We start from the raw sequence: 68969 nt of genomic DNA, 5'->3' as shown, positions 1-68969 counted from the left end.
TTACTGTAATGAGAACAGCTTCCATTTGCTGTTTGTTGACTGAGTCCGGCACTGCACTAAGCTCTCTCTACATTTTGTCTTAGTGCTTGCAGGCACTTTATAAGGTATATGTGAGTATTGTGCCACTTTTACGTATCAGGGAACGTATGAACACATCAGGTTGCTCAGCAATGAAGTGGAAGAGCATCGATAGCCCTTTGGGCACAGATCTGTGTGCCTCCAAAACCCGTGCTCTGAGCACTGGTAACCTCTACGCCTCTTCTTCCTCCCCTTGTCAGCATCAGCACTCCACCTTCCCTTTCCTCATCCGTATTGCATCTCAGAGCCAACTTCAGCTAGTGCCTCTCCCTTCAGAAACACCTCCGGGAAATACTTCCTCCCAGATCACCCCTGCCAGAACCAGCAACACGCATGAGTACAGCACATGGGTCTGCAGGTCAGTTGACTTGTCTGTGATGGGACTGATTAATCGAATGCTGAGAAACCTTTGTAGCCATTTGAAAGCCATTTGGGTTATTGGCCCTGGCTTCAGATAAACACATTCAGATACCCTTTCTCAGAATTTGGCACATCAAAGTGAAGTCCTAGATGGAAGGGTAAACTTCTCACAAGCACCTTCTAGTGGAGTCCCTTGCTTTGTTTAGTTGACTTTTCACTAAACATATGGGCTGTAAGGATTGATAATATGTTTTGTAAAAAGGGCAGATGCTCAATGGCCTTACTGGGCCTATCCAAAGATGGACTGCTATGGGAAAGGAAAACACCTTAAGAAGAAAGGTTCTTGGGCGAGGTGCGGTGGCTCAGGCCTGTAATCGCAGCACTTTGGGAGGCTGAGGTGGGCAGATCACTTGAGACCAGGAGTTCGAGACCAGCCTGGTTAACATGGTGAAATCTCGTCTCTACCAAAAATACAAAATTTGCCGGGTGTGGTGGCGGGTGCCTGTAATCCCAGCTACTCAGGAGGCTGAGGCAAGAGAATCACTTGAACCTGGGAAGTAGAGGTTACAGTGAGCCAAGATCATGCCACTGCACTCCAGCCTGGACGACATGGTGAGACTCTGTCTCAAAAGAAGAAGAAAGAGAAGAAGAAAAAGAAGAGGAAGAAGAAGAAGAAAAAGAAGAGGAAGAAGAAGAAGAAGGAGAAGGAGAAGAAGAAGGAGAAGGAGAAGGAGAGGCAGAGGGAGAGGGAGAGGGAGTGGGAGAGGGAGAGGGAGAGGGAGGAGAAGGAGGAGGAGGAGGAAGAAGAAGAAGGAGGAGGAGGAGGAGGAAGAATAAGAAGAAGAAGAAGGAGGAGGAGGAGGAGGAGAAGAAGAAGAAGAAGAAGAAGAGTTCTCAGATGTCAGGAGACAGAAATGGTGACCTTGAAGTATAAACACTCAACCCTTGACTTCAACCCTGTATTTCTTGGGTCTGGAGCCTTTTGTAGGGTTCCATGGGTGTGTAAATATTCTACAAACTCCTAACCTGGAAGCAGTCATTTGGTGGCTCTAAGCTGTGAGCAAGAAGTGCTCCAATTATCTGTCCATTAAGATTATTCAGAACTCTGGGTCACCAATGCATATATGTGTGATGCTGAAGCACTGCCTTCCAGCCTCTCTTCGGTTGTGTTTGTCTGATAATTATGAGATCCATGAGGACAGAGGCCACAGATCAGGGATGTCCTTCTTCCGAGATGGAGACAAGGGCAGAGCAGGTGGCAAATTGTGGCCTTGGGTTCCAGGGGGGCGTGTCTACACTTCACACTCTGATTGTGCATCTGGCTTGCAGTGTGGCTGGGCCTCTCGGGTTGGAGCACTCTCATTTGTTCTACCCTAACACAATCAAGAAAGATAAAAAAGAACACTGTAGCCAGGGAATCTCAGCTGCTGTGCCAATCACCAGCCATTCATTGTGTGGGACTGAAGACCTAGCTGGGAGTCAGGCCTAAGAACTGGTTCAGCTCCTCCCCTTGCTTTGTCTGTGAAGGCTGCTCAGAGGAAAGGAACGTGCACCCAGGCTCTCGAAGCCTTCACTGAAGGACAGAGAGTGCTTGTTACAGGCAGTTCCTTCAGGGTTGAAATTCCATTTCAGGTCTCAGCACCTAAAGTCATTTTTCTTTCTTATTTATGTTTCCTGTGGAAAGTCTGAAGAAAAACTGTGGAGCATCTTTTGAGTTTGCATTTGGAAGGGAGAAAATATGCTCCTTCTCTGCTGGGCAAACATTGCAAACATTGGTGCTTTCACAAACCAAACACAAGCTGGTTTTCAAAGCCTCCGCTTGGCGACCCAGGGAACTGGGTGGAGGGGAGGAGAAGGATGCAGCCACCTGGGCTGGGGAGGTTTGCTTTGGGAGCAGAGCTTGGAATTTGTGAATTTTCTACTCCAAGAACATCCAAATAGTGCAACCCCAGCCCCTTCCTGCGCGAGCTTGCTCAGGCAATAGGGGCTCTACCTGTCTGGGGTCTGGATGGAGAGCCAGGGCCTTGGATGACCACCTCCTTGCCCCATTGCAGCCTGGAGTGAAGTGGGGAGGGGAGGGGTGAAGAGGTGTAGGAGAGACGGTGCAGATGAACCAAGATGGCCTCAGGGATTCTAGTCCCTCCCTCTGGGTGATGCTGAGGATAGAGAGCAGGGGTGAGAGTGAGAAGAACATGGCTCTGCACCCTCAAATTTTCCAAGCTTTCAAACACTGATCAGGCAAGCCACTGGGCAGTTGTTCCTATAAAGCTAGAACTATGAGAATAGCAGATGTATACTATGGTCTGGTTCTTTCAGCGTAGTCTGTAGCAAAGGTTTCCTCCCTCCCTCCCTCCCTTTCTTCTTCCTTCCTTCCACTTCTTTCATGACAGAATAATATAAATTCCCAAGCACTCATCACTAGCTTTAATAACTATCAACTAATGGCCAATCTTGTTTAATCCATAACTGCACCTACTTCACCCACTCTTTGTCCTCCAACTGAAATGTTTTGAAACAAATTCTAGACATCATATTCTTTTATCCATAAATATCTAGATTTTAAAAATATTTGATATTGAACTCTGATGATACAGGGAATCTCCTTCCCCATATCTTAGGGAAAAAATGCCCTTCATAAGTCTACATATACATTTTGCAAATCATTGTAGGGGTTCAGGGAACCCCCGAAGCTCATCCAAAGACCTTAAATTTAAAACCTTGGTATATAGGATAATCACTAGCTCCCATGGAACACATTCCTTTTGGTAGCCTGGAGCCATTAGCTGTTCCTTTGAAGGAGATTTACTTTCTTGTTTTATTTGCAATAGGTATGCACTGAGTGCATTGCGACCATGCTGGGTTATTGTGGGTAAAGGTGAGAGGAGGCAAGGCACTCAGGGCAGATGATTACATTCCTGCCGGGAGGGCTGGGGAGCCCTTGGAAAGCAGCAAGCAGCCTGCAGGCTGAGGAAGCAGGGACTCCGGGATCTGCCCTCAGGGGCTGCAGGAAGGAGGAACCATTTCTGAATAAGCTTTCCTGGTGGTTTGTTTATTGGCCAGCGTTAGTTAGGTCTCTGAGTGGTTGTTAATGTGTTTGTTTAGGGTCCATTGTAATGTCTTTGAGATAAAGACCTGCTCAGTTTACAGGCAACTGTCAAGTACTGGGCTTGGAGCCCAGGGAGCCAGTGAGGGAAGCATTTCCAATATGGCGATCAAAGCCACACTTAGGGCCTTCTTAAGCTCCTGAAACAACCTTAGAAGGTACTCCAGGAGAGAGAGGGTCAGCAGCAGGCACAGGGTTAGACTAGGGGGCTCTTTCAGGCTCGACAAATAGCTGTTTAATAAGGAGACGGACTTCTTTGTTCTCTTTTTGTTTTATTTTGAGAGAATGTATAGGAGCAAAGCCGTTTTAGATGCTAGAGGTTATTTGGAGAGAGCCCAGAAGCTTTCTGATCTTCATATCCAACTCTTTTGCTATTTCCCCTACCTCCTCATCCCACCTTGGGGTCAGCAAATCTCCATGTCTGCAGACCCAAGGACCTGTAGTCAAGTTGCATGGAGCCAAAAAAAAAAAAAAAAAAAAAGGGACTGTGGTGCTGGTGCTTGGATACACACGGCAGGGGACACAGAAGTACTGAGATGGGCACAGACAAACTCTGGAATTTATAGTAGAGCGAGGATGGCATTTCAACCAGTTAGGAAAGATAGACTTTTCTTGCTGTCTCCCAGGCTCGAGTGCAGTGGAATGATCTCGGCTCACCACGACCTCTGCCTCCTGGGTTCAAGCAATTCTCATGGCTCAGCCTCCCAAGTAGCTGGGATTACAGGCGCGTGTCTCCATGCCGGGCTAATTTTTGTATTTTTAGTAGAGACAGGGTTTCGCCATGTTGGCCAGGCTGGTCTCGAACTCCTGACCTCAAGACATCTGCCTGCCTTGGGCTTCCAAAGTGCTGGGATTACACATGTAAGCCACTGCACCCAGCCAAAATAGACTTTTCAATAAATGTCCCAGCACAACTGGACAGACATTTGGGAGAAAAAACAGTAAATTCAGATGTATATCTCATACCTTAAAATGAGATCAATTGTATGTGGATCAAAAATTTAAATGTAAAAATTTAACCCTAAAAGAGCTCAAAGGAGCCAGGAGAAAAAAATTAAAATCTATGAATGAAACCAGAAACCATAAAATAAAATAACAATAAATTTGACCATATAAAAATAAAAAGTGTTTGCATGGCAAACAAAAAGAATCATCATAAACAAAGTCAAAAGCCAAAATGAGGCCAGGCACAGTGTCTCATGCCTGTAATCCCAGCACTTTGGGAGGCTGAGGCAGGCGGATCACTTGAGGTCAGGAGTTCAAGACCAGCCTGGCCAACATGGTAAAACCCCGTCTCTACTGAAAATACAAAAACTAGCCGGTCATGGTGGTGCATGCCTGTAGTCCCAGCTACTCAGGAGACAGAGGCAGGAGATTCGCTTGATCCTGGGAGGTGGAGGTTGCAGTGAGCCGAGATTATGCCACTGCACTCCAGTCTGGGCAACAAGAGTGAGACTCTGTCTCAAAAAAAAAAAAAAAAAAAAAATCGAAATGAAAATCATCAAGAATTACTTGCAACTCTTATTATAGGCAAGAGGTAATGTTGTCTATATAAAGATCTCACGTAAATCAAATAAGAAAGAGAACAACAGTTGAATAGAAAAGCAAGCAAAGCATATGAACCAACAGTTACCAGAAAATGAAACAAAACCAATACAAAAAAAGGAAGGAAGGAAGGAAGGAAGGAAGGAAGGAAGGAAGGAAGGAAGGAAGGAAGGAAGGAAGGAAGGAAGGAAGAAAGAAAAAGAAAATACAAATTAAAACCACACTGAGGTAGCATTTTTCACTTTTCAGATTGGCAAAGACCAAAAGAACTGATTACTATACAAGGAGTGGCTATGGTGGTGAGATTTTTCCTCTGTAAACCATGACAGTGGTAGCTGGCAAAGGTTTGGTGAAATAGGCATTGGCGTACATTGTTGATGGGAATGGCGCATGCAGTGTTAAAGGGAATTTAACAATATCTGTAAAATTTTTTTTAATATACTTCAATTTTGACCCAGCAATTCTGCTTCTAGGAAATTATCCAACACATAAATGTGCATGTGCAAAATGACATATACACAAATATTTACTGCAGCGTTATCTCAGCAAAAGGCTAGAGATAACCCAAATGTCCATCAGAAGGGGACTGGTTAAATACATTGTGGTATATCTGTACAATGGAATATTAAGCAATCTTAAAATAATGAGGACTTCAAAAACGTGTGGGTGTGGAATCTTTCCAGGACACAGAAAGTGAAAAAGTCCTGTGCAGACCAGTGTGTGGAGCACCATTTGTGCCAGGAGAGGAGAGGGGTGATTTTTACCATTTGAGACGGGAGTGAGGGATGATTTTTAAACACAGTTGCTTGCATATGCTTGGAATCTCTCTGGAAGGAGACCTGAGAACTAGTAATATTGGTCCCCTCTGGGGAGGGGAATGAGTGGAAGCAGAGGAGACTTCACCTTTTGTACCTTTGGAATTTTATTTATTTATTTTATTTATTGAGACAAGGTCTCACTCTGTTGCCCAGGTTGGAGTGCAGGGGTGTGATCACAGCTTGCTGCAGCCTCAATCTCCCGGGCTCAAGTGATCCTCCCACCTCAGCCTCCCAAGTAGCTGGGACTACAGATGTGTGTCACCACACTCGGCTAATTTTAAAATTTTTTCTGTACAGATGGGGTCTGCACTATGCTACCCAGGCTTGACTCGAACTCCTGGCCTCAAGTGACCCTCCTGCCTCAGTCTCCCAAAGTGCTGGGATTATAGGCATGAGCCACTGTGTCTGGCCAACTACTGGAATTTTGAATTGTGTGAATGTATGTCTATTTTAAAAATAATATTAAAATTATGATTTTCTTGTTTTAAAAAGAGAAGAGTAAAGGAAAGACTATGACACAATAAAGGAAGAGGAGACAGGCCAAATGTCCGTTCCTTTCTTTGCAGCAGACGCAAAGTGGACCCCGCTTAGTTCTTGGTGGCAGCTGAGCCTCGCTTCACTCACTTCCTACCGTTCTCCCTCTTTATGGGATTCTTAACAGCCACACTCACAGAGATTTTTAAGAAGTGTGTTCCCTGCAAAATCTCAATACCAAATGATGATTTCCGTAAGTTTCCATAAGTTGGTAAGTTCCAAGCCTTTCCTCCAAAGGAACATGGTCATCCCCGTAGATACAGGACGTGAATGGCAACAGCGCTGATGTTGGGCAGGGAACATGTACTTGCTCTGAGAAAACTGTGTGGGAATTACATGACTCTGCAGTAGAGAACCCTGGAGAAAAAGGGGGCCAAAAAAGATAAGAAAAGAGAGAACAAGAAAGACAGAGAGAGAACAAAAAGAAGCAACCGAAAGTCCATCAATAGACAACTTGTACATCCATACAGAAGACCGTGTCATGCAGCCATTACAAAGAAAAAGGAGCAGGATCCTTGGTGCCCAGTTGTTGAAGATTGTTCACCCTCTGTGTACCTGGGGCTGTGTTCTACGCCCTGAGCACCAGGTGAGTGGGAGAAACACAAGTGTAGTGAAGCCTGATCAGAGACACAAAACTCTTTGGAAGGATGTCAGCTGGATTTGGAAGGAAAGTAAAGGGTTTCCGAAGCAGTGCAGGTGAGAGAGGATTGAGCTGGGGCACTGGTCCACATTTTGACGTTTTCCTAGATCTCTTATCTCACTGCAGTATCAATATTTTGATACTATCTCAACAATAGGGCCTTATTTAAGGAATAAATCTGCAGTTTCTGGAATTTTCAAATACAGTTGCTTCTTTGGCTAGGCAATAACCATGTGAAAGTGTTATTATTCCACAAGTTCACCACCCTGCCTGCTGGAGCTCTCTACTTGTTTGGAGAAACAGGACTTTGTACTTGAAGCTGACAGAGAAGAAGGAAGTGGACAAGTTGGAAGACCCAAGCTCTCTTTGAACCTCTTGATCAAAACTAGTGTCACCTTGGGCAACTCCCTATTCTCCCTGTCAGGGCCAGGACCAGGATGCACACTTTAAGAGGCACCAAAAAACTCAGTCATCAAGATACAGACTAGTTTAATGCAACATTTTAAAAATAAAAATTAATGCAAAAATCTATAATGAACAAAATACCAGACATTTAAATAAATATAAGATCAATATTACTGCTTCTTCCTTTTGCTGTGGCTCCATTATGGCTGGACACAGCATTGTCCCCAAGGCCTCATTTTCCGCATCTCTAAGTCAAGAGGGTTGGACCATTTGACCGCCCAGGAACCTGCTGGGCCCCGTTGTTTTATGGCTCAGTAATGAGGTGCCACTGAAGAATGAGAGAACATTTAACAAAGTGCTAATTGTACAGCCCAGACAATAGTGCGGGTGGGGTGACGGGGAGTCTTCATGGGGACAAGGGACGGCAATAGAGTCCAGGCAGCTGGGGGAGATAACAACATTTGGCCAGCTTTCTCTTTGTTTCCACTGGACACAAGCTCACCTACCAGCGACAGGAGGGGGACAATGCTCCCGAGCCTCCTCCCTCTTTCTACCCTGGAACTGTGCTCAGACCTAGTCAGGGGACAGGGAGAGCCTCATTCACATGTGGCTTGTGGCCCAGCGACCTGCTGGCTAACACAGCTTTCTAAGGATATCTGAGAGAAGCGTGGTACTCCATAGGAGGAAGGGAGCGCAGCAGAGGTGCCCTGCCTGATATCCTGGGACGCAACGAGTGCCGCCCTCTTGCCTCATCCCAAGATGGACAAAGCAGCACGGCTTGCTCTCTTGTAACCTTCACGAGGGCACCATTGTCTTGACCGAGTCCTCTAAGGCCCCCATAGAATGAATGCATGAGAACAGCTGTGAATACAAAGATTAGGACATTCTGTGGACATGTTGAGACAAATTAGCTAATAATCATATAGTTAGGGAATCCCATTTCCAAAGTGAATAACTTGCATCTCCCCATCACCCAAGTCAAGGATAACATTTCTCAGTGAGGCTTCAAACCCATGTTCCACATGGGGCTGCAGCTCCACCCCTTGGGGCAGCCTTGCTGCTCGTGGCACCCATTTCCTGAAAGGCGGGTTTCAGACTGCTTTTCCCAAATCCTTACCAGCTCAGAGACGAAGCTTCATCTCTGCAAATGTCATTCATCACTAGAAAGTGGCTGGGGCCTCTAATGTCCTGTTCAGATCAACAGGATGAGAGAATCCCGCTCTTCAGGAAAACCCACCTCTTCTCTTTGGCCCCAGTGCCCCTCGCATTCTTGCCGAGCTGCAGGAGGGCAGCTGAAGACAAGTGACATTGGAAAAAACAGTGGCCTCCACCCTGGACAGGAAGAATGGCTCCCTTCATCGGGACTGCTCTGGGCTGCCAGGGTTATCCAGGTCCCCGAGTGAGGAAGTGAATCAACTCTTCCCAGCCTTCAGTCATGCAGGCTGCTTCTGTACCCTTCAGTGGTGTGGTATTTAGACATGTTCTGTCAAAAACTAATGAACATCTCACTTAGATATTGGAAACAAACATAAGCCCTAGCCAATTCTTACACTTGCTGAGGATGAATAAGTCCCTTTGGCTTCCCAGCTAGCTGGGTCCAACAAGTGAATTTAGAGGCTGAGAAGTGAGTTGTTGGCCCTCACATGGACTTACCATCTGAGTGTGCCCTTGGCTGGCTGCACAGCCTGAGAGCAGCGGTTCTCAACCTTAGGCACAAATTGGAATCACGTGGGGGGCTTAAAAAACACTGACCAGGGTCCTCCCACCAAAAAAAAATTCTGATTTAATAGTTCTGGGGTGCAGTCACAACATTGGGATTTTAAAAAGCTCCCCAAGTGATCCCAATATGCAGTCAAGACCGAGAACTACTGCCCCACCCGGACCAGTGCTGAAACCTTCACATGTAAACAAATGACCTCAGGATCTTGTTAACATGAAAATTCTGATTCAGCAGGTCTGGGGTGGGACCTGAACTTCTGTACTTTTCTTTTCTTTTCTTTTTTTTTTTTTGAGACGGAGTCTCACTCTGTCACCCAGGTTGGAGTGCAGTGGCGCAATCTCGCCTCACTGCAACCTCCGCCTCCCGGGTTCAAGTGATTCTCTAGCCTCAGCCTCCTGAGTGGCTGGGATTACAGGTGCATGCCACCACACCCAGTTAATCTTTGTGTTTTTAGTAGAGATAGGGTTTCACCATGTTGGTCAGGCCGGTCTCAAACTCCTGACCTTGTCATCTGCCCACCTCAGCCCTCCAAAGTGCTGGGATTACAGGCATAAAGCACTGTACCCGGCCAAACTTCTGTACTTCTAACAAGCTCCCGGGTGATGAGATGCTGCTGGTCTGCAGAACACACTTCAAGTAGCAAGAGCACACTGCATTGTCCAACATGGTAGCTAACAGTCACACATGTTGCTGCTTAATTAAAATTTAAAACAACTTAAACTTTAGAAATTCAGTTCCTTCACTGTGTTAGCCACATTTATGTGCTCAGTCACCCCATGTGGCTAGTAGCTACCATAATGGATGGCACAGAGAGACTCTCCATCATCACAGAAAGTTCTTTGGGGCAGTGATGTCTTAGAGCATCTCCTTGTCTCTAAACTTCTGTTCAAGTTGCCATCTCTTGAAATGTGGATTGAAGCTTCCTTGGTGGCAGGGACTATGAAACAGTCCCTTATACTCCCCACGTTGTGTCTGTGAACTAGAAATGTAATAGGTGCTCAGTTAATGCTTGCTTTAGTTAGGGTACTTGTGTCTTTGTCCAAAGACTACCACCATATAAACACTGACTGATTAATGTCTACTTGGGCATCAATGAGCAGTCTTATGGAGTTGCATCCAGTGGTTCGGTGGACATGTCAGCTTGGAAGAGGTCAATGATCAGGTTGCAATAGGAATGCTTCCTTTATCCCTGGTTGGCCCATGGTTCATGACAAAAAACAAAACAAAACAAAACAAAAAAAGCACGGCTCCAGGTGGCCTCTGTCAGAGCGTCTGCCCATCATTAGTCATTTAGCCTGGGAGATGGGCTGAGATGCTCAAGTTTACCTAACAGGACCCTTCATCTTTCAAGCCCAATTCAGAGGAGACAAATCTGGATATATTCTCTCTCTGGGCATTTTTCCTGGGCCTTGGGGAAAGGGAAGTTCCTGGAGATTGCCTGCTTCCTATTCCTGCATAGCTGCTCTGTCTTTCCTTGGGCAGCTCTCACAGACACAGGAGGCAGAGCTGGGATTGGGGTGCTGGGTCCCAGAAGCAGAGGGAGTTTCCATCTGCCTTAGCCACACCGGGTGGGTAAGTTAAACCTTCAGCTAGGTGCACTCTTGTTTTAGCTTCACAGCAATTGATTTTCAGAGTTAATTGATAAGTCATTGTTCTGCTAGGAAAAAGCGGTAGTGGAAAAGAAACTGGAACGGGAACCATCACAGAGCCACGTGTGGCCACCTCATTTCACCGCTGAAGCATCTGAAGCCCACAGAGTACAGCAATTTGATTGAAATCACACAACATGTTAGACACATGGTTAGGTGTAAAATGTAGGTTTCCCAACTCCCAGGCCAGTGTTCTTTCCACTCCTTCATGTCCATGAGGTTTGCAAGAATGTATAAGCCACTCAAATAGAATAGAAATAGAATATTACATAAATATGTATCTCTAGTACAATACACAAGGTAGGTGTTCTTTAGTACTTTTCTGGAAAGGATGATAATAAAATTGCTTTTTTCCTACTTTCTCACTTACACTCACCACATCCTACTGCTGGATACACATTGCATACTCCTTTGGGGAAGGCTAAACCTTCCTTCCACCCCCTGCACGTATCTCAGCAATAAGGCAACATCTTTAATGAGTAACTCACCATGAGTAAAGAAAGATGAACCGGCTGGGCATGGTGGCTTACACCTGTAATCCCAGCACTTTGGGAGGCCAAGGTAGGTGGATCACTGGAGCCCAGCAGTTTGAGGCCAGTCTGGGCAACATGGTGAGACCACATCTCAAAAAGAAAGAAAGAAAGAGAGAAAGAAAGAAGAAAGAAAGAAGAAAGAAAGAAAGAAAGAAAGAAAGAAAGAAAGAAAGAAAGAAAGGGAGAGAAAGAGGAAGCTGTAAGCACTATAATCATAGGAAATGTTTCCAAGTGGGTAAAGAAGAGAATGGTAGCTTCTTTTGCAGGTCTACAGACACATCACACTGGAAATTTACAAGCCATGCAGCCCCAGACACCAAGGTGGTCATCAGTTGGCTCTTAATAAATGCATGAACTTACATCAGCCAACATTTCTCAAAATCGTCTTACTGCTTCTCTACCCCAGTACTGATCACATTACTTGCTAGTTTTCAGTCTAGAAAACCATGCCAGTGTTACCACTGAGTGTTATCTCCATTCATAATCTGTACTACACAAAGGTACTGCCTGCTCTTTAATGCCAAAGACAAACACACAGAAGTGGACAGATGCAAGGCATTAATATTAGGGGAAACTAACATTTCCTAAATGCTCTCATTTAGTAAATATCAGTAGTTATTACCTCATCAAGAGCAAAATACATTCAGTATGTTCACAAGTACATGTAAGATATTTACGATGCTTGTGGAAAAGGAGAATGACATGATGTTTGCAGTTAGGTTGCATTTGCCAAGTCAGCACTCCTGGGCACTTTGCCTGCAATTGTGACCCTCTGTCACAGGTGAACTCTGCTTTAACTAAGGACTGAGTCTGAATAACCTGGCACATGTACTTCTCTTTCTTTCTTTTTTTTTTTTCAATTAAGATTTCTTTCTTTTTTTCTAAGACAGGGTCTTGCTCTATCACCTAGGCTGGAGTACAGTGGTACAATCACGGCTCACTGCAGCCTCGACCTCCTGTGCTAAAGTGATCCTCCTGCCTCAGCCTCTCCAGTATCTAGGGCAACAGACATGAACACCACACACAGTTAAATTTTTAAAGGTTTTTGTAGAGATAGGGTCTTTCTATATTACCCGGTCTGGTCTCGAACTCCTGGGCTCAAGCAATCTTCCTACCTCAGCCTCCCAAAGTGCTGGGATTACAGGCGTGAACCACCACACCCAGCCTCACTTTTCTATTTAAATACATCTTCCCTACAAACTAGAAACCTTAATTAATACACCTAAGTACAAAGATCATGGAGAATCAGGATAGGTAATTTAGAAATAAAGTTACAAAATTCCAAGCAAGATTTAAAGAAACAGAAACACCTATATACAATCAGGCATCTTTTTCACTCCCTTTAAACTGTTTCTGACTACAAAATATAGTATAGGCACTATCCACACGTGAGAAGGACCAGCTTTTCCCTCTTATTTCTTTGAGTTAGATCCTTTAGAGCTTCTTATCAAACCAAATTTAAAAGGCCTTGCAGACAGTTTTTTCCCAAATAGTAATCTTTCCACAGTTACATCATACTTGTCTTTGTTTAAGATGATAACTAATGAGAAGGCCAATACCTGTCAATACCTATGATAAATTTAGAAGTTCCTGTTCTTCTTAGGGAAAACTTGTGCTGAAGAATTGGGGCCACTTATCCTCTGTGCCAAGTTTTTGTTTTTTTTTTTTTCCAGGTAATATTGAAAGTTTCTTAATCTAATTTTTATTCCTAACTGATTTTAAAACAATTAAGATGTTTTCAATGCTATACTTTAAATCCCAGGATATTCGTCAATCAACCTAGATCTATCGGCTGTAATCCAAACTCATGCAAACATAACTGTTAAGACAAAAATTTTTATGAGACCCAACTAAATTAAAAACAGATAAATGATATTGTCTCTTTACGGTATGGCAGGTGTGTGCAGGAGGGTAAATCGGATGCAGACCAAGGAGAGTAGTACTAGCAATAATAAACATTTACTCTAAGCCTCCCATGTAAAGCACTTGCCGAGGTTTCATGTTTGTTACTTCATTTACTGCTCACAACAAGCCCATGAGTAAATTACTACTATCCCTGTTTTACCGATTACTTCCATGATGCTCAGAGAAGCGAATTCACTTGCTCAAGAGGACAGAGCCAGGAAGTGCAGTTGCAGTGTCTAATCTGGGGAAATTAAAAGGAAACAACCCTCACTTCTTTGTATTTTTACCCAGAGAAGCATTAGGAATGTGGTGAGTTTCTAGGCACTTTTTCAACACCCCCCACCGCCCGCCCCCGCCCCCCGCCCCCCGCTCTTGTTTCCCAGGCTGGAGTGCAATGGCGCAATCTCAGCTCACTGCAACCTCCACCTCCCAGGTTCAAGTGATTCTCCTGCCTCAGCCTCCCGAGTAGCTGGGATTACAGGCACCCACCACTACACCCGGCTAATTTTTTGTATTTTTAGTAGAAACGGGGTTTCTCCATGTTGGTCAGGCTGGTCTCGAACTCCTGACCTCAGGTGATCCGCCCGCCTCGGCCTCCCAAAGTGCTGGGATTACAGGTGTGAGCCACCGCACCAGGCCTTTAGGCACTTTTTCTTTTCTTTCCTTTTTTTTTTTTTTTTTGAGACGGAGTCTGGCTGTGTCACCCAGGTTGGAGTGCAGTGGCACGATCTCGGCTCACTGCAAGCTCCGCCTCCCAGGTTCACGCCATTCTCCTGCCTCAGCTTTCCAAGTAGCTGGGACTACAGGCGCCCACCACCACGCTCGGCTAATTTTTTTTTTTTTTTAATTTTGTATTATGCTTTGAGTTCTAGGGTACATGTGCACAACATGCAGGTTTGTTAGATATGTATACATGGGCCATGTTGGTGTGCTGCACCCATTAACTTGTCATTTACATTAGGTATATCTCCTAATGCTATCCCTCCCACCTCCCCCCACCCGACTACAGGCCCCGGTGTGTGATGTTCCCCTTCCTGCATCCAGGTGTTCTCATTGTTCAATTCCCACCTACAAGTGATAACAGATGGTGTTTGGTTTTCTGTTCTTGCAATAGTTTGCTGAGAATGATGGTTTCTAGCTGCATCTATGTCCCTACAAAGGACATGAACTCATCCTTTTTTATGGCTGCATAGTATTCCATGGTGTGTATGTGCCACGTTTTCTTAATCCAGTCTGTCATTGATGGACATTTGGGTTGATTCCAAGTCTTTGCTATTGTGAATAGTGCCGCAATAAACATACATGTGCATGTGTCTTTATAGCAGCATGATTTATAATCCTTTGGGTATATACCCAATAATGGGATGGCTGGGTCAAATGGTATTTCTAGTTCTAGATCCTTGAGGAATCGCCACACTGTTTTCAACAATGGTTGAACTAGTTTACAGTCCCACCAACAGTGTAAAAGTGTTCCTATTTCTCCACATCCTCTCCAGCACCTGTTGCTTCCTGACTTTTTAATGATCACCATTCTAACTGGTATGAGATGGTATCTCATTGTGGTTTTGATTTGCATTTCTCTGATGGCAAGTGATGACCAGCATTTTTTCATGTGTCTGTTGGCTGCATAAATGTCTTCTTTTGAGAAGGGTCTGTTCATATCCTTTGCCCACTTTTTGATGGGATTGTTTGTTTTTTCCTTGTAAATTTGTTTGAGTTCTCTGTAGGTTCTGGATATTAGCCCTTTGTGAGATGAGTAGATTGCAAAAATTTTCTCCCATTCTGTAGGTTGTCTGTTCATTCTGATGGTAGTTTCTTTTGCTGTGCAGAAGCTCTTTAGTTTAATTAGATCCCATTTGTCAATTTTGGCTTTTGTTGCCATTGCTTTTGGTGTTTCACATATGAAGTCCTTGCCCATGCATATGCCCTGAATGGTATTGCCTAGGTTTTCTTCTAGGGTTTTTACGGTTTTAGGTCTAACATTTAAGTCTCTAATCAATCTTGAATTAATTTTCGTTTAAGGTGTAAGGAATGGATCCAGTTTCAGCTTTCTACATATGGTTAGCCAGTTTTCCCGGCACCATTTATTAAATAGGGAATCCTTTCCCCATTTCTTGTTCTTGTCAGGTTTGTCAAAGATTAGATGGTCATAGATGTGTGGTATTATTTCTGAGGGCTCTGTTCTGTTCCATTGGTCTATATCTCTGTTTTGGTACCAGTACCATGCTGTTTTGGTTACTGTAGCCTTGTAGTATAGTTTGAAGTCAGGTAGCGTGATGCCTCCACCTTTGTTCTTTTGGCTTAGGATTGTCTTGGCAATGCGGGCTCTGTTTTGGTTCCATATGAACTTTAAGGTAGTTTCTTCCAAGTCTGTGAAGAAACTCATTGGTAGCTTAATGGGGATGGCATTGAATCTATAAATCACTTTGGGCAGTATGGCCATTTTCATGATACTGATTCTTCCTATCAATAAGCATGGAATGTTCTTCCATTTGTTTGTGCCCTCTTTTATTTCACTGAGCGGTGGTTTGTAGTTCTCCTTGAAGAGGTCCTTCACATTCCTCATAAGTTGGATTCCTAGGTATTTTATTCTCTTTGAAGCAATTGTGAATGGGAGTTCACTCATGATTTGGCTCTCTGTTTGTCTGTTATTGGTGTGCAAGAATGCTTGTGATTTTTGCACATTGATTTTGTATCCTGAGACTGCTGAAGTTGCTTATCAGTTGAAGGAGATTTTGGATTAAGACGATGGGGTTTTCTAAATATACAATCATGTCGTCTGCAAACAGGGACAATTTGACTTCCTCTTTTCCTAATTGAATACCCTTTATTTCTCTCTCCTGCCTGATTGCCCTAGCCAGAACTTCCAACACTATGTTGAATAGGAGTGGTGAGAGAGGGCATCCCTGTCTTGTGCCAGTTTTCAAAGGGAATGCTTCCAGTTTTTGCCCATTCAGTATGACACTGGCTGTGGGTTTGTCATAAATAGCTCTTATGAGATACATTCCATCAATACCGAATTTATTGATAGTTTTTAGCATAAAGAGCTGTTGAATTTCATCAAAGGCCTTTTCTGCATCTATTGAGATAATCACGTGGTCTTTGTCGTTGGTTCTGTTTATGTGATGGATTACATTTATTGATTTGCATATGTTGAACCAGCCTTGCATCCCAGGGATGAAGCCCACTTGATCATGGTGGATAAGCTTTTTGATGTGCTGCTGGATTCAGTTTGCCAGTATTTTATTGAGCATTTTTGCATCGATGTTCATTGGGGACATTGGTCTAAAATTCTCTTTTTTTGTTGTGTCTCTGCCAGGCTTTGGTATCAGGATGATATTGGCCTCATAAAATGAGTTAGGAAGGATTCCCTCCTTTTCTATTGATTGGAATAGTTTCGGAAGGTATGGTACCAGCTCCTCCTTGTACCTCTAGTAGAATTCGGCTGTGAATCCGTCTGGTCATGGACTTTTTTTTTGGTTGGTAGGCTATTAATTGTTGCCTCAATTTCAGAGCCTGTTATTGGTCTATTCAGGGATTCAACATCTTCCTGGTTTAGTCTTGGGAGAGTGTATGTGTCCAGGAATTTATCCATTTCTTCTAGGTTTTCTAGTTTATTGGCGTAGAGGTGTTTATAGTATTCTCTGACGGTAGTTTGTATTTCTGTGGGGTCGGTGGTGATATCCCCTTTGTCATTTTTTATTGCATCTCTTTTATTCTTCTCTCTTTTCTTCTTTATTAGGCTTGCTAGCGGTCTATCAATTTTGTTGATCTTTTCAAAAAACCAGCTCCTGGATTCATTGATTTTTTGGAGGGTTTTTTGTGTCTCTATGTCCTTCAGTTCTGCTCTGATCTTAGTTATTTCTTGCCTTCTGCTAGCTTTTGAATGTGTTTGCTCTTGCTTCTCTAGTTCTTTCAATTGTGATGTTAGGGTGTCAATTTTAGATCTTTCCTGCTTTCTCTTGTGGGCATTTAGTGCTATAAATTTCCTTCTACACACTGCTTTAAATGTGTCCCAGAGATTCTGGTATGTTGTATCTTTGTTCTCATTGGTTTCAAAGAACATCTTTATTTCTGCCTTCATTTTGTCATGTACCAGTAGTCATTCAGGAGCAGGTTGTTCAGTTTCCATGTAGTTGAGCGGTTTTGAGTGAGTTTCTTAATCCTGAGTTCTAGTTTGATTGCAGTGTGGTCTGAGAGACAGTTTGTTATAATTTCTGTTCTTGTACATTTGCTGAGGAGTGCTTTACTTCCAATTATGTGGTCAATTTTGGAATAAGTGTGATGTGGTGCTGAGAAGAATGTATATTCTGTTGATTTGGGGTGGAGAGTTCTGTAGATGTCTATTAGGTCTGCTTGCTGCAGAGATGAGTTCAATTCCTGGATGTCCTTGTTAACTTTCTGTGTTGTGGATCTGTCTAATGTTGACAGTGGGGTGTTAAAGTCTCCCATTATTATTGTATGGGAGTCTAAGTCTCTTTGTAAGTCTCTAAGGACTTGCTGCTCTATTGGGTGCATATATATTCAGGATAGTTAGCTCTTCCTGTTGAATTGATCCCTTTACCATTATGTAATGGCCTTCTTTGTCTCTTTTGATCTTTTTTGGTTTAAAGTCTGTTTTATCAGAGACTAGGATTGCAACCCCTGCCTTTTTTTGTTTTCCATTTGCTTGGTAGATCTTCCTCCATCCCTTTATTTTGAGCCTACGTGTGTCTGTGCACGTGAGATGGGTCTCCTGAGTACAGCACACTGATGGGTCTGGGTCTTGACTCTTTATCCAATTTGCCAGTCTGTGTCTTTTAATTGGAGCATTTAGCACATTTACATTTAAGGCTAATATTGTTATGTGTGAATCGGATCCTGTCATTATGTTAGCTGGTTATTTTGCTCATTAGTTGATGCAGTTTCTTCCTAGCATCGAAGGTCTTTACACTTTGGCATGTTTTTGCAGTGGCTGGTACCAGTTGCTCTTCAGCAATATTCACTCTTCTGCAGCCTCTGCTGCTGATACCTAGGCAAACAGGGTCTAGAGTAGACCTCGAGCAAACTTCAACAGACCTGCAGCTGAGGGTCCTGACTGTTAGAAGGAAAACTAACAAACAGACAGGACATTCACACCAAAACTCCACCTGTACATCACCATCATCAAAGACCAAAGGTAGATAAAACCACAAAGATGGGGGAAAAACAGAGTAGAAAAGCTGAAAATTCTAAAAATCAGAGTGCTTCTCCCCCTCCAAAGGAATGCAACTCCTTGCCAGCAATGGAACAAAGCAGAATGAATGGACAATGACTTTGACAAGTTGAGAGAAGAAGGCTTCAGATGATCAGACTTCTCCGAGCTGAAGGAGGAAGTTCGAACCCATTGCAAAGAAGCTAAAAACCTTGAAAAAAGATTAGACGAATGGATAACTAAAATAACCAATGTAGAGAAGTCCTTAAATGACCTAATAGAGCTGAAAACCATGGCGCAAGAACTACGTGACAAGTGTACAAGCTTCAGTAACCGATTCGATCAACTGGAAGAAAGAGTATCAGTGATTGAAGATCAAATGAATGAAATGAAGTGAGAAGAAAAGTTTAGAGAAAAAAGAGTAAAGAGAAATAAACAAAGCCTCCAAGAAATATGGGACTATGTGAAAAGACCAAATCTATGTCTGATTGTTGTACCTGAAAGTGATGGGGAGAATGGAACCAAGTTGGAAAACACTCTGCAGGACATTATCCAGGAGAACTTCCCCAACCTAGCAAGGCAGGCCGACATTCAAATTCAGGAAATACAGAGAATGCCACAAAGATACTCTTTGAAAAGAGCAACTCCAAGACACATAATTGTCAGATTCACCAAAGTTGAAATGAAGGAAAAAATGTTAAGGGCAGCCAGAGAGAAAGGTCGGGTTACCCACAAAGGGAAGCCCATCAGACTAACAGGAGATCTCTTGGCAGAAACTCTACAAGCCAGAAGAGAGTGGGGGCCAATATTCAACATTCTTAAAGAAAAGAATTTTCAACCCAGAATTTCATATCCAGCCAAACTAAGTTTCATGAGTGCAGGAGAAATAAAATCCTTTGCAGACAAGCAAATGCTTAGAGATTTTGTCACCATCAGGCCTGCCCTACAAGAGCTCCTGAAGGAAGCACTAAACATGGAAAGGAACAACTGGTACTAGCCACTGATTTGTGTGTGTGTGTGTGTGTATTTTTAGTAGAGATGGGGTTTCACCATGTTAGCCAGGATGGTCTCCATCTCCTGACCTCATGATCCGCCTGCCTTGGCCTCCCAAAGTGCTGGGATTACAGGCGTGTGCCACCCTGCCCAGCTCTAAGCACTTCTAAGATGAAGATAGGCCTCTTGACGGGCTTGCATGGGAGGAAACTGGGGCACATGTGGGATTTTTTCCTCCTATCTCCCATGAGAAGGAAGCTTACAGACCACTGGCTAAGGATTCCAGAGTGGCGTCTCCATGAAGCAAGGAGCAAAAGCCATTGTGAGGTAGCCCAGTGAGGTACCATTGCTGGTAGCCCAGTTAAGCTGCCAGAAGAAACTCATGATTGGAGGTACAGTTACCATTGCAGAGGAAGGCAGGTCTCTGCAGATCCTGAAGATTAGTTACGCCATGGGACAGATGTGACCAAGCTGCCTTCACTATCCAAGGCATTGTCAGGAAGAGCTATTTTTAGTGAAAGGGCAGAACAGAGGTCTTCTGTCCATGACATTGTATTGTGCTACAGCACATCATAGAATGCCACATAACATCACAATATATTATAACTTGTTTACTTTACAGTTTGCCTTTTTGTGTATCCCCTGAGAGGTAGTCATCTCCTTGCGTGCAGGATTCATGTCTAATAGAGCTTTCTTTTGTCCCTCCATACCACCTAGCAAGTGCCCGGTGCATAGTTGGTGCTCAACACAGAGGATGAAGAAATGCTGGCTGAGGAATGAGGGGGGAATGGGACAGGAGTGAGGGGAGGCAGTGGAGCAGGACCCCAAGGTTTTGAGCCCAGGATTCTGGGAGGGAGGGTGTCAAGGGCAGTGGGTTGGTGATCAGCTGAGGAGCTGGCTTGGAGCCTGGAGTGGAGATTGGGGCAGTGCAGAAGCACAGTGGGGCCCTGGCTGCCTCCGGACAGGTGCTGGGTGTGGGGACAGCCAAGCGGCCTTCATGGGGAAGGGCAGTATGCACTGTCCTGCTCCCTCTCAAGGTTGTTTTTGGCAAAGGAGCTCACTAGAAACTTACCACATCTTCCCTGGGGCTTTTCAGGGACTTCCCAGAGGGCTGGCCCACTGCACCCTGCCCCCTGCACTGGGGCAAGATAAACTTGGTTTGCAGGGGCCTGGCTTTCTCTGAGGTGGCACCCACCCTACTAGCCCTAGGGACATCATAGTTAGCTCCTCGCTTTCCTTTCCCACCTAGGAGGAGTTCATCAGTCAGGAGTCCCTGGGGGGCAGTGCTAAGGGACCACTGTGGGAAGGAGGCTTAGGTGGCCAACTCCGCTGCCCTGCCAGCTCTGCCCCGACACTGTCTCCATGGAATCCAGGGTTCTAGTTCTAATCATGGGTCAGTCTCTTCCTTGCACTGGACCCAATTCCTACTTGAAAAAAGGGACATAGGAAAAGTGACCCCCCCACCCGCTTTAAAAAAAGATTGCAGCAGGCTTTACAAAGTTGTGCATTCATCACCTCCTTTAGGGTCCTTCATCCATTCCTCTCCTTAAAACTCACTTCTCCTTTCTGCCACCTTTAACTCAGGCCCCTCCTTGCCTTGTCTGCCTCCAGTGCACGCCTGAGCCCAGTCATGTGTGACTACAGACCATGCAGACCACATGCCTCTGTTAGCCAGGGTCACATGGAACTTTCCATGGGCCAATATTTAGACCAGCACGTCTCCAGCCTTCATGGACATATGAGTTATCTGAAGAGTTCGGTAAAAGCCAACTCTGATTTGGTTGGTTCAGCTTTTCCAAAAAGCTTCCAGGGTAGATTGATGCCGCTGGTCCATGGACCACATTTACTATGTGACCGCACTGTGCCAAGCAGGCTTTGAGGGGAAAAATTAGGTGCGTTAAGGTATGGCCACTGATCAAGGAGGCATGTGAGTAGACTCACATGGGATTTCTTCACATGTTTGAGGGAGGAAGGGATGGATGGATGGATGGATAGATGGATAGATGGATGGATAGATGGATTGATGACTATCTAAAGGCAAAACTCCACAGAACTGGTTGTACCCAAATGCAATAGGAGTTCAAGGAAGGGAGAGAGATGAGGAGAGAGAGTTTCACTTGTTTCGTGGGTTGTTGACCTCTCAAAGGGTATCCCTTGGAAACCCCATGTTGTGTCATTGCTTGAGAAGTACCTGGAACAGATGCTCTCTGGCTCTTGGGAATGGTTGTGGTTTACTGTAGAACCAGTTGCTTCGTATGGAACTTCTGCTGGAAGTGCTCAAACATCTCTGCATTTAAGCATTTGTGTTCTTCCTTTATCTCAGAACCATCAAGAGCTGATGAGAGAGACAAATGCTCCTTAAAGGCAAAAAGTTACCCACCTTAAGAAAACGCAAGATTTTGCACGAAGTTTGTTGTCTTTGTTTTTAAAGTGAAATGGGAAGATCATTTCTGTATAAAAATACAGACATTTCTTCAAAATGTAAGCCTTTAAAAAGCCCAGACACTTTTATCTTTTCCCACAAAGGTCTAACTAGTAGGAGGTAAGAAGAAGAGGGGAAAATGAGAAGAAAGGCAGATCTGAGCCGGATTCGGTGGCATTCAAGGAGTCCTCCATGTCTGGCCTTGCCTTCACCCCTTACTGCCATGTCTTATTCCCAGGGCCCTGCAGGTGGCTCCACACCGTCCTGGGGCCACTGCCATGTCTTCTGGTGCATCTGCCCTTCTTTGCTTCCATTTGGGAGCCATCCTGCCCTCTCACTGTACCTCTCTGAATTTCAAACCCCCACCCATGCTTGGAGACACACTTCTCCTAGGAAACTTCCCCACAGCTTACTCCATGGCTTCCAGAATGCCATTCTTTCTTTCCTTTCTTTCTGTTTCATTCTTTTTTTTAAGGGGTTGGGGAGAGTGGGATACCTTTTTTGCAGCATTTTGTACAATCATTTTTTTCCTTTTTCCCCTACAGATGAAGAGGTGGTATCTAAATCTTCTCTGTATCCCCATCTCATACAGAAGTAGGTGTTCAGTACGAGTCCTAAGCTGAATTTGTATGGCACTGTGACAGGATAGAGGAGACTGGGTGGGATTCTTAGTGCTATTTGCATTTGAGAATACATAGTAACACATTTATGTTCCTATGGAATGGAATGCACACCATAAATCTGGAAAACCCTATCCTGGACAGTCTTGATCCTGTTACTCTGCCCCAAAAATGCCAAAAGAAAACATAAACACATCTTGAAAGGCTGTCTGAACTGAGCCCAACCAACAGAAGCTGAGTGTCATTGAGTAAGCTGGGCTCACCCTCCGCCACGGCTGCTGTGTGAAGTCTGTGCATTCACCACCTGCCATATTTGGGGTGGGCTTACCTCTTTGGAATGTGAATCCTTCTTCACTTTATCACTATTTTTAAATGGGATTTGTGCAGAGGAAGAGAAAGAGATCTTTTCTTTACAGCCTCTCTACAAATATCTTTCCCAATAAGGCTATGTCAACCTGAGTCTAAATTTAATGCTTCCATAAAAGAGAGAAAAATAGTGAAATGGTTATTTTGTCTGTACAACACAATATTGCTGATTTAATCCATCTGTTTCTCTGAATTGGGCTGACTTGGGGTAGATACACTGATTGTGACTGTTTAATTTCTTTTTTTTCTTTCTTTCTTTTTTTTTTGCTTTGAGATGAAGTCTCGCTCTGTTGCCCAGGCTAGAGTGCAATGGTGCAATCTCAACTCACTGCAACCTCTGCCTCCCGGGTCCAAGAGATTCTCCTGCCTCAGCCTCCTGAGTAGCTGGGATTACAGATGCCCACCACCACACCCAGCTAATTTTCATATTTTTGTAGAGATAGGGTTTCACCATATTGGCCATGCTGGTCTCAAACTCCCGACCTCAAATGATCCTCTGGCTTTGGCATCCCAAAGTTCTGGGATTACAGGTGTGAGCCACTGCACCCTGTTGTACCTGTTTAATTTCTAACTGTTCTACCTACTGTTACCCATACTGTACTTAAAGGTGTGAGTGAGTGAAGCTGATCATGTGCGACACTCAGCCATCGATGCTCTTTTCCTACCAACTGGGGAAATCAGAAGCTCTTTGTCTTCAGTTCAGCAGCTCTAGAAATTGCAGCATTTCCTTATTGGTCTGACACTGCTATGATAGAAGATTTTTCACATTAAGTGAATGAACATTTATTTACAACCTTTCTAAAATATGGAATACATATTTACCTGTCTCCTCAAAGAGACCACATTAAACCTAAATTAGCATTTTATTGGACATTTCAGTTATGAATCACAGGGACTACAGCAGATGCTGTAGATGAGGATATTCCCTGGAAGCATTGATGACTGTAGGGGCAGTGGCCCTACCCCACTGACCTTCGGTTACCATGTTTTGTATTTGTTGTGTCAATTTCATATTGCTTTTCTGTTTCCTCTCTTATTCTCCCTTTTTGCTGTTCTCATTGTGCTTCATCAACAATTGCTGCTCTCCTATCTTACCTCTAGTTTTCTGCATCTAATTGGTGAGGTCAGATGCCATTATGTGTTAATATAATACCTAAACTATGAATTAACAGACAAGGAGTAAGAAGGGCTCTACTATGCACAAAATGCATAGCTTTATATAACATCAATTCTGGCTATTTAGTGGTTTAGTTCCCCTTCTTTTCAGTTGCTTGGGTATGGTGTGGATAGTGAGATTGTTGGACAAGTAATTTCCAAATCAGTGATTTGCGTATGTGTGCTCCATATAGGTCTAATTCCAGTTTGAGTCACAAATTAGAGGTTTTTAATTAGTTGTTTGGAGTCACAGATGGGTAAAATATTAATGTTGGTGTTCAGTTGGCTTTATAATTTAAATAATTTCCATAGTTTATTTAGGCTTGTCAATTTAAATTTTAAATTTTATTTTTCTTATGTCAATTCCCACCGCTGGCGAAAAGAAATTTTTCTACAGGGGGTGGAGAACTTAACTTGTATTCATAGATGGACCATGATTGCTGGAAGGAATCCAAAGCTCTTACACGTAGATACAGTCTACTGGCAAAGATGAATCACAGAGCTAGAGGATGAAATTAAGAACAAATTTGCAACGAAAGTCTGTCCCACTTTGCTGCTCACTAAACCAGATCATTCTGAACTGGGCTTCGATTTTTTCCATATACTTTAGTGTTTTCTCCCAAATTCTTTTCTTTCTGTTGAATTTTTATGACAACTTGTATTTGAAGTCAGTCGTATAAATGCCTTTAGAGTTGTATCTAAACTATTAGTCCACAGGGGCTTTCCTAACTCCTCCTGTGTGTTAGAATTGTGCTACGCACAGTTCTTGTTCCCAAGCATCTTCCAGGCTCATTGATGAGATAAAGACCAATGGATATAAGGGGAAAAAATTAAAACTACACAAAAACATATGTAGCTTAGGCTATAAATGCCAGGGGGATTCAGAAAGGCAGGGAGACGTTGTGTTCTGGAGATATCAGAGAAGGCTTCTTAGAGGGGCTTTAACCTAGGAGGTCTTGATAAATGAGTGGAATTTGGTCATTCTATCTTCCAGGTAGAGAGCATAGGATCCTCTGAGCCCCAAAGAGGACATGAGGCACTGCTAGCAAGAGAACAGCTTTTTTTCTAGCAGAGATTGGGCCTGGGGAAGAGCCCAGAGCTTAATGCAAGCCCCTGAATGGGAGCATGGAGACTCAAACAAGTAAGGCCCGTGGAAGGTAGGGGAGATGCTGGAAACAGTGGTTGAATTCTTCCCCATCTCCATCCAGACTGGACAAAGCATGGAAGTATTTCCTTCAACAATGAGTTCTTTCCCTTTCCAGCCAGTGCACTTGCAACTCCAGCCTCTACCAGGACAAGTGTCAAAGCTTGATAGGCTAGGGATGGGGTCCCATGACCCCTGGTGGAAACCTAAGGCCCAGAAGTAGCTTCTTTCAAGTGCTCTCAGCTTCTAGGGGGAAAGCTCCAGAGAAACCAAATTACCCAGGAGGGCAGAAGTTCTGGTTAAGTCAGATCCCAAATCCTGAGTTTCATTTTGCCTGAAGTTCTTTGGGGGACCATATCACTCAAGAGGAAGGTCTGTTTGGGGACGTTTCCTCCCTGGTATGAAAGGAGGCGCCGGAGACCAAGAGAAGAGACCAGCTAAGCCCTGGGGAGAAGGCAGTTTGGCTAAGGTGAGAGAGGGCGCTCACCGGGGAAGGTGAGGTGAGGCGGGAAGCGGAGGGCCAGGGGGCCGACTGGGAAATTCTGGCGCTTCTCCCCGGCTCACAGAACTCGCCAGCTGGATCGGCCTCCCCGATCCCTGGCCAGGGCCGCAGCAGTGACCAACCGTCTCTGGCCAAAGCTGCTCTACCCCGGCCGGCAGTGCCCACTCCCCGGGGGACTCCCGGACCCCAGCCAGGAAGAGCAGACACCACGTCTGAGCCTGGAGCTAGACAGTCCCCCGACAGCAGGCAGCTTGCACCGTTTAGTCTCCGCTCCCTCCGTCCTCTGTGGCTCCTTCAGTCCCCTTCCCAGGGCCTGCCCCTGCCCCCCACACCTTCACACAGGTCTCCTCCTGTGCAGTAACACACCAGCTCCTTTCCTGGCTGTCGGCTCAGGCCAACTTCGGCCTGGACTCCAGAGGAGGCTTTCATCGCAGAGCTGGATGGGGGAGGGGTGGAGGGCAGGCGCTGTGAACGTCCAGGTGGGAGTCTGGGGACCAGGTACTGCAGGAAAGGGCTAACAGACAGGTCGGGGCAGCCCTTCAGACCTGGCTCAGCTAGCTTGTCTCCAAGATTTAGGACTGTGAATAACTCTATGGGCTCCTCCCTGTCCCCATTCCCAAACGCCCGACGCGGTGCCCCTTCTTCCTCCGCTGCTCCTTCTCCCTCCGCTGCTCCTTTCTACCGCTTTCCCTCCTCCCTCCCGTGTCTTTTCCGTCCTTGGTCTAGGGCTCTCGGCCTGTGCCTCTGCAAACACCCCCCTCCCCTCCAACTCCGGCAGAACTCCGAGGGGAGGGGCCGGAGGCCCCCCTTCCCGCCTGTGGTCAGAGGGGGGCAGAGCGGCAGTCCCGGGTTTGGGGGGCAGGGGCCATCTCTGCGCCCCGCCCGATCAGGCCACTCGGCGCCCTAGGGGTGGGGGGCGGGAAGCGGGACTCGCAGAGAGGGGGGTCCGGCTTGGGCAGGTGCGGGCACTGGCAGGGACCAGGCAGGCTCCGGGGGCGGGGGGCTCAGGTTACAGCCCAGCGGGGGGCAGGGGGCGGCCCGCGGTTTGGGCGAGTTCTCCAGCCTCGAAAGGGGCCGGGCGCATATAACGGGCGCCGCGGCGGGGAGAAGACGCAGAGCGCTGCTGGGCTGCCGGGTCTCCCGCTTCCTCCTGCTCCAAGGGCCTCCTGCATGAGGGCGCGGTAGAGACCCGGACCCGCGCTGTGCTCCTGCCGCCTCGCTGCGCTCCGCCCGGGCCCGGCTCAGCCAGGCCCCGCGGTGAGCCATGATTCGCCTCGGGGCTTCCCAGACGCTGGTGCTGCTGACGCTGCTCGTCGCCGCTGTCCTTCGGTGTCAGGGCCAGGATGTCCGTAAGTCGTCCCCTGCCCCTGCCTGCCTGCCTTCTATGCGTCCCTCAGCATCCTTCTCCCTGGCCCGCTCCAGCTCTGGAGCCCGCGGCTCCGGACTAAAACAGCTCCCGGGGTCGTAGCTCGCTGACTTAGGCACAGGACACGCAGGAGTTCACCGAGCAGAGTTCTGGGAGTCAAGGACTCTGTCCCAGGGTCCTCGGTGCCCATCGCGGTTGCAAGTATTTGCAGGTCCTTACGTTGCGCTAGAATACTGAACTTGCAAAGTGTTGGCTGGGAGAAGTTTGCGCACAGATATAAATGCGCTCTTTTCCACCAGCTTTGATAATTAGGCGCACATGCACGCAGCTCGTCTCTTCGAAGCACTTCGAGTTCTGCAAAAACAGATCTTAACTCATCGAACTTAGGAGAAGTAGAAAAGAGAGAACGCGAGCGAGGGAGCAAGCAAACGCCAAAGGGTTGACTTCACAGCCTGTTCAAGGCTTGGTGGCTGGTGGGCTCAAAGGAGAGTTAGACAAAGGGGACTAACACTCTGACACTGGTGGGCTGAGATCCCAGGCCACAAAGAATGGCTTCGGAGAGGCTCTGAGACCTCAGCGCCTCTTTAGGGTACTCTCCCCACCCAGCTGGCCCTGGAGCAAGGTGCAGCCCTCGCGCTCATCTCGACTTCCCTCCGTCCGCCTGCGCCTGTCTTCTGATAAAGGGTACAGAAACTTCCAGTAGGAGAGATCGTCTGAAAGACGATAACATTCCAACCAGACCGTGCTTTTCAAATGCCCCCGAAAATAGCGCCCCCTTCCCCGCGGTCTTACCCCATTCCCCGCCGCCCGGAGGTACTACAATGAGTTACTTTTCTAAATTCTGGAACTCACCTAGTCAGGCTGCGTGGTGTGTGTCTGTGTGTGTGTGTGTGTGTGTGTGTGTGTGTGTGTGTGTGTGTGTGTGTCAGGGAAGCGGGGCAAGCTGGTCGATTGCTACGATTGCTACAACTATTTCAACCGGTAGAGTTAGAGATGGCTGTTGTAGTCGGGTCCAAAGGCTGTTCGAACTGCACCTTTCTTTCTACCCCTCCTTTGGTAAGGTCCACTGTCTGGGATTATATTCAGGACAAACGAAGCCTGGAAAGTGTATTAGGTAGAGAGGATTTTTTTTTTTTCCACGTGTTTGGGCACGTTTCCGACGGCTGGGATTCCAGCCCTGTCTTTGTATGTTACAGATTGTAAATCAATCGCAGAGGGAAACTCTTCGGCAGGGGGAATCAAAGTTCTTTGCCTTCGAGGCTCTGTGGGCCCTCTCCTGCCACCAGGCTGTCTCCAGGGATAGCGTGGAAGGCGGCGGGCTCAGGCGGGCTTTCCGTTCATTAGCGCGGCGGGGGCAGGGCTGGTGCCTGCGGCGCAGCTGCGAGGAGCCGGGAGCAGGAGACTGGCCGGGTCACTCGGTAGTGCGCTGAGCTGGAGGGGCGCTCCCGGGCATTTGAGGAATACAGCGTGACTATACGCGGCCTGGACTCAGACTGACTATATTTTTGTACTAAATTTGCAAGCACACGCCCACAAAGATGTCTTCTTGACTGACCCCTGCCTTAGTTCGCAATGGAATTAGCTGGGTGACTTTAAAATAATTCTTAAATTCTCCATCCGGTATTAGGGTCGCTTGCTTAAGCGGTAGAGCTCTCTCACCGCCGCATCTTTCCTGGGAGGTAGGGATTCCACAGCTTCTCCGGCCCACACCTTCCAGTCGCTCCTCCTCCTCCCAGAGGGAGTGTGATTTTGCATCCGAGAGGCTGATTTTGCGCCCTGGAGCATCCCACCTTTGTAACCCCTCCGCCTGGGGTCAGCGGACCCCTAGGTGTGACGTGGGGAAATGCGCAGTCTGCATGGACGTCAGGAATGTCAGAAACCTAGAGCTCGGCCACACCCCTCCTCCCCATCTTTCCACGAGTTTGAGAAACTTATTGGCGGCGGCGTCTTTGACCCTCATCTGCATTTCAGAGCCCTCGCCTCCGACAGTGCCCCTGGCTCAGGGGAGAGATCTCAATCCTCCTTTGTGAGGCTTGTTTGCGTTGGGAGATTGGCAGCGATGGCTTCCAGATGGGGCTGAAACGCTGCCCGTATTTATTTAAACTGGTTCCTCGCGGAGACCTGTGAATCGGGCTCTGTGTGCGCTCGAGAAAAGCCCCATTCATGAGAGACGAGGTCCGGTGGGTTCTCTCGTACTGCCCGACCCCCTCTCCCACAATGCCCCCCTGTGCCCGCCCGCCGCCACCTCCCGGCTCCAGCCCTGCGCAGAGCGGCGGTGAAGCAAAACAGTTCCCCGAAAGAGGTAGCTTTTTAATTGGCTTGCCACAAAGAATCACTTATACGGCCTTGCGGTAATGAGGGGAACCGGATCAGGCGCGCCGGGATGCTATCGGCAGCCGTTTTGGAGCAGCAATTATGGTGGTGCTGGGCTCCTCCGTCCACACCTAGGGGATCCGGTTACGGCGCTGGCTCCTTTCTGGGGCAGTCATTTAATCCCACTTTTCACTCTGCCAATGTCTGTGAGCGAGCCGTGTCCAGAGCCGCAGCCACAGAGTCACCCAGCGGCTCTTACACCCAGCGCAGCCTGGCCCCGCCCCTGCGCCCGCGCATCCCGGGCCGCCCTTCCCCGGGAAATCTGATCCGCACTGGGAGTGGCCCCTCTCCAAGCATTTCCCCCTCTCCTCGCTGGGTCCTCATGGGTGTGGGTGGGCTCTTCCTTAGTCTGGGCTGGAGCGCATTAACCGACGCCTCCTCTCCCACACCTTCCTCACCGCCTGCATTCTACTGCTCCAGCTATTTTAACGGTGGGTGTGTCCCAGCAACTTCTGTATTTTCCCTGGGATCTCTCACCCTCCTGTGATTATCTTGCCCAAAGGCTGAGCGGATTTCTTCTAGTGGGAAAGTAAAAAGGAACATTTATCTTTAGATTTTCACTCTCCTTAAAGAGCAGTGGGCAGGCTCGTTTCTCTCTCCACCCTCTGGATTTGTGGCTCTTTCCTATTATTCATCTCCTGCTGCTGCCATTGCCTTGGGGATTTTGATGAGAAAAACAGCGCTGGGCGCTCCCTAGCACGTGGTGCGGGCTCTACAGTCCTTGGCTGCTAAGGAGCGCTCTTGTCAGCACAGGTTTCATTTGCAGCATGAATTCCAGACGGCAGGGCGCTGGTGGAGGGGACTAGTCCCTGCTATTCTTCCTCTGCATTCTTGGAGGAGGCCAGGCCTGGCCTGGCCAATCTTAGCCCTAACCAGGTATTCAAGGACCCCTGCTCCCCAAATCGGGGTGCTGTTTTCAGATGGAGGCAGGGCATCTCCAAGCAGGGCTACAGGTGGAGGTCAGCACTGGGGGCGCTTTGGCCCCCTTGCCACCTAAGTAGTTTATAGCCTGTCCAAGCCCCAAGTGTATCGTTTGAATGGGTCTACCCGCTCCCCAAATTGGTCCTAATTCTAATATGGTTCAAAGAATGAGACAAGATCTTAAGTCTAATAGCTCATCTTTTCACCCCCCTCTCTTATATATCTATTTTTGGAGCCTGGCTGCTTATAGATTCCAATTTTTGTAGGTAGAATTTTCTACATCCCCTCTGAATGTTAGCTGTCAGTTGTATTTAGCAAATCCCATAATTCCCAGAGGAAGGCAGAAGAAAGAAGACTTCTCTGATCCTGGGCTGGGGGAGGGCAGGTCTCACCATTTTTCTGTCTCCTTTCTTTTTATAGTCCCAGAGTTCCTATTCAGAATATCTCATCTCCTCCCTTCTGCTCACCCTTCAACTCCCCCCACCCACCCCATCACCTGGTCTCCCCCATATTAGGTGGGTAAAGAGAATAGTATAGTAACCCCCCACCTTCATTGCTGGGTCAAGATTTTCACTGGTGAATACAGAGCATGGTGCAAGGTGCATAATAAATATTTGTTGAATACATGGAAAAATCAGTGATGTTTTAGGAAAATAATTTTTAAGTTCTATATGTCCAGGTGGCCCCAGCCTACATCCTTCAGCATTTGAATTCTGTCAAGTTGACTGCAACCTCTCTCTTTTTCTCTCTGGCTCCCCACCCCCTCCTTCCCTTGGCTCTCTGCTTCTCCCTTCCCACCCTTGGTGCAGAGGAGGCTGGCAGCTGTGTGCAGGATGGGCAGAGGTATAATGATAAGGATGTGTGGAAGCCGGAGCCCTGCCGGATCTGTGTCTGTGACACTGGGACTGTCCTCTGCGACGACATAATCTGTGAAGACGTGAAAGACTGCCTCAGCCCCGAGATCCCCTTCGGAGAGTGCTGCCCCATCTGCCCAACTGACCTCGCCACTGCCAGTGGTTGTAATTTATTTATTTCCTGTTCAACATAAATAAATTACTTGCAAGCACCGCAAACATGCTCCCATAGATGCTGGTCGTCTCTGCAAAGCAGAGGGGCTAGTTATCCATGGGACCTGGCAGCTGGGGTAGAAATGAAAGGCCACTTCTCACTTGCAGGTTGAAACTGAGTAAGGGAGCTTGAGACGCTAGAGGGGTCCTTCTTTGCCCAACATCTCCAAAAACATTTGCTTCTAAGACACATGAAGGACAGATGTGATTCTACAAAAAAAAAAAAAAAAAAAAAATCCTCTCTGAAATCATCTCTGCAAATTACTAGAGCTACTATGGAGATCAAATGCTCTGTCTGGCCAATCCATGAATTAATTCCTCCTCTGCCACTGACATCTTCTCTTCTCCTTAGAAGACTTCCATGTATGTGGTCTTCAGTGTGAAGAAAGCTCTGCCAGCTAGTGGGGAGACAGTAGGGGCAGGCTCCCTCATTGAGTTATGGAACATTGGTGGTAGTTTCCTACCTGCTATTACCTCTCTTGGAGTTGACCACTAATTCAGAAGCAAAATAATAGCAGAGGGAAGGGCTAGGCTTTGGGAGTTCTAGTGGGGACGGGTGGAGACAGAGCCCCATATGTCTGCACTGTGGTGGGTGGTTATAAACTCCCAGTTAGATCCAGTGCTGGTGGATGATATATGTGCAGGTGACACCCCTTCCCAGCATTCATACAGATGTCCTATCCTATCTCCCTGCAGAGTGAGTGGGGACACTTGTCTAGATTTTTTGGGTAGTTCTTGCTGTCCCCTTCCTGCTGAAGTAGAGAAGGCTGTGGCAAGGGAAGTGAGAAGTTGCCTTTCCTTAACACTTCAGCAACACTGGCTCCTTAATGTATAGATTCCCAGATCCTTTCTGAGGGGCCCATGTGAGCGAAGTGTTACTTGCCTTTACTATTTTGCTGCTACTGTAAGGGAGGGGTTATTGACTGGGGATGGCACAGGATCTGATGCTCCGATACTCTTCATAACTCATATGCCTTGCTGTTTTTGTGTTTTTATTTGTGCTTGCTTCAAGGAGACGCAGCTCTAATGTAAGACCTTTCTAAGTGCCTAACTCTTCCTCTGGGAGGGCTTGGGGTTACCCTGTGGGGGGAAGAGAGACTGAATCTGTGCTTTCCTTCTCGTGGCTGATTAGATCTTGAGTTCTTCATTGCCTTTTTGTGCTGCCCTTGCTCCTTTCTTTTGCATGCTGTCTGCTTTTTGAATAACAAAGTCTGGGTCACCTCCATTCCTCATGGGACCTCAGCAACCCCAGGGCCACAGTGGCCCTAACACCCCAACAGAGGGGTTCAGTGGAGTCACAGGAAGCTGCCACCTTCCTTGGTTGTGTCCTTTTACTTGTGTGATCTAATGAGTGTTTGAATGACAAGAATTGGTATTTTTCCATCTCAAGATTCTTACCTTTTTCTTCTCTATTATTTTTTTTTCCCCCCTTGCAGGGCAACCAGGACCAAAGGTAAGGGTTTCTTCTTTTTCTTTTTTCATATTTTTTTGCCTTTATATTTCCTGCTTCAAAAGCAATGCTATGCTAATCCAGTCTGTGATTTTTTAGACATCAGAAGGTATCTGTTTCAGAGGGCACCTCAACACAGGGGCTGCTGGCAGGGTTTTAGACTAGGGGCTTAGTGGGCTTACTCAGCTTAATCCTGTGAATGTTTCATGTTTCAGGGACAGAAAGGAGAACCTGGAGACATCAAGGATGTAAGTTCAAATTATTCTTACCTGGTGTCCCAGTTGCTGCTCGAAATGGGTCATTTCCTTGTGCTCTCCTCTAACTAACCATCCTGTGGGGTTGTCTCTCACAGATTGTAGGACCCAAAGGACCTCCTGGGCCTCAGGTAAGAAAGGGGGAAATCCCTTTCTCCGTCCCTTCCTCACTGCACGTGAGTTACTGACCTGCAGGTTCCTGGCCTTGCTGTCGCCTCACCATGTTCTTCACCTTCAGGGACCTGCAGGGGAACAAGGACCCAGAGGCGATCGTGGTGACAAAGGTGAAAAAGTGAGTAAAAAGTAATGCTGCTTGACTCTGGTGGACTTCCCAGGACCCCCAAGGCCCTACCATGTGTTTAAGAGCCTGGTCACCTCTTACACAGCAGCCCAGGGACAGATGGCGCTTGGAGAAACACGGCTTCCCATTGATGCCTTTTTCTCTTTATGCCAAGGGTGCCCCTGGACCTCGTGGCAGAGATGGAGAACCTGGGACCCCTGGAAATCCTGGCCCCCCTGGTCCTCCTGGCCCCCCTGGTCCCCCTGGTCTTGGTGGAGTAAGTATCCTTACTTCCCGTTCCTTCAGGCTGTCCCTCCAGAAATGTGGCTTTTAAATTGCTACTTGCACTTACCTGGCTGGCTCCCAGGGCTGCCAGCAGTGTGTACATAGCCTGTCCATGGGCTTTGCCCTCAGGCCTATAATTTAGTAGAGTCACATATTAGGCATGAGACTGTGGTGCTAAGGGCTGGCTTTTTTTCACTAACTGGGATTCTATAAAGAAAGTCTTCAGTTACCTGGCTTCCAGGCATCTGTACCGTGTGGTTGATGCTTGGGGGTGGGTGTAAGGGTTAGGAGAAAGGATGACTGGGCACTTGTATTTCCCTGGAAGAAGAGTGACCACTGTCCTTGGAAGACATTTATTCTTGGTCCTTGCCAAGTACATTCCAAGCAACTATTCACTCTCATGAAAGAACTCCACTGAGTGAAGGTGTGTGGCTAAAGTCAATTTTGGAATCAAACCAATCAGCAAATTACATGATTGCCTAGTTTTTGCAGGTTTGCTATTTTGACGTTTGCTGTATTGTAAATTCTTAAACTTAAACGGGCTCACAGATGCCTACTACATCTCTCGCTGAAATATTCCAAGACTGTTGATTTTAGTCTTTTGCTGGGCATTAAAGTCTTAAAGAATAAAGAACACCCTTAGAAGGTTTGGTTATGTTTCTCCATATATGTTAAATAATATCTGCCGTATTTTAGAACATAAAAATAATTTTATAAAATGACATGCGAGGAACTGATACTTCTCCAAATAACACTTTCCCTTCCAGATTTTGCCACCTTATCATCCATTCCCCAAAGTACTTTCCAGGCATCAGTGGTAATTCTGATCAATGATAGGTTAGTCTCCAACAGTCAGAGTTTATCTCAGTAGAGTTCTTTGTATCCAGATAGAGCTTACCTAGCCAAGTAGGGAAGACCTAGTGCCTTTCAACCTCCTAATGTTGGGTTTCTTTGCAGAACTTTGCTGCCCAGATGGCTGGAGGATTTGATGAAAAGGCTGGTGGCGCCCAGATGGGAGTAATGCAAGGACCAATGGTAAGAAAAGACACTAGTTCTTTGCAGCGAAAATGGCAGGAGGTGGCCCTTAGCAGAGCCAGAGAGTCTGACAACCTCTGCTTCACAGATAATTGCTTAGAGCAGCTCTCCTCCATAGTTATGTAACCTCCCATTCAGCTAGCCCAAAGTATTTGGTTTTTAATGGCAATGGATGCCACTTTTAATGATGCGCTGGAGTGACTAAGAAGAATGAAGATGGAGAGATGCATATAGGCTGATCTGTTAGAAGGCCAGTTGCTATTGCTCTTGGAATGAGAACTGAAGAATGCAGACAGCAGCTACTGTTCTCCAGCATCCACAGACTTCCAGCAGGAAATCTCAGCCCCGCAGCTCTGACTTGGCACATGCTAAATGAAACTCAGCCTTTAGTAAACATGGCTACTGTCCAGGAGAAAGCAAGGCCAGCTTTTCTGTCCAAATGGTGCCTATAAATAAAAATAGAGTGTTGCGTGGGGAGTGGGAAATGAGAGGGAGCAGCCACTCTAGGCCCCTTGCCCACAGAGTAACTTCTTGTCCTTTGTCTGGGCTGTTGGCTAGGAGAAGATGGCACACTGGAGGCCACTGGTGAAGCATGTGCAGTAAACCCCTCATTTTCTGTTCTGGTGCAGGGCCCCATGGGACCTCGAGGACCTCCAGGCCCTGCAGGTGCTCCTGTAAGTACCTACAAGTCTTTTCGCCTCCACGGTGTCACAGATGATTCCCAAGCACTATGATGTTTTAGTTGTTTATAGGGGTTCACCTGGTGTCCTCATTTTACTTTTTAGGGGCCTCAAGGATTTCAAGGCAATCCTGGTGAACCTGGTGAACCTGGTGTCTCTGTGAGTACCGACACGGCCCTGTCCTCTCTCCGGGGGAGCCTGTAATGATAGACCACTGGGACCACAGCTGCTGTCCCTCCCAGGCTCTGCCCAGCTCTTTCCCACAGTTGGTGGCCCCAAGGAAACTCAGATGTCACTTCCTAGCTGTGGAGGAACTCTGACAGACAGCCCAGTGTGGCAAGGGCCACCAGGGACTCTGTCCTACCAGCCCCCTTTCCGGGTCACCCCAGCCTGTGCTGCTGCTGCATCCCACTGTGGTCTCTGCACCTCTGTTCTGACCTTCCCATCTTTCTTCTTCATAGAAGAACTGGCTTCCAAAACTACAATGTCCAAGTTTTGTCCATTGCTCAGGTGTCTTCCCTCTCTAACCATCTCTTAAACTCTCTTCCTTTGTTTGTAGGGTCCCATGGGTCCCCGTGGTCCTCCTGGTCCCCCTGGAAAGCCTGGTGATGATGTGAGTATACATGAGTAGACAAATGAGGAGCTGCCTCCTTTGAAAGGGCTTGGAGAAGGTGTGTGCTGGGGGAGTGACAGGGAGGCACCCAGGGTGGAGATGTCTTGAGGAGCAAGACTCGGCTGTCCCAAACCCTGATGCCATCTCCTATCTATATGGCCACTGTGACTGTGCTGGCAAGTTCCCTGGGGACTGCTTTGGATCCAAGGGGAAGAGAAATAATTAAAACATCATTAGCCCCAGGAAGGGAAATTGAGAAATGAGAGAAGAGAGAGAAAAAACACAAGGCAGAAAGATGTAGAGAAGAAAAAACAAAGAAAGAAGCGTTCAACAACCCAGCATTATCTTAATTGTAAATGAGTTAGAAAAAGCGCAGCCTGAGTCAGGATGTCTACAAAGGATGCAAACGAAATGAAGAGACAAGAATTGGCACTCTTGGGCTATTTTTATGAATAGCATTAGACAGTAAAAGTCTCTCAAGGTTAGGGAGAGCACGTCCAGTCAGCAGAGCCCAGGAGAGGAGAGAAAAAGCCTCTCAGGGGAAGTCAGAGGCTGGTGAGGACAGAGGAGCTTGCCCATGGGCTATGCATGTGTCCAAAAGAATAAATCGTGAACCATGAAAGGCATCCAGGCATGTGGAGTCTGAAGGAGTTGAGGGAGATGAGTGAGCCAGTGGGCAAAGGCATGGACGGCTGGAAGGAGGGAAGCCCTCTGGGGTGCCCCCACTATGCTACTGCGTCTCTGAGGAAGCTGGGGTATCTCTCTCTCCCTTCAGGGCGAAGCTGGAAAACCTGGAAAAGCTGGTGAAAGAGGTCCGCCTGGTCCTCAGGTAAATGCCACCTTTCCCAGCCTCAGGCATCTTTCCCAGCGTCTCCCTCCCCGTGGCCTTAAACCCAGTGCATCCAGTTCAATGAGGTCACTTCTGAGATGGAACACCAGTAGCCCCTATATTTATCACGACCATGTTTGTAATCTCCACTCAGGCTCCCATGAGGGAGGCTGGGCAGTTGTTATTTATACCACTTTGCATAAAATGGGGGGTATGGGGAGGGATGGTCTGGGTTTTACTGAAAGAGCTGTCCAAGTGTGGGGATTGGAGACAATGCCCTGGTGGCCCAAGGGAGCTGGAGGCCCTCCTGCAACCCAGGGCAGCTTCCCCCTGTTATTTTACTCTGTGCTCTGAACACTTCCACTTTGGATTGCAGGGTGCTCGCGGTTTCCCAGGAACCCCAGGCCTTCCTGGTGTCAAAGGTCACAGAGTAAGTATCACGGGTGAGGAGGTTGGAAGGAAGAGATGCCTGCGGGGAGAGAAAAGCACTTTGGGGCTCGTGCATTTCTTCCAACTTGAGTTTCCCAGAAGTGTGATTGAACATTTTCTCATGTTCCCTAGGGTTATCCAGGCCTGGACGGTGCTAAGGGAGAGGCGGGTGCCCCTGGTGTGAAGGTGAGAGGCCAGAAAGTGCAATGGAATGGGGAGGAGGGAGACATTGAGGACTCCCTCTTCCTAGCCAGGGAGACACTGTGGAGCTCAGTGGAACTAGCTCCTCAGAACAGCCGTGGCTGGGAACACCAGCCCTACATCCTGATGGGCCAACAGCAGACCTGGAGAGCTCAGGGCATTGTCCTTCACAGGACTGAAGTTTGTGTCAATGCGGGCTGAGGTGACTAGGGCTTTTGGCGTCTTCCCTAGGAGTTTTCTGGGGGCCAAGAATGGGGTCCCAGACGCTGACCTTGTGCATCATTTTTCCAGGGTGAGAGTGGTTCCCCGGGTGAGAACGGATCTCCGGGCCCAATGGTAAGTATGGACACCCTCCAGGAAGGCTTATCAGAGACTCTTCAGACTATCAGATGGCTGCAAAGAGCTCCCTTTGTGCAAAATTCATATTTAATGTAGATTTCATCTGACTGTGAGCAAAAAGCAAAATGTATTAGATACATTTGTTCAAGATTTCACCAACATTTCCTTAAGATAGCCATGCTAACACACTAAAGATGCTCCCATTTTAAAAAATTCTGTTGAGTCTCAACATTTTGTCAAGCTCATCTACTGCAAGGAGCAAGGTAGGTGTGCTTGTAACAAAGGTTCTCAATAGGTAGCAACAGGAACATCTGTGTGTTATGCCTGGGGAGAAAACTGTTGGGTGTGATCTGAGGCATCCTGGCTAGTCAAGGAGCCAGCACCATCAGGAGGTCCTTGGTTTCCTGGGTGTGTGCACCCTCCCTCTCCTCTGGTATCTGCAAAGGGCCCACAGGTAGAAATGGTCACCCTGAGCACCGTGAAGCCAACTCATGCTTAGGCTGTCCTCGTGTGTGTTCCAGGGTCCTCGTGGCCTGCCTGGTGAAAGAGGACGGACTGGCCCTGCTGGTGCTGCGGTGAGTAACTGACAAAGCCAAACACCACCATTTGCCAAGCACTTTAGAGTTTACAGGTTTGTTTCTCTTGACCCTTGAAACAACCCTATGAAGCATAGGGAGTATTGTTATCCCTTAAGAATTCACCCCGAGTGTGCCCATCAAAAATTCCCAGGCTGAGTCTGCACAGTTGAAGGAGGAGGGATGGGAATGGGAGGGTGGATGGATGAAAGCAGGATTCTCTTAACCAATCCAGATTATCAGGTAATCCCTTCAACAGACGCCACCCACTCCCTGGGCAATCCAGTTGGAGTTTACAGACAGACTTAATTGGCTATAGCACCACCGTGCTGCTCTCTGTTCTTCCTGGTTGCTCCGATGCCCTAGAAAAGTGGAACAGGTGAGCATCAACTCACAGAGCTCTATGCTGGCTGCTGCTGTGAGTGATATTATGCTATAGTACCGGGGGCCACCATTCCATAGGCACTTCCTGTGTTTAATACCCTACATGCTTTACCTGGTCTCATCTTCCTCCACATCCTGAGAGGTGGTTCTATTCTTCTCCCAATTTTACAAATCAAAAAACCGAGACACAGAAAAGTGAAATAGCTTAAGATAAATGGTGCCTTGCAGCCTCAGACTCTGGTGGCCTCTAGTTAATGTGGGAAATTAAGGGTGAGGGGATTGGCAGCTGAGGGAGGGTGCAGGGTGCCAGACGGAGGCGTTTAGCTCTGATTCCTTAGCAATAGAGAGTCCTTGTAGGCGCTTGGTCAGGCGAGTGATGCGATGAAAGCCGTGTTTAAGAAAGATTATGCTTTCTGCTGATTTCATACCCCCACCACCCAAGCTCTGAGGCCCCTCCTCACAGGTCCTTGCAGGGCTGGCCAAAATAAATCAGCTTCACTCCGTTGTGCTGCTTTCCAGCTAATGTGTCTTGTTTGGCAGAAGTTTCCCTCAATGGCAGATCAGTGAAATAAGCAGCAGCCTCGACCCCCGCCCCCTTTGTCAGCCAGAGCTGCTGAAGCGCCTTGCCCCAGGGTCACTCTGTGTGAGGGGATTAGAGAGCACTGAGGCTGCCAAGAAACACTGCCGTTTCTACAGATTAGCAGGATGCTGGCTTGTGGCCTTTTAGCGAGGCTCAGAGCTGCAGTGGCCCTGGTCTGCATGGGCTAAAGACAAGCTCCATCCCCTGTCCTTGTTCCCTCCTTCCCGGGCACAGCCGCTCTGTTTCTTGCTTCTCTTTGCTGGTTCCTGTCCCCATGGTAGTTAGGCTGGCAGCGTGTATAGGATTTGGCTTAGAAGATTGACAACGTTGCCTTTGAGCCCTTCTTTGCTCCTCCTCCCTCTCCCCTCCCATCACACTCCTCTCTGGAGTCTGCTCTGCGAGGCCCCTACTCTGTGGTCTCCCAGCAGCCTTCTCAACCTTGACTTCCAGAGGGAGCTGTAGCAGTGTCCGGGGTGTGCAGGCCCCAGACATGGGGCAGGCTCACGGAGATCCAAGTGCTGGTCTGGTGTCAAGGCTGGCCCAGAGACTGGGCTGGGTTGGCGTCTGCCTGCTGTGGTCATGTGCCCTCCCTTGGGCCTGACTGTGTCCTCTCTCCAGACTTGCTGCAGGGAGAGGTGACAGATGCCAGCCTAGTTCTGGCCTCTCAGAGCAGCGTGGCAGCTCCCTTTCGCTCAGGCCCAGCCTGGGCCTCCCTGCTGGCCGACCTCTGGGGAGAGGGTGCTCCAGAGCTTCCCAAGGAACAGTTTCCCGAAGCAGCCAGGCCAGCCCAGAGGGGCTGTGGCCAATCCTGAAGCTTTATGTTCCTGCTGACATTTTTTCTAAGCCTTCTCTTGCTTTCCTCTTAAATGCCAATCTGGAGAGTCTCCGTTAGGAGAAATGGACCCCAGCCAGGAAGAAGAGTTGAGTTGTATTTAAAACACGAGCTCCCCCTAAAGCATCCTTCTCTAGCTTCTAAGGAGAGGCAGAGACTGGCAGGCAGGACTCAGCAGGGAAAGGTTCCCCCCGACCTGCTCAGTCAGGCCCTAGGCCCAGCTCCACCCAGCCTGTGGCCCCCAGAGTTTGGGTAAAGAGTTCCCTGGGCCCTAAGGAACCCTGAGAGAGCATTTGAGGGGTGCCACCACAAAGTTGGCAGAAAAACCCTCCCCCTCCAAGTCCAGTCCTAGAGAAGGAGCTGGCAACCTTGCCTTGCTTTGTAAGCCAAAGCCTCTCAGGGCTTGAGCTTAGATGTAGTCTTTGAACTGTGGCTGGTGCCCTGCCCCATCAGGGAGCCAGTGGGAGACATCTTGTGAGCATCTTTGTTTTCCATAAGAGCAGGTTGTCTGGGGATGGGCCAGAGGAAGAGGCAACCTGGAGTCAACCAAGAGGAGGCCTTAACCAAATCTTAACCAGAGAGGTTTACCAAGCCTTGAAAGCACTTCAAGGCAGGAAGCACTGAGCCCACATGGTTGTCTCGCTGTTTCATTTCCTTGCACTCAGTTCTCAGTCTTTAAATGATCACTTGGCCGTGAAGTTAGGGATGTTTGGGGTCTGAACTGAAGTTGAAGAAAAGAAGAAATGATTTAGGCTTTGTTTAAGATTAGGGGCCAGGTGCAGTGGCTCACGCCTGTAATCCCAGCACCTTGGGAGCCCGAGGCGGGTGGATCACCTGAGGTCAGGAGTTCCAGACCAGCCTGGCCAACATGGCAAAACCCAGTCTCTCCTAAAAATAAAAATAAAAAAATTAGCCAGGTGTGGTGACACATGCCTGTAATCCCAGTTACTCAGGAGGCAGAAGAATCGCTTGAACTTGGGAGGTGGAGGTTGTAGTTAGCCGAGACCGCACCACTGCACTCCAGCCTGGCATCAGAGCCAGGCTTTGTCTCAAAAAAAAAAAAAGATTAGAAGAAACCCACTACTACCCTCTGGTCACCCACTCACACAGACACCAAAGCTGCAGCCCACACCTCACCATCCTTGTGCTCAGCCCTGGGACACCCCAGGCACAGTGTCTCCTTCGTTTTCTATAAGGGTGGGCTAGAAGCAGGGACGGACAGGGCCTGTGGGTACCTCTCATGGTCACTTCCTTCTTGCTCACAGGGTGCCCGAGGCAACGATGGTCAGCCAGGCCCCGCAGGGCCTCCGGTAAGTTCATTTTATCCTCAGCAGGTCATTGTTGTTGCTGTGCTCTAAGTCCTATTAAGCAGCCCGGTGAAGTCTGCAGGGTTTATTGGGTGCAACCACAGCAGCACTCAGATGTCTACTGGAAAGGAGGAAGAAAGAGAAGTCGTTTTTAAATATCACTTGAGCATGTTGATAACAAGCTTTGAAGCATGGGCTCATTTTCCTCAGCCATCCTTTCAGCAGTCTTTTTAGAGGAGGAAGGTCAATGGAGATTCTTGCTTCTCACTACAGATGTAGTCAGAAACTTGCTTTGCCTTCTGAAGCCAGGCAAAGGTTTCTGGGGACGCTGGCAATGGGGACAATTTTCATCCAAGGCTTTTTAGCCACAATGGATATGGAGTGAAATCAGTATAGAGGAGGGAAGGAGTGTGAGGTGTGGGGGTGGCTCGCTTTGGAGGTCAGAACTGGCATTTACCTCTCTTCTCATCCGCCTACTCTCTCCAGGGTCCTGTCGGTCCTGCTGGTGGTCCTGGCTTCCCTGGTGCTCCTGGAGCCAAGGTACATGCCCTGTTGTCCAGTCTGGAATTTCTGGATGCCGAGAAGCTGTCCTTTCCCTGTAACCCTTGCTCATTGCTCCCTCAACAACCACCTGCTCCCGTCTGAGAAGTAGCTCCTCACCACCCCACCCACTGCCCCCCTCCATCTAGGCAAGGCAAAAAGCCAGACACTCGTAGCCTCACCTGGAGGGAAAGTAAGACAGAAGATAAAATGTGGGAGATCCAGTTACAACTTTGGAGTGGGGAGAGGTGGACAGAGAAGAAGATGGGGATACACCAGAGGCCTGGTAGGGGCAGAAGGCCAGGAGTGGCAGCAAAGGGAGGCAAACCTAGGGGAGACCCAACAGCTGAGCAAGCTCGGGGCCCTGACGGGCACTGGAGGGAACTGGACAGGGAAGAGGGCACAGGCAGGGAGCCTCTGCTGCGCTCCAGGTTTCTGCTTCATTTGGGGTGCCTGGCTCTTCCAAGCCATGTTAATGGAGATCTCTGGAGGATTACTAGAGGCCAGTGGGAGGCCAGCCAGTTCAGGGCCAGGCCCCGCAGCCCAGGAGGGATTCCAGCGTGAACGTCCCTGGGAATGAATAAGGAGCCTCCATGTGTCACTGGCATCAGGTTGCTTTTCCCCTCCTGGGGGTTTCCATGGCAACCAGACAGTGTCTGAGGTCCCGGGAGCCGGGTAAAGGAGACCCATTGTGAAGAGGGACAGCGGAAGGTGAGGGGGGCTGACCTTTGGAAAATAATAATTACCGAAGTGAAGCAGGAATGTTCTGAGAAGAAACCTGAGGAGGCTCTGCCCTCTCTCCAGGTCGGCAGCCCTCCCCAGGGACTCTGCCATCTCGAGTGGGTTGTAATTTTTAGGAAAAAATGAAAGTAAAAGCACAAGCCATTCTGGGGGGAGGGGGCTTGCCAGAGGCCCCCCCTAAGGGGAATTGGGCTGCATTGAGAGCAAGGAGGGGCAGAGTCCCCATGTGCTTTTGTCTTGGATTTCTGGCTTACTGAGAACAGACTGGGGCCAGGGCCGGGGTGTCACTCTTCACCCGTCAGCCAGATGGGAGTGAGGTGGTGCTCTGAGCCCGGATGTTCAGAGACTTAGAAGGGACCTCAGTTCCTCAATAAAATAGAAAAACAGGAGGTGGTAGGAGAGAGCGGTGTCCATCCATCATCCCAGGGTGCCAAGATGGCAGGGTCCCCAGCCCACGCTTTTCTGATGGTGTCGATGGAACCGTGGGTTGTCCGTTGCTGTAGTAAGTAGCTGTGCCGTGGCGTGTGGAGGCTTACTGTGTAGAGAGGAGGTGAGCAGTAGAGGAGGCAGGTGTGGGAAGTCATCAAGTCATTAGCTCAGTCAGGCAGGGACAGAAATGGCGGCGTGACCTGTGTGTGAATGCGCATGTTCAGGTGCGGGCTTGGGTGCATGTGCATAATCCAGGGCTGTGCTCACAGCTGGCCCTGAGCTGTTGTTGCCCGCCCACTAGAGGTCTGTGTCCCCTCTCTTCTTCATTTCATCCTTCCTATCTCTTCCCAGGGTGAAGCCGGCCCCACTGGTGCCCGTGGTCCTGAAGGTGCTCAAGGTCCTCGTGGTGAACCTGGTACTCCTGGGTCCCCTGGGCCTGCTGGTGCCTCTGTAAGTGCAGCTTCTCTTTGGCCTGGGGGGTCTGGGGTCTGTGGCCTTGGAATTCTTGACTCTGTACTTTGCTCTGACGGCCGTGGGCTCCAATCACCAAACCTTCATTCTGGCCCAATGCCTGTCCCCATCTCTAGATGTATCCCCTTCTATCCCATCTTCCCCTTGAAACACATGGTGGGAATGTCCCTGAAATGGACAGCACCTATGCCAGGTCCCTGGATCTGGACCCTGGAGGGCTGGAGGTGGTTGGGGTTCATTCTTTGCTGCTTATTTGACAATGTCTCCTTTCTCAGGGTAACCCTGGAACAGATGGAATTCCTGGAGCCAAAGGATCTGCTGTGAGTGTTGCCCCTGGACTTTGCTCCCCCAAGCGAGCCTGGTCCTGCCTCTCCCCTCTCCTGACACCCTTCCCTTCTGCTCATGCTGACAGGGTGCTCCTGGCATTGCTGGTGCTCCTGGCTTCCCTGGGCCACGGGGACCTCCTGGCCCTCAAGGTGCAACTGGTCCTCTGGGCCCGAAAGGTCAGACGGTAAGAGCCCAAAGTGACCCCCAAGTCCCATTGACATCTCTGGAGTCAAACCCCATCACCCCTCTTTCCCACGCTCTCCTGCCCTGGCCTCACAGCGGCCTCCATCCGAGGGCATCGTGAACAGGGGTTCTGGGGTGGGGCAGGCTCCCTGGAGAGAATCTGGTGTTAGGACCTGCCTCTCTTTTCAAGGGTGAACCTGGTATTGCTGGCTTCAAAGGTGAACAAGGCCCCAAGGGAGAACCTGTGAGTATCTGCCCCCAAGCCCTTGTCTTTTCTACTGCTGTTCTATGGGTCACAGGCCTCCTCACCTCCTCCCCACTGCCCCACTGGCCCACCGCCTACCTCCTCCGGGGCTCTATCCCCCAGTCTGGGTCCTTTCAGATTATGCCTGGAGGAGACTTAACAGGGCTGAGAAGGCCCAGATACAGCTTCAGCTCCCATCCTTGGCTTGGCCAGTGTGAACAGTTGGATCTTTACGCCCTCTCATTTCCCTCTGCTCTGCCACGGCTGGTCCTTTATGGCCTCTCATCCTCAAGCCCCCCCTGCCCTGAAACAGTTGCCAAGGCTACTTCCTCCATACTCTGAGTCGAGGCTTGCTCCAGGCCCAGGTGAAGGCTCACTCTGTTTCTCTTTTTTGGTGGTCCTCAGGGCCCCGCTGGCCCCCAGGGAGCCCCTGGACCCGCTGGTGAAGAAGGCAAGAGAGGTGCCCGTGGAGAGCCTGGTGGTGTTGGGCCCATCGGTCCCCCTGGAGAAAGAGTAAGTGAATGAGGAGGCTCTATCCCACGGGGGCTGTGATCTCGAGAGGGAAGTGGAGTCCTTGTGGTCCGTGTTCTGGTCGGAGCCCATGACTTTTCCGCATGTCATCCTCCTCTTTCTCCATCCACACCATGGGGAGAGGGAGTCTGACCCTGAGTTGTGCCCCCTACCACCAGGCTGACATGAAACAGTCTGAAGTCCTTCCCAGGAAGTGGGGACAGGCTCCAGAAGTTAACCTCTGAGAATCCTGCAGACCACAGTTACTGCTCCCCAGAAATTGGGATTGGTGGGTTAGTGGGATGGACCCGCTGGAGCCTGGCTGGGTTAGGGGCCATTCTCATTCACCGCTTCTCCTCCCTGTGGCTCCTTAGGGTGCTCCTGGCAACCGCGGTTTCCCAGGTCAAGATGGTCTGGCAGGTCCCAAGGTGAGTGGGGGAAGAGGGGCTGGGGTCCCTCTCTGCATCGCTGGTCACATGGTATCCCACTGACTCCCTGTGTACCCTTGTGTAGGGAGCTCCTGGAGAGCGAGGGCCCAGTGGTCTTGCTGGTCCCAAGGGAGCCAATGGTGACCCTGGCCGTCCTGGAGAACCTGGACTTCCTGGAGCCCGGGTAAGTAGCAGAGCCGCTGTTGCCCTTGGCTTCAGACTGTGGGCAGACCCTCAGGCCCTTCCTGGCTGGCTCCCTCCAGCCCTGCACTGCCAGGATTGGGAGGTCCTGGGGCCGGCTCCTGACCCCACCCTCTTCTCTCTCCTGAACAAAGGGTCTCACTGGCCGCCCTGGTGATGCTGGTCCTCAAGGCAAAGTTGGCCCTTCTGTAAGTCTATCCTCTGAGGGCTGCTGGAGGGTGGAGGGATCTCCCTGGGGAGGCAAGAGAAAAGAGAGATGGAGTTTGGGTTGGGGAGGCCTGGAGTACTGTGAATTTTGAGAATTGCAGTGGGGGTAGATGGTAGGCACTGGGGCCAGATGTAGCCCGTGCAGTAGCCGTGAGCTCTGAAAATGCCACTCCATTATGCATTTGGGGCTTATCCTTGGAGGAATGATGACATTGTGTGTGCACTTTCTTGGGCAGCTTTCTAAGCTCAGCGGTGTCTTGCTGTAGATGGGCCCATGAGTGTGGTGTGGTCAATCCTAGATACTGAGCATGTGTGACTGGTGCCTAGTTCTAGGTCTACCATGTAGGCCCTTAGTGGATGTTAGATGGATGGATGTAGTCAGAGTGTCTATGTTATGAGAATGGTGTTCTCTCTTTCAGGGAGCCCCTGGTGAAGATGGTCGTCCTGGACCTCCAGGTCCTCAGGGGGCTCGCGGGCAGCCTGGTGTCATGGGTTTCCCTGGCCCCAAAGGTGCCAATGTAAGTAATAATTTGCTCTTCCATTTCCTTCCATGTGGTGCTACCTACCTCCCTGCCCTCTTGGGGAAAGGGCTGGGTCCTGAGTAGAGTTTAGCCAGGGACAGTGATGAGTGGGGCTCCTGTGCCATGGGTGGCAGTGGGGGTCTGCATGTGATCTGGGGAAAATCCACAGCCCCAGAGAGCGTCGGGGCATTGCAGCCATACATTGTTCCATGTGGCAGTGCCCAGCAGGCTGGCTGCCATTATGGCCCCTGAACAGAAGAGAAGGGCTGGTAATTTGCTTTATCTCGGCTGTCCATCAGGATGTGGCCCCAAGCCTCAGTCCCTGCAGCCCGCTCTGCCCCTAACTCCCTACCAAACCATCTGCCCCATGGCCCTGCCCTCTCTTTCCTCTAGGGCGAGCCTGGCAAAGCTGGTGAGAAGGGGCTGCCTGGTGCTCCTGGTCTGAGAGTAAGTATCCTTCCCCATTGCCCATGGTTTGCTGTTGGCTGGGCATTTGCAGGGAGTACAGGGGAATGGCATCCCCATGGCATGGTCCTGGGACCCCTTGGTATTGAGTGTTGATCCCTGCGGCTGAGCCCCATGTTGGCTGGGCCCTTTGGGTGTCTACACAAGGAAACTTCTGGTTGCCATTGGTCAGCAGGCCAGGGAGCTGGGGAAGGCTTCCATGCTGAAAACAGCTAAGAAAAGATGGGGCTTGGGAAGGAAGGGAGGGAAAGGTGTGGAAATGGGGTTCAGCTGGGGTATCGTGGAGGTCTGGAAACTGTGGGCCAGAAGTACCTTTGCCCAGTCCTAGGGGGACTTCAAGAGGGAAAAAAAGCGTGTCACTACATTGTCTTTTTCTCTTCCCTCTAGGGTCTTCCTGGCAAAGATGGTGAGACAGGTGCTGCAGGACCCCCTGGCCCTGCTGTAAGTACCTTCCTAGCCTCCCCGGGTGACCCTGGGGGCAGGGGCTGGGAGGGGTGGGGGTGGGAGACCACAGATCCATCCAATAATGGAGCTGACGGATGTGGATGTGGGCTAAGCTGGTACACCAGACTCACTCTGAGCTGAGGCAAGGTGTCCCAGGAGGCTGTGTGGACCCGTGTTGGTGGAGAGGAGTGTGGGTGGCTAATGGGAGTGCAGGGAGGCACGCACGTACTGTCTGAGCAGCGCAGGAAGACGCCTGTCCTGCCCACCCTGCTGACCTCCCCTGGGCCCTGCTAGCTGTGGCTCTCAGGGTCTCTGGAACACTGGCTCAGCTCACCTTTTCTTTTCCTCTGCAGGGACCTGCTGGTGAACGAGGCGAGCAGGGTGCTCCTGGGCCATCTGGGTTCCAGGTAGGTGGCTGGACCAGGCTCTCTGTCTAGTTCTTTGCCATACCAAGGGCTTCCTGGGACAGCAGCAGGCACCATCGCTGGAGGGCCCACGCCTCTTGCAGGGTGCCAAGCATTGAACCTTCCCTGCACCCCTGGCTCTCATTGCTGTTGCCTCCTTCCTTTGGGTCTACCATATACTGTGCCTCCCTGGGGGCCAGGGCAGCAAACTCACTCCTTTGATAACGCTTGTCACTTTGGCTTCTAGGGACTTCCTGGCCCTCCTGGTCCGCCAGGTGAAGGTGGAAAACCAGGTGACCAGGTGAGTATGGGGCTCTTTGGACCTGCAACCTGTTTAGATGGGAAGGTCGTTTCTGATGCTGGGAGGCAAGGGCAAGAGGGCATGAGGAGCCCTGTGAGGCCTGGGAATGTCCTGGACCCACATCCCAGCCTCTACAGATGACACAGTCCCCCACGGGAGGAGTGATGTTCAGCCCCACCGTGGAGGACTGTTCAGGGGTCTGTGACATGAAGACTTCACTCTCATGCATCTTTCTTTATTCTCCAGGGTGTTCCCGGTGAAGCTGGAGCCCCTGGCCTCGTGGGTCCCAGGGTGAGTGTCCTGTTGGCCGCTGCAGGCGGCCTCCTTGGGCCTGCCCTGGGTTCTAGGCTCCTGCTCCTTTCCCCACCTCCCTGCTTCTCCCTGGGCCTTCTCCCCCATTGCTCTGGGTTGATCACTTCTTGGTGTCTCTGCCGCAGGGTGAACGAGGTTTCCCAGGTGAACGTGGCTCTCCCGGTTCCCAAGGCCTCCAAGGTGCCCGTGGCCTCCCCGGCACTCCTGGCACTGATGGTCCCAAAGTAAGTGAGGCTGTGTCCTGTAGGGGTCTTCTCGGCAGCCTAGGAGTCCCACTGAGCAGGGAGAAGGGGAGCGGGCTCAGGAGGAAGGAAGAATAGAAGTGGGGGGCGGAAGATGGAGCTGGAAAGGAGGTATACACGGGAGGAAGGGAAGGAAGAGGGGTTTGGGGCCCTGGTTACCCAGGCTCCGCAAACAGGGGTCCAAGGGGAGGTGCTGTCCACTACAGACTCCTTCTTACCTCCATCCCAGGGTGCATCTGGCCCAGCAGGCCCCCCTGGGGCTCAGGGCCCTCCAGGTCTTCAGGGAATGCCCGGCGAGAGGGGAGCAGCTGGTATCGCTGGGCCCAAGGGTGACAGGGTAAGTACTGGGGTTACGGCCTCTCACCAAAGATGTGGCTTTGCCACATTCCTGCCCCTTGTGATTGCTTCCATTCCCTCGTGGCACCTGGTGATGAGGGTTTCTGTTAGCCCTTCTTGAGGAGCTTAAAGACTCCTTTCCAAAGCTCCCTGCCTTTTAGTGACATCCTCTCCCCTTGTTCCTTCATCTTGCCCCTGCTGCTGCTGACCCACCCTGAGACCACAGCAAATCCCTCTTGGGCAGGGACTGGGCCCTCCCTAGCACCCCAGCCTGGGTGGGACTGAGCCAGCCACAGGGGTCCTGGGGTGCCCGGCTGAGGTGGCTGGTTTTCTCTTCCCCCAGGGTGATGTTGGTGAGAAAGGCCCTGAGGGAGCCCCTGGAAAGGATGGTGGACGAGTAAGTGAATGCGGGTTGCCGGACTGCCGGGCATTGGGATCCCAGCCCTGCACCCAGGAGAGCTGGGAAGGGGGCTGGGCAGTCTGCCAGTGGGGTCCCTGGTCCTGTTCTGTGGGGGCTGGGCAACTGCAGGGACTTCTCTGTTAAACTGGGGCCAGAGGGTAGGGGGGAGCTCTGGAGGCGGTGGGAGGGCACACCAAGGTCCTCTTGGTGTGGAGTCCCATGTGCTCGGCTGGCTCAGCCTGCCTCCCTCACCTCTACCTGCCCTCCCCGCAGGGCCTGACAGGTCCCATTGGCCCCCCTGGCCCGGCTGGTGCTAACGGCGAGAAGGTGAGTCCTGGCTCCTTTCCTCTCCACGCCTTGCCTCCCTGTCATGCCTCCTTCTTATCTCCTGCCAAAGGCTGTTCTGTCTTGTCCTCACTCACCAGTCACCTTCCTGCCCGCCGGGGCTGTGAGGGTGAAGAGGGGGTCCTCTCAGAAGTGAAGCCACTGGCAGTGTTCCCTGTCGGGTGGGACAGCTGGGCTGGGGGTAAAGGTGCATTCAGCAGAGGCCGAGAGGGTGCGCGTGTGGGCTGCACAGTAACACAGGCTGTGCCAGGGGGACCTGGAGCCCCCTCCCCATGAGCAAGGCCCCCCAAATGCACTTTGCCCTCTCCCACTCGACTCTCCACCTTCTCACCCCTGGTTCTTCCTCCCCTCCCTGCCCTTAGGGAGAAGTTGGACCTCCTGGTCCTGCAGGAAGTGCTGGTGCTCGTGGCGCTCCGGTGAGTGCCCCTCTGAGCCTGGCTCTGCCCTCGGCCCTCAGGAGCCAGAGAGCCAGGGAGCCAGTGTGGGCCTTCGTGTTGCCTGGTGGCCCTGCATGGTGCCAGGCACTGGCTCCCCCCCTGCCCGCTGGGTCTAGGGAGGGAGGAGAGATGGGAAGGGAAGGGGGAGGGCACGTCACTCCCATGATGTGCTCAGGTTGAGGGCTTTTGGGTTAACAGAGCCTCAGCCTGCGTTTAGGACTAAGGCTGCTTTCAGTTGCCCGTCTCTGGGGAACAGGAGGCTGGGCAGGGCCCAAGGGGCTCTCGGAGGGGAGAAGAAGCAGGTCAGGCAGCGGGGCCTGACCTCTCGCCATGCCCCCTTCTCTCACAGGGTGAACGTGGAGAGACTGGGCCCCCTGGACCAGCAGGATTTGCTGGGCCTCCCGTGAGTATCTCTCTCCATCTGCCTGGCTCCCTCCACTCAGGCCAGCTCCACATCCAGCACCCTCGGGCATCAGAGCTTGTCGGGGAGGGAAATGGAGGCTCCTCTCCTCTCCTTTGCTGCCTCCATACCAAGAGAACCATCGTGTCCAGGCCAGGGTGGACACACATGCAGATACTCAGAGTCTCCCGCTCCTCTGGAAGAGCTCCAGGGCTTTGGCCTGCCCCTCACTCGCCCGCCTCCTCCCTCCCATTATAGGGTGCTGATGGCCAGCCTGGGGCCAAGGGTGAGCAAGGAGAGGCCGGCCAGAAAGGCGACGCTGGTGCCCCTGGTCCTCAGGGCCCCTCTGGAGCACCTGGGCCTCAGGTGGGTAACGCTGCACTCCCCAAAGAATTGTTCCCTCAAGGAAGGGCTCCTGGGGTGCAGATGCGGAGGCCCCAGCAGGCTGTACACAGAGGCTGGTTCACAGGCCTGGGAGCACCCCCATGTCGGTAGAAGGAGCTTTCATGGTCCCCATGTGGCGTGTGGGCTGTGTGGGTGGGGTGGAGGGACTGACAGAGTACAGGCTGGCCACCGACCGCCATAACCAAGCTGCTGGTCTCCTGGAGAGGAGGGAGCGGTGGCGGGAAGAGCTTCCCGGGAGGCCAGACCCCAGACCAGTTCCGTGGTTGCCTGATGGGCTTCTACTAGAATACAAGTCTCCTGCGGCAGAGAGGACAGGCTTGCCTGGGGCAGCCTCTTCAGGCTGGGTTTTTAGTGCCAAGAAAGCTGCATCTTTGAAAACCTCAAGGGTCCATTGTTGGGGCTCAGACAGAAGCCCACCGACCTCCCCGGGCACTGGGCCTCACTGTCTCCCTCTTTCCTTCCCAGGGTCCTACTGGAGTGACTGGTCCTAAAGGAGCCCGAGGTGCCCAAGGCCCCCCGGTGAGTGAGGCCTCTCACAACCCACCCTGTACCTCACAAAGAGGGCCTGGCCCCAGAGGCTCCCATGGTAGGGGGTGTTCTGGGATGCCCCCCACTCTTTTCCCAGCCCTGCGTTGGCCCCCAGCCTAAGGCCACCCACAGCCAGGTGGCAGAGAGGGCGCCTGAGTGCACAGTGGTCCCGGATTCCCCAGCTCGAGGCTTGCCCCTTGGTCAGCTCTCTGAAGTGCTGACTGCAGAAGTCGGAGGCAGGGGAACAGCCTGTGCCTGCTTCTGTGGCCAGACCCGGGGGCCCTTTCTCCCTCCCTGGCTCCCCCTTGCTGCTTTGCAGCCCCTCACCCTTTCCACACCAGGCTCTGAGACCACACCCCACGCCCATTTGAATCTCGAACCTCCTGAGGGCTTGAGGTTCTCAGGGACTCTCCTCTCCCCACACAGGGAGCCACCGGATTCCCTGGAGCTGCTGGCCGCGTTGGACCCCCAGGCTCCAATGTAAGTGATTCTCCTGGCATGAGAGGCACAGGCGGCATGGAATAGCCTGGCCAGCACCCAACAGGGTCTGGATTGCTCCAGGTGACTGCCCTGCTGGCTCGGTGGGCAGGACAGGGCTGCCACGATTACCTTCATCCTAGACAGATGTTTCTTCAGCATGTTCTGTGCACCTGCCCGTGTGCTTTAAAGCAAGTCCACATGTCCTGGGTCGCTCTCAGGGAGTTTACATGGAGGGAGTAGGGGTGATGAACTCACTGAGTTCACCAGCGCCATAGGCAGAGGGAGTGAATGCTGGGGTCAAGCTCAGGGGTCAGAGGGGCAGAGGTGGAGCAGCTCCTGAGGAAGAGGGATTGAGGACAAAGGGAGGAGGAAGGAGGGATTCCAAGTAGATGGGAGAAAGCAAAGCGAGCAGGAGCTGGAGAAGCCAGAGTGGCTTCCCAGAGCTGTCTTACATGGTGAGAAGGTTGCAGAGGTAGATTGGGGTGGGGGTTAATTTGCCCTTAGTGTGGGGAGGTAGAGAAGCCCCCAGAGAGGAAACTGCTGTCGATGAGGCCATAGTGACTTTGGCAGCCTGGATGAGGAAGGGTGAGATGAGCCCTCACTTCCCGCATTTTCTCCTTCTAGGGCAACCCTGGACCCCCTGGTCCCCCTGGTCCTTCTGGAAAAGATGGTCCCAAAGGTGCTCGAGGAGACAGCGGCCCCCCTGGCCGAGCTGGTGACCCTGGCCTCCAAGGTCCTGCTGGCCCCCCTGGCGAGAAAGGAGAGCCTGGAGATGATGGTCCCTCTGTAAGTCCCTTACCAGGCCCATGCCAAGGTCCCTGGGAGCAGGGTCGTGAGTGGCTTCTGAGCTCACAGAGCATGGGGTGGGAGGGAGCAGGGGCCGTGGGGATGCCAGGGAGCGGGGCTACACAGACAGAGCTATGCTAAGAAGGCGGAAGAGGCTGGGCTACTCTGTCAGTTCTCATCTCCTGCCTCTCCTCTCTCAGGGTGCCGATGGTCCACCAGGTCCCCAGGGTCTGGCGGGTCAGAGAGGCATCGTCGGTCTGCCTGGGCAGCGTGGTGAGAGAGGATTCCCAGGCTTGCCTGGCCCATCGGTGAGTGTGGGGTGTCCCTCCCTCCATCCAAGCTGGGCCCTGCCTGCCAAAGCTTCGGCCTCCCTCAGCACCCTCAGGACTGTCCCTTGTCTGCCCTCTCCCTGAAGGGTCAGTGGGCCCTGGGCAGGGGTGCTTACCATGCGCACTCATCGTCCTTGTCTCTATCCCTCCAGGGTGAGCCCGGCAAGCAGGGCGCTCCTGGAGCATCTGGAGACAGAGGTCCTCCTGGCCCCGTGGGTCCTCCTGGCCTGACCGGTCCTGCAGGTGAACCTGGACGAGAGGTGAGCAGTGGGACCCCCTGGGGTGGCTCTGATTGGAGAGAGGGGCCCTGTGAGTCTCTGTGCTGGGCCAGCCAGAGCAAGTCCCAGGCAGGGCACTGGAGAAGCAGGTGGCAGCGTCAGCTGACAGGCCTGAGAGCCTAGGTGCAATGGGAAGGTTGTGGGGGAGAGAGACGGGCATAGAGACCAAGAGCTGCTTCCAGAAGGAGGAGGAAAACTCAGTGAGGAAGCTTTGGCTTCAAAGTGTGAGTGAGTTAGGCAGAAGAGGAGAGGCCTGGGCTTCTGAGGGGGGCTGGGGGAGCAGAGGTGGAGACGGGCAGGAAGCAGCTCTAAACGCATTCTTGTTTCCCTTTGTCCAGGGAAGCCCCGGCGCTGATGGCCCCCCTGGCAGAGATGGCGCAGCTGGAGTCAAGGTGAGTGTCTGGTGTCTGTGTATGCAGTGGGATGGGGAGGACATTGCCTCGGGCCTGACAGGTCAGCTGGGGGTGGCTGGTTGGAACCAGTCTCATCTCAGCCTAGAAGGACCTTCTGTTCCTGTCTCTTCTGGAACATTCTTCTCTGAGCCTGAGACCTCTCTCCTGACAGGGTGATCGTGGTGAGACTGGTGCTGTGGGAGCTCCTGGATCCCCTGGGCCCCCTGGCTCTCCTGGCCCCGCTGGTCCAACTGGCAAGCAGGGAGACAGAGGAGAAGCTGTAAGTATCCTGAATTCAGTTAAAAGCCGCCTTCCCCTGAGCGGTGGGGCTGAGGCAGTCCCCGGGTTTAGGCGGTCTCTGGACTACAGAGCGGTGGCCTCAGTGCCCAGCCTGGGGCAGATGCAGAGGAGGCCCTCACCTGTCTTGGCTTTTCTCTGACGCTGCGCTTACTCTCCTCAGGGTGCACAAGGCCCCATGGGACCCTCAGGACCAGCTGGAGCCCGGGGAATCCAGGTAAGTATCCAAGTGTCCTGCACTGAGTCCCCACCAGGGGTAGGCCTGGAGGGCAACCGGCCTCCAGGTGGTTCCCGGGCCTCTAGCCCTGTGGTTCCGGGGATTCCTCAGCTTGAGTGGGACAGGAGGGGGCTCCTGTCCTGGCCCTGACCCGACTCAATCTGTGTCTATCTTGTTCTCAGGGTCCTCAAGGCCCCCGAGGTGACAAAGGAGAGGCTGGAGAGCCTGGCGAGAGAGGCCTGAAGGGACACCGTGGCTTCACTGGTCTGCAGGGTCTGCCCGGCCCTCCTGTGAGTGTCACTGCCTGCGTGGGACTTCCCGAGGCCTCCTGCCACTCAGAGCCCACTTGAGCTCCCTGTGCTGCCAGGACAGCTTGGGATCACCCTAAGCAGTTTCTAGGACTTCCTCAGGGCTGGAGGGAGGAGGAAGTGGAAAAGGAATGGGGCTGGGACATAAAGCTGCTCCCCCAGCTCCCAGGATATAGATATGTCTGTGCTGACCGCGGCCTTTTGCCTCTTCCTTCTACACAGGGTCCTTCTGGAGACCAAGGTGCTTCTGGTCCTGCTGGTCCTTCTGGCCCTAGAGTAAGTGACTTGGAGTTGGAAGATGGAGGGGGCCCTTCAGAGGGTGCGGGCCTGTGTTCCCATGAGGAGGGAAATGCTGCTGCTTCTGGGGAAGCTGTGGGCTCAGGGGTCCTCACTCAAAAGTGGGGGCAGGACTGGCACATGTGCCTATGGCCAGAAAAGCACTTGAGGCCACAGTGGCTGCAAGACAAACACGAAGCAGCTCTTGCTGCCAGACAGACCCCTGGTAACAGCATTTTACAAAGAGGAGCTTAGGAGGGTAGGCAGGCCATGGAGCTATCCTGCTGGTTCTTGGCCAAATAGAGACCAACTTAGGTTTCCATGACTGAGCATGCGAAGAACGGGGGGTGGAGTGGCTGGTGCTATCAGGACAGCCACCTACCCAGCCCCGGCGACTCCCCAGCCTTCCCTGTGGTGACCACTCTTTCGTCACGACTGCTCTCTCTTGCAGGGTCCTCCTGGCCCTGTCGGTCCCTCTGGCAAAGATGGTGCTAATGGAATCCCTGGCCCCATTGGGCCTCCTGGTCCCCGTGGACGATCAGGCGAAACCGGCCCTGCTGTAAGTGTCCTGACTCCTTCCCTGCTGTCGAGGTGTCTCCAGCATCCGGGAGGCTTGAGCTCTTTTTTCCTCAGGGCCTCTTTTAGGGCATCAACCTGCAGTTAACAGTGATGGCACCCTTTATCCTGAGGTCTCCTCAGAGGTTCACAGGGCCCATGATCAGTGCTGGGAAACTGAAGAGAAGGGTTAAGGAAGAAATAGGCATGGTGCTGTGGTTTCCTTGGTCCTGGCCTGCTACACCTCTGCCCCACCCATGGGACTGGGAAGAGGGATACTCTAGTACATTCTAGCAAATGGGGATGGACACGGAGGGGCACTTTCCCACAATCGTGGCTGATCTCTCTGTTTCCTGCTGCAGGGTCCTCCTGGAAATCCTGGACCCCCTGGTCCTCCAGGTCCCCCTGGCCCTGGCATCGACATGTCCGCCTTTGCTGGCCTAGGCCCGAGAGAGAAGGGCCCCGACCCCCTGCAGTACATGCGGGCTGACCAGGCAGCCGGTGGCCTGAGACAGCATGATGCCGAGGTGGATGCCACACTCAAGTCCCTCAACAACCAGATTGAGAGCATCCGCAGCCCCGAGGGCTCCCGCAAGAACCCTGCACGCACCTGCAGAGACCTGAAACTCTGCCATCCGGAGTGGAAAAGTGGTAAGCTTGGAGGACAGGATCCCCCGCCCTGGGAAGCAGGGAGTCAGCCCTCAGGCACAGCAGCAAGGGAGGAGATGCCCCCTACTACAGGGCAGAGCTGGGCCTGGAAGGTTCTGCCAGAGGGTTCCTCTCTCATTTTATAGCAGAGAAGCTGCAGCCCTGGCACCTGTCCTGCCATGGCTACTTGGCTAAGGTGACCTCAGGGTGGACTCCATCCACCAGCCGGGCACTGCTCCTGCCCTCTTTGCATGTGTCCTTCCTTAGAGCTGGACTTAGCTCATGCAGATCTCCCTGCCCCTGCATCCTTCCAGGTTCCCCTCCTTTCAGGCCACGTGTGAACCTCATTCCTTGTCCCTGTAGGCCTTTCTGTCCCTTTCAGTCAGGCCTGGCCCTCTCAAGCTTTTGTGTCTGTGCCTGTCTGAGCCCCCATGGGTGCTGCCTCTTCCCCCTGCAGGAGACTACTGGATTGACCCCAACCAAGGCTGCACCTTGGACGCCATGAAGGTTTTCTGCAACATGGAGACTGGTGAGACTTGCGTCTACCCCAACCCAGCAAACGTTCCCAAGAAGAATTGGTGGAGCAGCAAGAGCAAGGAGAAGAAACATATCTGGTTTGGAGAAACCATCAATGGTGGCTTCCACGTGAGTACCTGGGTGCCCTAGATGATGAGCAGAGATGGCTCCTCACACTCTTTCTTTTATTTCTCTCTGGAAGCTTTTAGCACTTTCCCCATATTTTCCTCCAGTTTTCTGTTGGGCTTGAGAGGAGGGAAAGAGGAGGAAGAGTATTTTTTTCCCACGTGGAGGTGGGAAAAGAGGTCCTCTGAGCTTGCTCCACTCCTGGAAGCAAAAATATCCAACTAGCTCCCTGCTGCCCCAGCACCCTTGAGGTCCTTGAACCGTGAACTCTTGGCAGCCCCTACAGTCCCTGGTCCCATTGAATGCCAGCTCCCAGGCCTCACACTGCTGCTGTCTGCCCCAACAGTTCAGCTATGGAGATGACAACCTGGCTCCCAACACTGCCAACGTCCAGATGACCTTCCTACGCCTGCTTTCCACGGAAGGCTCCCAGAACATCACCTACCACTGCAAGAATAGCATTGCCTACCTGGACGAAGCAGCTGGCAACCTCAAGAAGGCCCTGCTCATCCAGGGCTCCAACGACGTGGAGATCCGGGCAGAGGGCAATAGCAGGTTCACGTACACTGCCCTGAAGGATGACTGCACGGTGAGTGGGGCTGCCAAAGAGAAGAGCTGCCTGTGCCTGAGCTGCCTGGAGCAGGGCTGAGGGTTGGCCCGCAGCAGCTGTCAGGTCCTAAAGTGACAGGATCATAAGAAGCATGAGTTTGAGGGTCATGTAGAGAAGATAGGCTGAGTGACAGGTGAGGGAGAGGCACATATCATTCATCTTCTCCATTCCCCTGACTCAGGGGAATAAAACCCTACCTGGAACCCAATGACTGTTATAGAAGTGTTCTTACAATGTGTACAGGGTAAAGAAGAGGTCACAGGTTGGGAGCTCACTGTAGGGAGTGGGGAAGGACGGGAAGGGCAGAGTGGAGGAGGGCCCTGCTGCTAAGGATAGGAGTTGAAGTGGAGAGGCCTTTGGCAAGCCAAGAAGAGGTCTCAGGAGCCCCCTCAGTGTGGTTCAACCTTGTAGGCTCTGATGTTCGCCAGTTTGTTCAGTTTTGGGCTCCTGGGCAGCTGGAACTGGGTAGCAAGGCATCTACTGAACAGAGCCTCCTCCTTTTTTCTCCCCTAGAAACACACCGGTAAGTGGGGCAAGACTGTCATCGAGTACCGGTCACAGAAGACCTCACGCCTCCCCATCATTGACATTGCACCCATGGACATAGGAGGGCCCGAGCAGGAATTCGGTGTGGACATAGGGCCGGTCTGCTTCTTGTAAAAACCTGAACCCAGAAACAACACAATCCGTTGCAAACCCAAAGGACCCAAGTACTTTCCAATCCCAGTCACTCTAGGACTCTGCACTGAATGGCTGACCTGACCTGATGTCCATTCATCCCACCCTCTCACAGTTCGGACTTTCTCCCCTCTCTTTCTGAGAGACCTGAACTGGGCAGACTGCAAAATAAAATCTTGGTGTTCTATTTATTTATTGTCTTCCTGTAAGACCTTCGGGTCAAGGCAGAGGCAGGAAACTAACTGGTGTGAGTCAAATGCCCCCTGAGTGACTGCCCCCAGCCCAGGCCAGAAGACCCCCCTTCAGGTGCCGGGCGCAGGAACTGTGTGTGTCCTACACAATGGTGCTATTCTGTGTCAAACACCTCTGTATTTTTTAAAACATCAATTGATATTAAAAATGAAAAGATTATTGGAAAGTACCTATTGACTTGTGGTTTGTTCTTTAGTTTCTTTTCCATTAATTCTCCATTCTGTAGGCGTGCCCAAATAGCAGTCCTAAGGACTTCTTCTGTTGATTTTTCAACGAAGAGTAAGGACACTGAAGCCACACTGCTGGGGTTAGCAGCCTCACACAAACATGAACTTGCCTCTCTGGTAAACCTTGGCACTATGTGGAGCCCACTGTTGAACAGGACCAGAGACCAAAATTTGGGAAGGGAGGTATGCCAGAGGAATGGCATTGCTCTTGAAGGTAAACACTGAACACAGCTCTATGACACATGAGTGCCCTGCCAGCTTAGGGCGTAAGACCACATGTGGGCTGCATCCTGCTGGATCAGAGACGTGGGAGATACTCCCTCGAGAAAGGGAGAAGATAGGGGAGTTAATCCTGCAGGGGCCCATGGTTAAGTGCACACAATCAATCTAAGTGATCTATTTATGTCCCCCTATAAGACGTTTGGTTGTAGGTTAAGGAGAGGTGGAAATGTGACCTGCCCCACCCATATTCCTCTTTCCTGTCCCCACCCCTCTAGCCCCCATTCTTCACTCCCTGGGCCTGCACTTAAAAGTTTCCATATACTCTGAACACCAGTCTTAAGAATGGACTGCTTCCCATTTCTTCCTACTCTTGGGTGTCCCTTGCCTTTCAATGACCTGGACAGGTGGCAACAATAAGCAAGTTGTCCCCTTCTCCAGTAGAGGGCCACACTGACGGGAATGCATGAAGTGGGCGAGACACTCCAAATCAACCAGAGGGCAGTAGTATTTTGTGAAGTAAATTTCCAGATATTTGGCACAGCTGATAAAACAGAGAGCTATCCCTTTCTCTGTCCCCTTCTCCCATCCCTGCCCCTGCTTCCTCCACGTTAAGGTTGACAGCTTTTCTATTAAATAGTAAAATTAAATAAGACACTTGTGTTGGATTTGTATGTATTAATGCTCAATTTATGATATAAATTATCACCAGATAATCATAATGTATACCTACATATTATTATATAATATATAGAATATACCTATATATTATTATATAATATATACCTAGGTTTATATATGTATGTATATACACATACATACATATACATCTACAATAATAATATATACCCCGTCAGAGCTAGTTCATGACAAAGGAGTAAAATGAAAACACGATAATTGAAAACACATAATTAGAAGAGCTATCTCATAAGTTAACCTTCTACCTACCAAGAGCGCTACTTAGGGTCGGAAGAGAGGTGACATATATGAGTTCCTAGCTGGAGCTAGAGTGTTGAGCTCTGCTCCAACCTGTCAAACTCCAGAGCCTACTTACTCTTAATTAAGTAGTTCAGTAGATTGTCACCATCAGCTTAGACCTCTGCAAGGTAAGTCCCAGGATCAAGGTGATTCCTTGCAGTTCACCTGCTTCTTGAGTGCCTAGTCAAACCTAGAATAGCAGCTGCTCCCTAGGTAACTGCCGCATGAAGCAGAAGGAAGAGCCCAGGGTGGTGCACAGAAAGCTCTACCTCTGCCTGCACTAGGGTCAGGAGGAAATCGCCACCCTGGCTGGCAGGGCTGTGCTCCCTGTGCTGCTTCCTTGTCTTCCCTTGGCCCAGAGGGGAAGGTGAGAATAACCAGGATCGCTACTAACTTCTGTGATCCCTGATGCCCCCAGAAAGGAGATAGTCTCACTGGTCAGAATAACCTGTCGGATAAATTCCCGACCCCAGCAGGACTCAGGATAAATTCCACTCAGCAGGACTGAGTGGAAAGACCCAGCTTGCTGATTTTAAGGGGCTGGGCCAGGCTTTCCCTCTCTTGAGCCTCCTCATCTCCATGGAAGTGTCTGGCATCAAAGGCTTTGGACTAGGAGTTGGCAGTCTCAGCTCCAGCTAAGACTTACTTCCAAACCCCTTGGATACTGTACAAATCACAGAACTTCTGAAGTGGGTTCCCTTCTAAACAACTGAAAGAACACAGAATCTTAAAGGAGTGCTAACCAGGTAATATTTTATTTATCAAGGCAAAGAATAAGGATTATTTTGTCCAGAGAAAATACCTGGGACCCTATTGATTCATGTAGTGCTTTAAACAAATAGGCTGATTCTTTTAATAATTTCTTTCACACTTTGGGCTTGAATCCCTGAGAGTTGACCCAGAGATCGTGGAGGTCCTGCATTGAGGTACCTAGGGTTGCAGAATAGTTGGTGGAGATAAACTGTGGCCTCTATAAGGCCTGGTGAGCATAAAAGATGTGTGATGGTGTTTTAAACTCTAGCTATGACTCTGGACATAATGCATTAGAAATTGCAATCCTAGGTACTCAATAAATACTTTCTCAAATGAGTAAATAAATGAATGGACATCTCTGTATGCAGCAACTCTTCAACCAGGTGATACGGGATAAGTAGTTCGAGATAAGAAAGAGGTCACAGTACAGATAAGTATAGTTTCTGGCCAAGCCAGAAATTACAGAGAAGAGATAGCTAGCAAAGCCTCTCTCCAAGAAACACACTCTGAAAACTTCAATCCATCGGGAACACCATGATGATGACAATGATACCAAAGCCAGCCACTTCCTCTTTCTATCTGGGGGTGCTGAGAGAATATTCCAGGCATTTGTTCAAGAATTGACAGACACTACAATAAAGCTATGCAGAACATCCCAAAGTGCAGTCTGAGATGCTAATAATGTAAACAGATACGGAAATTGATAGTATTATAACATCGGATTTATTGCTATATGTTTTAAAAAGGTAAACGCTCTCATTCTAAAATAATAACTGGATTTTAAGATAATATCAAAAGCAAGAAATGTTACTAAGGCATATGGTCACAAAAGAAAAATGTTTCAAAACTGAAGTACCAGTATGAGTATCTTTTTCAAAATTCCATGAAAAATCTGTTACATAGGCTATTTGGAAAACAGGAAAACTAAAGAGCAAATGTAGCAATGTGAACATCTTCATGTGTTTAGGGCATGTTTTGATTAGGGCAACATTCTCAGAAATGGTGCACATTTGCTTCTGTGTAAGTGGTGATATCCCATCATCAATCCACATCAGTCATCACTGTCACGTACACGTGTCACTACATGATCCAGGGCAACACCGAAACTTAACCCTCAGCTTCTGGGTTCCTCCGTTATGGTCGAAGTCAGCCCAACAGTCATGAAATTTAGCCTTAGTTTGAAGATTCAACACTATACAGATCATTACGCAAATACTGAAAACCAAGCTATGGGAACGGAGACAAAAACTAATATACAACCCCAGCCACCATCTGTTGTTGTTAGGGTTTCCTGAGGTCCCAGTGCTATGGGAAGAGCTAACTTCTGACACCTGACTACTCAAGCTTCTTAACTAGATTCTCTGTCATTCTGGGGCTGTAGCCTAACCTTAGGTGGCAGAGCAGGTGGAGATGACCCACGAAACTTACAATCTCAAACCAGGATGTCTTATTCAAGACTGAATTCCAACCTCCAGGGGGCACTGAGTGCTCTGTCCTGGAAGGGAACAGGGTAGCCCCATGCCGCAAGAGGCAGATGGAGGAAAATGAGGCTGCTTGCTGTGACAGGAACTCATGGGAATGGGAGTACAATCAGTACAATCTCTTTCCTCCCATTCCATCCTGACCCACTTGGCAGGGAACTATTCTACGGTTCCCCCAGAGATCCCTACAAGGACACCCAGGCAATCAGAGGAGACACAGATGAATCAAAAGCAGGGTTTATTTTTCTATCAATCCCCAATCCATGTTCCAGCCAATGGATGAAGGATGAATCAAGCCCCACGCAGACTCATGGTAAAAACAATTCTAACATTCTAAAAAAAAAAGCCAACACACTTTTTTCTTTCTTTTTGAAAAGCTCCCAGGCCTTTGGGAACAGCTGAAACAAATTCACATCCTGAATAGGTCTGTTTTCTCTTAGGTATTCGGATGGTCCCTCTCTGCTGCCACTTCTGCACAGATGAGGCACTGATAATGGCCTGCAGCTCACTCACAGTCCTAGCTCCACGTCACTCCATGGTTTGATAACCTAGAACCACGTTATGATTTCCATTTATAATGCCCTAAGAACAGCTGAAAAGATCTGTATTAAATTCTGAAAACCTTTATTGAGTGCCAACTATTTGCTGGGCACAGGCTAGGCACTGGGCAGTGATTCTGCTGGTTCTGAGAAACATAAGTGGTACCATAGGGAGGTGTCTCCTCCTAAGTGGCAGGAGGATGTTTGCTGGGAGTTAATTCCTCCTCTGATTACACCACATGCGGGTAGGTACAGAACTCAGGCCTTGGGAACAGATGCTGTGCTCTCTTCTACAGGTGCTATGTGGAAGAACCAATAACAGTTGTTAAATAGCTGTGGAATTTCCTCCACAATCCACATAGTGATGTGTCTCCAAGGAGCTCTGGGTCATGAGGCCAATGTATGAAATCTTCACTGAAGTTCTAGGGAAAAGAAAACCAAGAAGAATTAATTATGTTTGGGGGATGCAATAAGCCATAAAAATGTCCCAGGAAATTTTTTGCAAGTTCAGGCAACAATACCCAGGGGCCCCAGGCACACACCCTCATGGTTATGTAACCAGGAGGCCAGAAAATCTTTCCACATTCACAGAAATACTGTGCCAGGAGGTGGCCTTCTAAACAAGGGTTCTCAACTGGGAATGATTTTACTCCACAGGAGACTTCTGGCAATGCCTGAAGACATTCTGGGTTGTTACAACTAAGGGATGGAGGGTTTACTACTGGGATCTAGTGGGTAGAGGCCACGAATACTGTTAAACATCCTACAATGCACAGAACAGCCTCCTACAACAAAGGGCTGGCCCAAAGTGCTCATAGTGCCAAGGCCGAGAAACTCTGCTCTAACCCTCATATTTCACGCCTGCAGCAGAGTCTTGTCACTGGCAAATTTAACAGCCATGGTTCCAGAAACAACCCTAAAGGTCCATGACATGTGGTAACCTGTGTGGCTAGAGAGGAAGTCTGGTCAAATGCTCAGTACTTAACATCTTGAGAAAGCTTTTCTGTTCATGACTGTCTCATCTGGATTCTGAGGGGATCATGTGTTTAGTTAAACTAGACCCATTTTATGGAGAAAAGGTTTGACTGCTCAGGGTGACTGGTGATTTGTGAAGGGCATGTGGACACCACATCTAGAGAACACCACGGGTCTACTGTATCTGTGCCTGTGAGGCACTGGGTGTCCCCTCGGGCTAGGTATCTCTGCCCTGTGGCCACACAGGGGCCTCCTGAGCAAAGGTGGTGGGCTCACACGGCCGCACAGGCCGTCAGGATAGGGAAGAGAGACGCACCGCATGAAGATCACTATGTTGTGCACCAGGATATCAGGTACCGTGCAGAAGAAGCTACCAAACAGCAAATATGGAAATAGTCAGTGTTTTTTGTTTGTTTGTTTGTTTGTTTTAAAAAGCTTCAGCAGAAGAGTGCAGAGTTACACTGTCCTGTTTGGGGTGAACCCCCTCCCCCTTCCGACCTCAGTGCTGCCAAGGCTCGTCAGCTCTCAGTCCCTGCCACTGTCGTTTTCATCCTCCCACAGCATCATACCACTTTCTGTTTTTTCAAACGCATCATATAAGTGCTGGCGCTTGGAACCTTAGTGGCTTAACGTTCTCTTTTAGAAGTTCCAGTACTTCCGTCACATATCAAATAATACATTCTTCAAATATATGCATAATAATAATACATTCTTCAAATAAATCTCAATACATCCAAAGCCAGGGAACCTATAGGCCAAAAGCTGAGACCTAAGGCAGGACCAGGCCCCAATCAATGAAGTATGACTTTGAATCCCTTTCCTCCAGTAGAGAGCACACACATAGAGAACAGTGTCCTTACTACACATAGGAAAATGGTCCTCCCATCTCGGCCTTCCCGGTAAAATTCACCTGAAAATAAGATACCAGAGTTGGTCTGTGGTCAAGCAGGCTTGACACAGAACAGTGTTATTAGCAATCCAAAGACCTTGGGTCATTTTTCCATCACATACAAAATACTTCCCTGAGATTGTCCCTAATACAGTCTATGAGCCTCTAATAGATACTGCCAACCTCTTCCCTTTTGAGAGGCCAATGGACCTCAGGCTATAACACTGCTGCTTCTTAATTTGTAGCAAATCTTTTTCTCTTACAAATTATTCTGCTCCCCAGATGCTTAAATGCTAGCTGGTTTTTTTTCACAATTACTTATAATTACAGGGCCCATCAGGTTTTCCTCACCACCAGTTCCTACAAGTAGAAATGAGAAGACAAAAAGGAAAGTGACACAGCTATGGCATTCCTGCAGCCCCCTACTCTTCTCTCAGGCCTGTGGGGCAAGGTTCCTAAAAGAACAGCATACCAGTTGCTCACTCCGAGGTGGAATAAGGGAGACGTTAGTAGTCACATATGTACCGACCACTGTGTTCATGTACTGAATCTGGCTGGACAAGCTGGTCACTGCCACCGGGTAGAAGTTCGAGTTCCTGATTTTCAGGGTGGCCTACATCAGGGCAAGTCAGGAAACAAGTGTAAGTGTCCCGGGTCCCAGCCTGGCAGGTGCATAACCCAGAGAATGAGACCCTAAGGCTTACCATGATGGTGAGAATTACAAGGGAGTCTTGCTTATTAAATGTGACTTTCACCACTTTGATGCCGTCATCATCCACAAGGACTGAATGCGGAAACAGGAAGAAAACCACCAAACCAGATGCCAGGAGACAAAGCAGGATGGACAGGAGGACATATTGCTTACTGCAAATAACACAGCACATGACCGACCCAGGCATTCAGATATCAAGGTTCAGTGTGTCAAGATTAAACACAAAACCAGGAAAGAGAAGGGAGTGAAAGGGAAGTTCCAAGAGCCAGGAACCATAAACCAGTCAAGAAGCAGTGAAGCAGGAGAAACCTTTTAAAACTCCTTTGAACACTGTTTGCACTCTGGGAAGAAAAGCTGAAGAAAGGAGCTATGTGGACAGAGACAGTCCCACACCTCCCAGAACACCCCACTTTCCCAATTTCTTCTAATTCCATTCCTTGACCTTCAAAGCATTTCCAGCTTCAAGTTTCTTTCCCCAGACTGTGATGGGGGAAGAGATATCCTGCTTGGGCAAACAGTTACAAGGAAAATGGGGAACTTATAAGAACGTATGTACTTTTCAAAGAATTAACTGGCATTCATACATACAGAAAGAGATTAGGGACAGAAGTAGGTATTAACAGGTAAGAGGCAGGTAACTCACGTTCGCTGAGGGCGCAATCTCTGATCACTGTGTGGGATCAAAGCCACCAACTCATTTACTTGCTCTAGAAAAGAGCCAAACAATTATTTTGTAAATCCCATGTGTTGGCAGTACTTTCCTTCATGTCTCACTTGAGCCTGCCACAACAAATATTCTTCTGGAATGAGACGTTTTTAAAAATACTAGTGAAATTCACGTGTTGGGTCTAATGAACAAGAAACAAGAAAGTGCCACAAATTATAAAACATCTATCAATGCTGCTAGCGTAGTGACGTGGAAGTTGAAAAACCTGGGATCCTGTTCTGGCTTTACTACACGGGCTTGGCAGAGTCGTTGAATCTCTCAAGGCCATGGTTTCCTCGCCTTTCATATGGAAGCTTTGGAGTAAATTCTTTGTAAGGTTCTAACCAGCTCTAAATTTCCGTGACTCTCCAGCTAAACTGTTAAAGATTTTCTGAGGGCCAACTTGTTAATAGTAATAGATGATCCTGTACCAAGGTTGAGTGTTTGTCTCTCTCTCCTGACCTGATATATTTTTCTGACCTTAGGCTGTTAAGGATTAGCTGTCCATTTCCTTGAAAAGCAGCTTCCAAGATGGTTTCCCTGCAAAGCTGTCCCAATACTTGTGAGTGACAGTGATAAAGAAATGCGCCTGTCAACTAACCCCACAACATAGAGCAAACTGAATATTCCAAACCTCAGGAAAAGAACAAGAGTGGAGGTGGGCCGGGCGCGGTGGCTCACGCCTGTAATCCCAGCACTTTGGGAGGCCGAGGCGGGCGGATCACAAGGTCAGGAGATCGAGACCACGGTGAAACCTCGTCTCTACTAAAAATACAAAAAATTAGCCGGGCGCGGTTGTGGGCGCCTGTAGTCCCAGCTACTCGGGAGGCTGAGGCAGGAGAATGGCGGGAACCCGGGAGGCGGAGCTTGCAGTGAGCTGAGATCCGGCCACTGCACTCCAGCCTGGGCGACAGAGCGAGACTCCGTCTCAAAAAAAAAAAAAAGAGTGGAGGTGAAGAAAAGAAGAAAGGGTTGGAAAAATAAGGAGAGGAAGAGAAGTTGTGGAACTGCCCAAGTGTATTAAGTCAGTTGAACTGGCTCCTGTCCAGGGCACTGTCTCTGACTGTTATGGTATTACTGCCTAGAAGAAAAGTTGTCTGGGCAGACAGGAGAACTCCAAAGGTACCTTGGGATTCTCATCAGGGAATCATCCCTCCGTGATCACCTGTTGGAATGTAGCCTGTCCCCTGGCACGTGAGACAGGTGATGCTATCTCTCCCGGTGAATTCCACATATGGGAACTGAGCAATGGCTTCTTCCTGCTCTCGTTCAGCCAGCAAACCGTCCCTGTCATCTTCTTGCTTTCGCCTGCAGGAGGGGCGAGCAGCAGCTGAATGCTGAGACCCCATGGCCGTGATATGCCACTGGTGTCATGTCCTAAGATGAAAAGAGGGAGTGCATGTTAGCGGCCCCAGTGAATCACGACAGAAATCGCTTGTTTCTATAAGAAAACTGAAAACGCAGAAATAACAAGTTGCCGCCCTGAGTGTGGTCCCAACACCTGTACGATTTCCATCGGGACCCCCATTTTGTAGTACTGCTCCCCACTCCGCTCTTATCCGCCACACACAGCCGGTGGGGGTGGGGAGGGGGAACGGGACCTGCCTTTCGCGCACCTGCCTCGATCCTCACCGCCCTGGGACTTGGGGCACCCCCACTCCCACCTGGTTCAGCCTTGCCCCTTCCTCTTCACTATTTGTAAGCTCTGTGCCCTCCTCGAGCAACAAACAAGCACCAAATTGATAACGGGCCTTAACGATTCCCATTCCTCTCCACCCCCCAGCCCCGGGAGGCGGGCTCAGGTCACGCCCCCTGGCAAAAAGCGATGCTCTGAGCCCACCAAAGTGGCCCAGGCAGGAGCGAACGCCAGCGTCCCAGACCTGGAGGGCACGAACTCCCAGCAGCTCCTCTCCGGTCGCTCCCCCGACCACCTGCCAGCTTGAGGACTTACCAGCCTCTTCGGTCGGCGGAGCGGCACGCACTCAGCGCGCAGGCGCCAAATACCAAGCCCGCCCGGGGGACGCCAGAGCGCGCTCGCGCTTGCGCTTTTCGCGGCTCCGGAGGCCTTCCCGTCAATGTCGCCGCTGTTTTGCTCCCACGGTTCCGGGAGAGGGCGGCAGAGAGCGCCGGGGAGCCGCGAGCCTGGCTGTCCGGCCAGGGTCGTCTGCGGAGTCCGGAGGATGCTCTCCTGTTCGCTAGATAGGCTGGGAAAGGCTCCAGTCAAGTTTCCCGAGCAAAACACTTCTCTGCTGCGAGAGGAGGAAGGTGCTGCCGGCTACCGAAGCCATTCTGAAATATTCTTTAGAGCACAGGAGCTGTGTAGTCGCTGAGGCTACACAGATGCAGAGCATCCAGAGAAACTGCCTTTGCAGAAATTGTGAGAAAATTATGACGGTGAAAGACATCTGACTTATCCAGTTCCGCCTTGCTTCTAATCTCCAAGCTGCCCTTGTTCATTCCTGGGCAGAAGCCGAACTAACTTTGGGAGGAATTTAGTTTATAGTTGAACTTGGAAGCAAAGATAATAGCCCTTTCCCAAAACAAGCCCCCTTCTTGCCTGGGGACCAGACTGCCTTTGTAAGACTAACAAATTAGCCACAAGATTAGAAATTATGGTTTAGGGGTCATCCAGCCGGAGGTCACAAGATTCCAAACCTTCCCAATTGCTCCAAGGGATAACATCACTATTGTAAAATCTAAGATCGGTGCTGGGGATATTTTTCAGACCCTGCATTCTGAGGCACCAGCTGGCAGTACCCAGACCAGTTATCTGGCTCAGCCATTTCTGCAATCCCACCCAAGATTAGAAGTAAGAAGAACCCACTTAGACCCCCTATGATTTCATCTCCAACCTGACCAATGAGTACTCCCCACTGCCTGGTATCCTACCAGCCAAATTATCGTTAAAAAACCCCAGTGTCTGAATTGTCAGGGAGACTTATTTGGGTGATAAAACTCCGGTATCTCACTCTGCGTGAATTAAATTCTCTATTGCAATTCCCTTATCTTGATGAATTAGCTCTGGGCAGTGGTCAAGGAGAACCCGTTGGGCAATTACATTGGAACCTGTCCTCAGTCCAGGAGGGGAACCAGAGGCTTCATCGACCCCTCCAATACTGTAGATAAAAGTGCTGCTGGGCCGGGCGCGGTGGCTCAAGCCTGTAATCCCAGCACTTTGGGAGGCCGAGACGGGCGGATCACGAGGTCAGGAGATCGAGACCATCCTGGCTAACAAGGTGAAACCCCGTCTCTACTAAAAAATACAAAAAACTAGCCGGGCGAAGTGGCGGGCGCCTGTGGTCCCAGCTACTTGGGAGGCTGAGGCAGGAGAATGGCGTGAACCCGGGAGGCGGAGCTTGCAGTGAGCTGAGATCCGGCCACCGCACTCCAGCCTGGGCGACAGAGCCAGACTCAGTCTCAAAAAAAAAAAAAAAAAAAAAAAAAAAAAAAAAAAGT

At 49.9% G+C, this 68969-nt stretch overlaps 2 protein-coding genes across 4 annotated transcripts; one reads left to right on the top strand and one right to left on the bottom strand.

The window, feature by feature from the left end:
* Positions 1-26699: 26699 nt before the first annotated feature.
* Positions 26700-58203, top strand: COL2A1 (collagen type II alpha 1 chain). 2 transcript variants are annotated; one of them, XM_003906269.3, is made up of 54 exons: positions 26700-27014; positions 31135-31341; positions 32829-32845; positions 33058-33090; positions 33195-33227; positions 33335-33388; positions 33552-33653; positions 34619-34696; positions 35326-35370; positions 35482-35535; positions 35936-35989; positions 36765-36818; positions 37195-37248; positions 37380-37433; positions 37740-37784; positions 38309-38362; positions 41424-41468; positions 41952-42005; positions 43527-43625; positions 43922-43966; positions 44059-44157; positions 44347-44400; positions 44806-44913; positions 45285-45338; positions 45424-45522; positions 45674-45727; positions 46166-46264; positions 46661-46714; positions 47120-47173; positions 47530-47583; positions 47828-47881; positions 48128-48172; positions 48319-48417; positions 48665-48772; positions 49115-49168; positions 49445-49498; positions 49879-49932; positions 50303-50356; positions 50612-50719; positions 51224-51277; positions 51713-51766; positions 52391-52552; positions 52753-52860; positions 53034-53141; positions 53498-53551; positions 53724-53831; positions 54012-54065; positions 54248-54355; positions 54596-54649; positions 55101-55208; positions 55567-55855; positions 56310-56497; positions 56841-57083; positions 57618-58203. In XM_003906269.3, exons 1-54 carry the CDS (start codon positions 26930-26932, stop codon positions 57762-57764), a joined length of 4464 nt encoding a protein of 1487 aa, XP_003906318.1. In that variant the 5' UTR covers positions 26700-26929; the 3' UTR covers positions 57765-58203. The 2 variants fall into 2 exon arrangements, with proteins under 2 accessions (XP_003906318.1, XP_031506299.1); XM_031650439.1 differs by having other exon boundaries at positions 31135-31344.
* A 3710-nt stretch (positions 58204-61913) lies between these two features.
* On the bottom strand, positions 61914-67572 carry TMEM106C (transmembrane protein 106C). Of its 2 annotated transcripts, none has more exons than XM_003906271.3 (8): positions 67465-67572; positions 66679-66890; positions 65451-65514; positions 64800-64959; positions 64568-64708; positions 64067-64116; positions 63523-63576; positions 61914-62653 (listed from the first exon to the last, which is right to left on the bottom strand). In XM_003906271.3, exons 2-8 carry the CDS (start codon positions 66860-66862, stop codon positions 62557-62559), a joined length of 750 nt encoding a protein of 249 aa, XP_003906320.1. In that variant the 5' UTR covers positions 66863-66890; positions 67465-67572; the 3' UTR covers positions 61914-62556. The 2 variants fall into 2 exon arrangements, with proteins under 2 accessions (XP_003906320.1, XP_003906322.1); XM_003906273.3 differs by having other exon boundaries at positions 67394-67512.
* Positions 67573-68969: the final 1397 nt, after the last annotated feature.

The sequence above is a fragment of the Papio anubis genome, chromosome 9 (assembly GCF_008728515.1).
Source record: "Papio anubis isolate 15944 chromosome 9, Panubis1.0, whole genome shotgun sequence".
Lineage (NCBI taxonomy): Eukaryota > Metazoa > Chordata > Mammalia > Primates > Cercopithecidae > Papio > Papio anubis.
The sequence above is the reverse complement of the archived record's forward strand: the minus strand, read 5'-3'. Positions and strand labels throughout refer to the sequence as shown.

Excerpts from the sequence above, each read along its gene's own strand:
- COL2A1 (XM_031650439.1), top strand. The coding sequence starts at position 26,930 with ATGATTCGCCTCGGGGCTTCCCAGACGCTGGTGCTGCTGACGCTGCTC. Across the intron at positions 36,819-37,194 it reads GAGGTCCGCCTGGTCCTCAG|GGTGCTCGCGGTTTCCCAGG; the intron begins GTAAATGCCACC and ends TTTGGATTGCAG. Across the intron at positions 45,339-45,423 it reads ATGGTCTGGCAGGTCCCAAG|GGAGCTCCTGGAGAGCGAGG; the intron begins GTGAGTGGGGGA and ends ACCCTTGTGTAG.
- TMEM106C (XM_003906271.3), bottom strand. The coding sequence starts at position 66,862 with ATGGGGTCTCAGCATTCAGCTGCTGCTCGCCCCTCCTGCAGGCGAAAG. Across the intron at positions 65,515-66,678 it reads GACAGGCTACATTCCAACAG|AGCAAGTAAATGAGTTGGTG; the intron begins GTGATCACGGAG and ends GCTCTTTTCTAG. Across the intron at positions 62,654-63,522 it reads AACATAGTGATCTTCATGCG|AACTTCAGTGAAGATTTCAT; the intron begins GTGCGTCTCTCT and ends TCTTTTCCCTAG.